The sequence below is a fragment of the Phocoena sinus genome, chromosome 19 (assembly GCF_008692025.1).
Source record: "Phocoena sinus isolate mPhoSin1 chromosome 19, mPhoSin1.pri, whole genome shotgun sequence".
Lineage (NCBI taxonomy): Eukaryota > Metazoa > Chordata > Mammalia > Artiodactyla > Phocoenidae > Phocoena > Phocoena sinus.
Window position 1 is genome coordinate 44425399 of NC_045781.1, and position 68646 is coordinate 44494044.

Sequence of the window (68646 nt, forward strand, 5' to 3'; positions counted from 1 at the left end):
CTGTCTAATGTTGGGTTTCCCAACAACAGATCTTAAGGAGATGAATATAAGTACTAGTCAATTCAGGAGGTGATCCCAGGAAGCCTGGTGGGAGAATAGGGAAGTGAGTCAAACAAAGGCGGGAAGCCCATAAAGAAAATCAAGAGGATCACTGCTATGGGAAACTGGGGTTCAATCCCTCTGGAGAATTCTGGGAGATAATGTAGAACACCCCTCAGATTGATCCCAGCCAACCACCCCAGTCATCGTTTGAGAGTTGCACCTGAGGGTATTAAACTCCCCAGTGCTTGTCACTTGCCTTGTCTTGCTCCTCTGCTTGAGTGGACTCCTGGGGCCAGAGCAACGCTCAGGCAAAGAGTTGAAGATGCTTGTGGTTGGAATGGGGTTAGCATGCAAAGGGATGGTGAGTGTCAAGGGGATATGAGCTTCCATTATAAACGTTTGAATATAAAATATTCCTTTCCTCTTTTCCTTACCAAATAAACACCTCAAACTAAATGATCTTCTCCCAAGACGAATCTCAAATGACAGGCAGCAAATATATTAGCTTAGACCAATAAAATGTGTTCTGTCTGACTTCTACTGAACTATTTGAACCCAAATGAAGCCTTCCTGATGACCCTCCTGCTCTTAACTTTTTCAACACATACAATTCAAGCTATATAATTTAGCTCACTCAACAGTTGTTTGCTAATTTTAAATTGTATCTCTCCCCGATTTGTAAGAGTTTGTAAATTCTTTGAGGGAGGAGCCTATGTTATATAGGTATACATACCCCTAAGCACCCAAAACAGTGCTCATGAGCATTCAATAAATATCTGTCAGTTGGTTGACTAATTAATTGATTAGGAAGAAAAAGAACCTAAATAAGGATGCTGCAAATCCCAGTGGAACTTCGGGTCATGTTCCCCCACTATCTCTAGGGAACTTTGCTGACATGGGCCTGTGTGCACGAGGAGCTCCACATTTTCTAAATTAGACCTCTAGAGAATACATAGGAAAGAAAGAATACTGGCATTTTAAGCCCTTAAAAAATGGAGCTATACATTCATTCTTATTAATCAACTAACAAGTCTTTATTGAATTAACTACATACCAGACAGAATGAGAAATAGATATGGTCCCTGCCTTTAAGAAGCTTACCATCTAAACAGGACAAACTTTAAAAAAAAATTTCTAATCATTAACATTCTGATTTTATGTCTTGTAGTTTTTAGGTCTGAGCTGGGCCTGTTCTTTGCATCTGGGTTTCTAGTTAAGATATGAGACTCCTCTGCATGTGGTCTTATAGCAATATCCTTTCCTCGTTAGATGCTTCTATGGGTTCAGTGTTGTTGTTTTTTCCTACACCAACAGGTGATTCTCTATGAGGAAGAAATGGGAAATCATAATGAGAACACAGGGGAGAAGCTCCATTTGGCCCAGGAGCAACTCGCCTTGGCCAGGGACAAAATCCTCTCCCTAGAAAGGAGCTTAAACCTCTACAGGGATAAATACCAGACTTCCCTGAGCAGCATCGAGTTACTGGAGTGCCAAGTGAAGATGTTGGAGGGGGAGCTCAGCAGGATCGTCAGTCAGGTAGGACTTAAACCAGACCACTCAGACCAGGAGCTCCCAGGTGGTCCCTGTAACAGTCCCAGCCTCTCTGCCAGAAACCCAAACCTTCAACCAGTTGTCATTCCTTCCCTTGAATTTTGTAGCCCTCAGTTTTGAACTTCCAGCCTTCACATCTCCTGTAAGATTGCTCCTTAGGAATTTTAAGACTCCTTAATTAATTTAAGGAGCCACAACTTCAAATAAGGCAGAAAGTGAATTACCAAATGAGCTCTCAAATCTTCCATGTTGCCATGGGGGTCCGGCAGGGGGCTATTCCAGGTCACAGGACTCATGGAAACCATAGCTTCAGGATCAAATAGGAGGAGAAAGCCACAAAACATAGCAAAGAAGTGACTGAACTTGTTTCTTTTTTCTTTCAATTGCTTTTTAAAATTACACAAGTAATACAACAATATAGGCTCTCTAGACAGAATTATGGAGATTAAATGTAAAAGTCTACCTTCAGCCTTCTCCACTCCACTCTTCTCCCCCTAGGCAATCACCCGAAATGTTCTGGCAGTCTTCCCCATCCTATTGCTATGTAAAAAGTTAGAGTTTTCTTTTTACATAAATGAGTCATTTTATAAATATGGTTCTACACTTTGCTTTCTAAATGTATATCTTGATGATTTCTTCTAGTTACTACCTTGTATTCTGTAGTATGACTGTACCCTGTACCATCTACTGACCTGTTTGTCTACTACAAACAAGCTGTAAATGAACATCTTTATCTCTACGGGGTTAATTCCTGAAGTGGGATTTTGCTGGGTTAAAGGAAATGCTTATTTTTAATGTTTAAAGATACTTCTAAATTGAACACCAAAAAGGTTCTACCAGTTTACACTTTTACCAACAGTAATTTCCCTACACTCACAGGGTATGTTTTCAGTCTTTTTAAGTTGTGCTAAACTGATGCATGGGGAAAAAAAATAGATTTTCTCATTTTCTCAATTTTTTTTTCCTTTAGTTCTAATAGCTGTGGGTTGGGTTCCCCAGGAAGCAGACTCTGAGACAGACTGGTATACAGGACGTTTTTAGAGAAAGCTCTTGGCATCAACACCTGTGAAGGGGAAGGAAGCAGGGTTGGGCAGATGGAGAAGCTGGGCTCTGATGGTCCTAGCAAAGGCCTCAGCCAACCTCATGGAGACCTCTGGGGCTGGAAGGACCTTTGAGCTATTCTAAATTGGGGAGAAGGGAGCTGGCCTTTATAGCTCCATGTTGGTCAGTGATTGGATGTGAGCTGTCTTCCTAGGGAGAGACATGACCTTGGGCAAAAGTTTTCTTCAGCCCAGGCAATCCCCAAGAGGGCTGACAGCTGAGTCTATCTTAGGGCATCGCCCCCAGCAGCTGGAGGAGTAAGTCCTTCACTGCTGAAGGGGATCTGGGAGACCCATCACAGCTCCCACCTTGTGAATGAAGTAATGAGCCTGTTCATAAGTGAATCGGTCCTGTGGATTTCTGTTTTACGAATTGCTTTTAAATCCTTAACCAATTATTTAATTGGGTTGTTAGTCTTTTCTGTGTTGACTTATAGGAGGTTCTTAATATATTACAGGTAATAATGCTTCATTATATAAGTTATAAATATTTTCTCCCAGTTTGTAACTTTTCATTTTCTCTTATTAATGGTATTTTTCAACATACAAAACTTTTGAATTTTTATGAAGTTAAATCTCTTAGCTCTTCTTTATAGATTCTAGGTTTTATGTTTTGTTTAGGAAGGCCTTCATTACCCTCAAAATTGCAAAAGTTTATCTTATATTGTCTTTTAGCACTTTTTAAAAATTTATTTATTTTATTTGTTTATTTTTTAGCTGTGTTGGGTCTTCGTTGCTGTGCGTGGGCTTTTCTCTAGTTGCGGTGACCGGGGGCTACTCTTCGTTGTGGTGCGCGGGCTTCTCATTGCGGTGGCTTCCCTTGTTGCAGAGCACAGGCTCTAGGCATGTGGTCTCAGTAGTTGTGGCACGTGGGCTCAGTAGTTGTGGCATGTGGGCTCTAGAGTGCAGGCTCAGTAGTCGTGGCACGTGGGCTTAGTTGATCCACAGCATGTGGGATCTTCCTGGACCAGGGCTCGAGCCCGTGTCCCCTGCGTTGGTAGGCGGATTCTTAACCACTGCGCCACCAGGGAAGCCCTAGCACTTTTATAATTTTGTATTTTTATGTTTTTAGCTTTAGTCCACCTGGAATATACATATATATATAATGCACACATACATATATATATATTTTTATATATACATAATAAGAGTATCATCTTACTGTTTCTTAACTTTTTTATTGTTTTCCATTCCTTTTTCCACATAGACACTGAATTATTTATACACTCATGGGCAGCTTTCATGCTTAGTGAACATGAACTATTTCTAACTTTGCCTGAAAAAGCCCAGTTAGGGAGACAGTTTAATGGAGAAAGTATCTACCGTCCAACCTAGGACTTTTTGGGTTTTTTTGCCTGTCTGCATCAGTTCACCCCATTATTAGTGCAGACCAGTGAACAGGTAGTAACCTTCATGCATGATTTCAGATGATCTAGAGAAAGACATTTTTTTAAAAAACGCACTTCTAGGAAAACAGCCATATTCATGGTGATGAGTGTCAATTGGTATGTTTTCTTTGAAGGACAATTGTGCAATATCAAAGTTTTAAATAGATCCAATTTAAATAGATTACTACTTCTACAAATTTAATCTACACGTAAACTAGAATAGGTACTCAAAGATTTAAGTGCCAAAATATTCATTTTAGCTTCGTTTTAGAAAAAACTTGGAAGCAACATATATTCCCATCGATAGAAGACTGGATAAACATCTTTAAAAGCAATTTAAAAGAGCAAGATAAAAGCACATGTACTAACATGGATACATTTCTAAGGCATCTTGTTGAGAAAAAAAATGTTTCAAAAAGACAAAATAATATATGTATTCTACAATATTCATTTATATGTATGTAAATGTATAAAGTTCTAGAAGGATATGCACAAATTGTCATCTCTGGAGAATGCAGCAAGTATGGGATTAGAGGTGGTGGTCAAAGAGAAATTTAGACTTGCCTGTAACATTACAATGTTTTAGAAAGATTACATATATATGTGTGTGTGTATTACTCGTGCAGTTTGAAATTAATTTTAAAAGAAGAGTAAGATAGATCCACAAACAGCAATATGGAAAATATCCTAAATAAGTTGCCAAGTGAAAACACAATGTTTAGAAGAGTGTGCAGAAGCCTTTCAGTTGGTGGGGGAAGAGTAGAGGGTTATATACGTATACATATACGCATATGTAAATATACATAAATTATCCCCAGAAGGATATACAAAAAACTGGTAACACAGACCGTCATGGAAAAGGGGACCTGTGTCATGGAGGGTCAAGACTGACTTTTCAGTGTATTCTCTTGTGAACGCTTCGAACTTTTTACCGTGTGTGCACTTAATTTTTTTCTTTTGTTAAGGAAGCTCTGATTCACATATATGAATATAAACTTTTAGAATACAGGTCTAGAGATCTTCCATGTTCATGGCATTCTGAAATTGACTCAAAAATTATGAACAAAATCAACCTATTATTTTTAAATATCCCAGGAGCCCAAGAGTAATGGTGATCATTCAAAGGTGCATATACACACTTCTCCCTGCATGATTCAAGAGCATCAGGAGACCCTGAAACGACTATCTGAAGTCTGGCAGAAGGTCTCTGAACAGGATGATCTAATAAAGGAACTTCGAAATAAGCTAGCCTGCAGTAACGCTTTGGTAAGTGTCTCCTTCTAGAACATTTTCCCAAGAGACCCAAAATAAAGCCATGAGGAAAGAGAGGAGGGGAAAAGAGTCACCTAAAGTAATCTCTTTTCCAGTACTCCTCAAATGTCTTACATATTCATGTCCCTGACTCTTGTTCATACTCTCCATGGTATGCATCCCCCAACCCACACTAAGTTTGAGATTCTAAAGAGACTTAAAATCTCACACAACAACCAGGGTGTCCATCAGTAGGGAAATAGTTAAAGAGATTAAGAGGAATGATTAAAGAGCTATCCATATTATGGAATAACACACAGCCAAGGGAAAAGATTAAGCAGATCTGTAAGGGCTGCATGGAAGATGTTTGCGATACACTGTTGAGAAAAAGTTGCAGAATCTTATGTATAGTTCAATCCCACTTTTGTTTTTTAAGGTCTTTGATCGCGATAGAGAAGTATATACTGTAAATTGCCAATAGTGCCCCCTCCCCCTTAGTAGAAGTGAGAGAGGGGAGAATAAGTGGATAGGAGAGTCTCACTTCTTATTTTCAATGCTTGGGTTCTATTTGAATTATTTTCAACAAACAAGAACAAAAGTTTCATATTTTTTTTAATTTTAAAAAACATGTACACATTCACCCACTCCAAAAGAAACTTCCTTCTTTATTTCTTGAACTTTGAATCCTATCTTCTGAGAGATTCAGTACGTCTTTCCATCACAGCCTCCAAAGAATCTTCTTCTGCCTCATAAGCTGGACTGCACAGAGGATCAAGAGGGAGTCCAAAATGTGGCCATTGACGGACTTGAGACAAATCACTGTCTATGCCTTAGTGAACCTTGATATAAGATTGAGAACATAATTCCTTCTCCTTAGTTTATATAATATGAATTATATAATGCTGCAACAAACTTGGGCTGAAAAAGGAACACCCTGCAAAAATAGCACTAGTAATAAGCCAGTTGCATTGATCACCCAGCATAACTGACTTGTGCTGGGTTGCAGGTTCTGGAGCGTGAAGAGGCTTTGATAAAATTACGAGCAGACTTTGCTTCCTATACAGCCACCCACCGACATCCCTCTAGCTCCTCAGAAGACTGTGAAGACATCAAAAAGGTGGGAGAACTTTTGCTTATGTGTGCCTGGTAGGATTGGGCCGAGTTGGGTTTGATTCTGGGCTCTCCTACTTATTAAAATTTTTATACTACATTTTATATTTTATTTTATATTTGTGTCACTTTGGTTAGCCCTGCCACAAGGATAGTGTGTATAATGTATGCCAAGCCCCCAAGGAGTGTGTCTGGCATGATTAGATTTTGGAATTGAATTTTGGAATTGCACCTGTCTCTTAACTCACATCCAATGGTACATCTAGACAAGACAGAGGCTCCTTTTGGCTTGCTAGCTTCAAAAGAACCATCCAGCCTTCTAGTTTCTGGCTGGAGTTGAAAAGCAACAAATTTAGGGAAGATTATTAATTCAAATCCACTCCCTTTTAAAAAAACTCTTATGTTTTCAAAATTCAAAGCCATCTCAAGAGTTGATTCTAATAATGAATAAGCATTTAAACCATGTAAACAAATGGCAGGATTTGACCAACAAATATGACAGTGAAAACTAGGTTAGGGTCCCTTCTAGGAGGTCTGAAGTCAGTCATGCCTGAACTCGAGGTACCAGGCAAAGCCAGCCACACGAGGCCATGCTGATGCTGAAATAGTGGCAAAGCGGAGTGGCAGAGAGAGTCAACACATCAGCTCTCCAAGGGATCCTCTAGTTGGGGAGTGGAGATGCTTCTTTTTCCAGGACTTTCTGATCCCACAAGGTTTGGATGAACTTTGGAGCTCTTCCTTGTACATCTGTCAATATTTATTTTAAAAGTCAGTCCCATGTTATTCATATCCTGACCTACAGCAAGATCTCATACACTCCATGTTTGTTTTCTTTTTGTCTGAGAAATGTCTTTATTTCTCCCTCACTTTTTAATTTTTTATAGTGGTAAAAAACACATAACATTAAATTGACCATCTTAACCATTTTTAAGTGTACAGTTAGTTGTGTTAAGTATATTCTCATTGTTGTGCAATAACTCTCTAGAACTTTTTCATCTTGCAAAACTGAAACTGTATCTACTAAACACAAATTCTTCTTTAATACTCCATTTTTTAAAATGATACAGACTTCCTCAAGAAACAGAATCCACTTTCACCCACCATTTTCTATATCCTACCCAAAGCCTTCACATTATTTGGACATTCTATTCAGGCTAGAACTACCCACATCACAGTTAGTGCCAGCCGTCCTCTCCTCCCTCAGCTGGCCTGACACACACTGGGCCTTTGAGTCTCTATAGGGCCCACACCCAGGTCAGACGGTGATTGCCCTGCATTTCTCCAGCTGTCCCCCTCTGTCTTCATGCTGCAACCCTCCTTCATTGTCAACTGTGAAATCACATAACTATCTCCCCAGCATCCCCTGATGCCCAGACAACTAATTGTTCCTTCTTGGCCATGTGTACATGTTCCTTCCTGCCTTCTCTGGTTACAGCCCCTTCCCCTCTCCTTCAGGGTAGAAGCCAAAGTTCTTGCTGAGGGAGGGACTAAGAGCCCTCTGTGATGTGACTGCCCCCTAACCTCCTCACCTCCTCCTTCTCTCCCCATCACTCACTCCACTCTAATCACATGGCCTCCTGCATGTTCTGCCCCCAGGGCCTTGTCATCAGCTAGCACTGCCCGCTCCCCCATCTGCAGAGCTCGTCCCTCAGATACCTCAACATGGCTCACGCCCTCACCTCCAGCAAGTGCCTGCTCAGAGGCCACCTTCTCAGTGAGGCCAACCCATCTATCCTATTTAAAACTGTAACCCACAGCCTCGCCCCTGCCTGCCCCATACATCTCCATTCCCCTTTTGCTGTTCTGTTTCTTCCATAGCACTTATCAACTTTTGTTTTCTGTAAGTCACTACTTTACGCTCTTTGTCTGTCTCATCCCACCAGAAGGTCAGCTCCCTGGGGTTAAGAATTGGTGTCTGTGTCGTTTGCAGCACCTACAGTGCGCACAGTGCCTGGCACACAGTAGGTGTCTTATCAATGACACTGAGTGTTACAGGGAGGAAGAGGTGGCTCCTTTTGTGCACATTCCATTCCATGTGAGCATGAGAAGAAGTCTGCCATGTCCTTTCTTTTTTAACTCTCTTTTTACTTTTTTAAATTGAGATATAATTGACATACCAGAAAACTCACCATTTAAAGCGTACAATCAGAATGGACTTGAGGACACGGGGAGGGGGAAGGGTAAGCTGGGACGAAGTGAGAGAGTGGCATGGACATATATACACTACCAAACGTAAAATAGATAGCTAGTGGGAAGCAGCCGCATAGCACAGGGAGATCAGCTTGGTGCTTTGTGACCACCTAGAGGGGTGGGATAGGGAAGATGGGAGGAAGGGAGATGCAAGAGGGAGGAGATATGGGGACATATGTATATGTATAGCTGATTCACTGTGTTATAAAGCAGAAACTAACACACCATTGTAAAACGATTTTACTCCAATAAAGATGTTTAAAAAAATAAAATAAAAATAAAGTGTACAATCATTGGTTTTTAGTGTATTCACAAAGTTAGGCAACAGCACCACTAATTCCAGAACATTTTCATCACTCCAAAAAGAAACCCATATCCACGAGCAGTCACCCCCACCATCCTCCCTCCCGCAAACCCTGGCAACCACTATTCTACTTTCCGTCCCTACGGATTTGCCTGTTCTGGACACTCAGAATTCTATAAAGCTTTCTTCCCCCATGTCCTCACCCTGCCCTGCTCTTCCATCTGCCCAGATACTGAAGCACCTGCAGGAGCAGAAAGACAGCCAGTGCTCGCACGTGGAGGAGTACCAGAACCTCGTGAAGGATTTGCGCACGGAGCTAGAAGCCGTGTCGGAACAGAAGAAAAGCATCATGGAGGGTAAACCATGGGCCAGCGGGCTGCGGCAGAGGGTAGGCAGCCAAGGAAGCCGGAGCCCCGCTCTGAGCAAGAAGCACTCTGTCTTGTCCCGCTGCAGACATGTTGAAGCTGGAGCTGGACCTGCACAGGCTGCGGGAAGAGACATCTGCCCGCGTGGAGAGGAAGGACAAGGAGGTCGTCATCCTGCAACGGCGACTGCAGGAGCTGCAGGTGCAGTTCACTGAGACCCAGAAGCTCGGTTTGAAGAAAGACAAGGTAAGGCGAGGAGCTCCGTGGTTGGAACTGCCAGCAGGGACCTGTGAGGCCAGGCCTAGGCAGGGGCGGGTTCTGTGGCCCCGCACTCGCTGTGATTGCTTGGGGAGCGCCCACACATGCGCAGTGAGACTGCGGTGCTTCAGGCCCAGGGGCAATTCTGAGCTCTTCCCTGGAATTTCTCAAGGCACGTAATAAATAAATAAAACATCAGGGGCCTTAATAGAGATGTGGACTCTGTAAGAAAGGGGTTCTTCCCCAGCCCTGCAATAGTGAGTTTGGGACACGCTCGTATTATTCCCTTATGCTTTTGTTTATGCCTAAGAGTAGAAAGAAATGCTATAAAATAATGTGTAGCCTTATTCACAATTTCATGTGAATTTCAATTCTTTAATTACAAATAACTTACAAATATGCAAACCAGGCAGTTTGAAAATATTAGTGGAACTATGCCCTAGAAGGTCTGTAGTTACCAACGTAAATCAAGCTCCTAGAAAAGCGTAAGACAGGAACCAAGGGCCGAAAGACTCTGAAACCAGCGCAAGTTTCTGTAGTCAGTACTGTTTCAACTCTAAACTTTTACCAGAGCTAGTAGAAATAATCCAATTGATTTGAGTGGCTGGTCATTCAAACTTCCTATTTCAAGGTCTGGAGGTGATTCACCAGTCAAAATAGAGGTATTTGGAGAGATGTTGAAGAAGCAGCAAGGAGTCTGGATAAGCAGCTTCGAGTCACTCATATATTCATTCAACAGATATTTTTGAGCTCCTATTATATGCCAAGCACTCTTCTAGGCATGAAGAATATAATAAAACATGTGCCATCCCTATTTTCATGGAGCTCACATTTCAGTCTTTAGAGACAAACAAATAAAACTAATATACAATAAAATGTTAGGTACTAATGAATTCCTAAAACAGCTTGGTGGCTGTTTTCCCCAGAGTGGTCGGGGAAGGCCTCTTTGATAAGGTGACATTTGGGCAGACATTTGAATGAAGTAAGGGGGCCACCCAGGCCAAAGTCTTGAAGAATATTCCAGGCAGAGGCAACATCAAGGGCAAGTGCCCTCAGGTGGGAGTCAGCTCGGAAGCAGAGAGGGTGGGGCGGCAAGAGGTGAGGTCAGACAGGTAGCCAAGTACCAGATCATGAGCGTCCCGGGACGTCGTTGTAAGGACTTTGGCCTTTTTCTAACTGAGATGGACCCAGTAGAGGTTTTGAACAGAGACATAACAAGATCTGACTCGCCTTTGTAAAAGCCCAACTCTGACTGCTTACAGGGAGGCAGGGAGCCCAGGTGGAGGCTATTGCAACATCCAGGCGAGAGAAGATGGTGGCCGGAAGAGGGCTCAAGACAATCTCTAGCTGACTTCGCCCTGCCACTGCTCAGGCCTCTGTCCGCATTAACACTTTGCTTCCCTCAGCTCCTCCAGGAGAAAGATGAGATGCTGCGTGAGCTGGAGAAGGACCTAGCGCAGCTTAAGGACACCCTCGTAAAGAAGGAGATGGAGTTGGAGAAGCAGCAATGCATGACAAGTGAACTCGAAATTGCCATCCAGGAGGAGAGACGGGATAAGTGCGAGGCCGAGTATGGGCACCTGGGAGCTGAGATCAAGAAGCTGAAGGACTGTCTCGAAGATGCCAAACAGCAGCACAGGCTGGCTGGTGAGGCCCCCGGGCAAGCACTGTCCCCACACACTCCAGCCCACAGGGCCAGAGCAGCCCCCTCCTTTCCCCAATGTCCGTGTCCCTCTCCCTCACCGCTTTCTCACTCCGATCTCCTCATGATCTCATCTCATCTCACAGCACTTAGGACCGCCCTCTAAGCTCCTTCCTTCACCCCAACCTTACCTTTTCTCTGAAGCCCCCACCACACAGCAGGTGCTCGGGTTGGGAAGGCGGACCGCTGCTCTCACACGCCCACAGTTTTCTCTGCAGTCGCAGCTGAAGGCCCTCTCCTTTCCTCACCACGGAGAGCACAGGGCTCTGTACCTTGCTTCTTTGCATCACATTCCTCTCCACCTTCTCTGGGACCTTTGTCACACCATTCACTTCTTCCTTCCCTGGTTTTTAACGCTCTCCTGTTTCAGTCTCCACACACATTCGCTTGCAGTGTGGGTTGTGTCCTTGCTCCTCTGCCAAAAGTGCTTTCTCAGAAGTCACCAGTAACTTCTTGCCTTGGAAATGGGGTTGCCTTTGAGTGATTAAAATGTCCTGGAATTAGATGTTGATGGTTGCACAACTTTGTGAGTCTACTAGAAACCACTGTACTGTACACTTTAAAAGGATAAATTTTATGTTATGTGAGTGATGTATCAATTTGGAAAAAAAAGAAGGTCCAAAGCATGTCTTCCTTCCTCGCCCTCCTCTAACTCTCTGGGTGTCCACACTGTTGGTCCCCCGCACCTCAACGGTTGTTTATTAGCTTTGGAGACACAACAGGTCCCTTGTTCTTCCATAAATCTCACCATTGTTTCCTCTTTTCCCTCCTGCCCTGACAGTGGTCACCCATCTCTAAGATTCTGCCCTCTCCTCTCCTCTCTACACTCATTCCTTGATGAGCGCCTCTGCTCCTTGTAGCTGCATTTCTCTGCAGGTGACTCCAATGCCTAGAGCCCCAGCCCTGACTTGGCACCTGGTCAGTCTTGTCTTTAGAGACTAGCTCCACCTGACCAACCCACCTTCCCCACTAACCCAACATTCCCAAAGCTGAATCTACTTTCTTCCCTATTAAAAAAAATCCTCCTCCCTTCTTCCGGGTGTATAATTATTTCCGTAATGACACCATCTTTCTTCCAGTATCCCAGGCTTAAAAAAACGGAGAGAAAAGTGATATTTAAGTAGAAATGATAGGAGAAACTACCGGAAGTGGGGATATATTTGGTGTAGAGAAACCCCAGTAAGCAACTTACTCCTTCATACCCAGTGGAGGCAAGGACGTGGGCTAAAAGGATATTGTCAGAAGTCTTTCTCCATTCTAATCCACTCCAATTTTCCTAAAGCACTCTTTCCCTTATGGCAGGTCCCTACTCAAGAACCCACTAAATCATGTCTAAATATTTCTCTCAGGCTTTCAACGTCCTCCAAAACCCCCTCTGGTCCATCCACTTCCTCAATTCTGTCTCTCACCATTCCTTCCCACTTTCCTTTCCAGTTAAGCTGATATCTTCCCCATCATCTTCCCACATGCCCTCCCCATTCCCTTCACTGTGCCCTCCACCCTGAGAATTCCCTTTCTTCTCCTTCTTCTAAGGCCCAGCTCAGCCACTGTTCCTCCATAAGTCCATCTCCAGCTGTACTTCCCTGCTTTGGTCTTCCTTCCTGAGTTCACAGTGAGTTTAACATTACTGTGTTCTCTATGTCAGGTAAACCAATTACAGCTCCCTCACTAGACTCTAAACTCCATGAGGGTCAGGATTTGTCTTCAATGACAGGATGAGTTGCAGAAGAGATACCAAGCAATTTTGACCAATTTGTTTAATTTTAGTCAAGAAGGAGTTCACGGCTGGTTGGGTAGCTGAAGACAGATAATTTATCAGAGCTCATTAGGAGTGATAATGAAATAGAGAGAGATGAGGACAGATTGGAAATTGAAGTAAGTCACAGAATGAAGGAACAGACTTTTGGTTTTTTTGGCTACATTGGGTCTTCGTTGCTTCACACAGGCTTTCTCTGGTTGCAGCAAGCGGGGGCTTCTCTTCATTGTGGTGTGCAGGCTTCTCATTGCAGTGGCTTCTCTTGTTGTGGAGCACGGGCTGTAGGTGCGCAGGCTTCAGTAGTTGTGGCACATGGGCTCAGTAGTTGTGGCACGCAGGCTCAGTAGTTGTGGCTTGCAGGCTCTAGAGTTCGGGCTCAGTAGTTGTGGCACACGGGCTTAGTTGCTCCACGGCATGTGGGATCTTCCCGGACCAGGGCTCAAACCCGTGTCCCCTACATTGGCAGGCAGATTCTTAACCACTGCACCACCAGGGAAGCCCCAAGGAACAGACTTTTTAACTGGTCTCATTTGAGAGTCTGATCTTCACACATACTCCCTTCACACATGGACATGCCCCGGGCTATCTCCTGTCTTCTGCAGCTCAGCAAGCAGCCCAATATAAAGAAGAGGCCATTCTGGCAAAGGGTAACCTGGAGGATTGCCATAGGAAACTGCAAAGCTGCATTTGCCTGGAGAAGCAGAAGGCAGAGACCATCCAGGAGCTCCGGAGAGAACTTCAGAAGCTGCAGAAGGATTCCCTAATGGCTGAGGAGGAACTCGCGCCCAGCAGGTACCACAGGTTCCCCTCCAGACAGAGTCTCTGTCCCTCGTAAGCCAGTTGGGACCCTGTGGGCTGCTGCCCAGGAGTTGGGTAGCAAGCCCCGGGCAGCCAGCCCACAGTCCACCGACATGGACCCTGAAGTCCATCCACCTGTTTTTGCCGTTTTGCTTTAGGAAACGGATAGCGGAGCTGACATCAGAATTATCTGAGTTCTCGAGAAAGCTTGAAATTTCAGAGAAGGAAAAGAGGCAGCTTCAGAAGACAGTGACTGAGCAGGATGTAAAACTGAATGACCTGCTAGATCGTATAAATCACATTCAACACCAGGTGTGGAGGGCAAGTAGGCAGCCAGCTCAAGCATTTGCTCTGTTTCAGATTAAATGGATTGCTCTTGGGAATTCCCTGGCCGTCCAGTGGTTAGGACTCCGAGCTCTCACTGCAAAGGGTCTGGGTCAATCCCTGGTTGGGAAACTAAGATCCCACAAGCTGAGCGGTGTGGCCAAAAAAAAAAAAATTGCATTGCTCTTTATGTGGGAAGATGCCACCACCAATCCATTGCAAAGTACTTGTCCGGAATTTGTTTTAGAATGCTAAGCCAGCCAGGCAGCTCCAGTTCCCACAACCAATAAGCATTTTCAGGGGCCAAGCTTAAAAACAGTCAAAGGAAAATATTATTTCTTTTTCTAGGACTCAAAAGCTATCCTTGGGCTTCCCTTGTGGCGCAGTGGTTGAGAGTCCGCCTGCCGATGCAGGGGACACGGGTTCGTGCCCCGGTCCGGGAAGATCCCACATGCCGCGGAGCGGCTGGACCCATAAGCCATGGCCGCTGAGCCTGCGCATCCGGAGCCTGTGCTCCGCAACGGGAGAGGCCACAACAGTGAGAGGCCCGCGTATCGAAAAAAAAAAAAAAAAAAAAAAAAAGCTATCCTTCTCAGTCGATTTAAAGTTTTTTAACTTTGAATTATTCCTTTTGTGCTTTTCTAAGATTTTTTAAAATTTATTCAAAGAGTATTTTATGTGGAAAGACTTGGTAAGTAAGTGGGACCTGGATCTATAAATAAAATAAGTTGGTATTTCTAATTTAACAAAGAAAAACTGTTGCTGAACCTAAGAGGAAACTTTTTTATTAAACACGCTAAATAACCAAGGAGTTGGCCTCATTTTTTTTTTTTTTTTTGCAGTACACGGGCCTCTCACTGTTGTGGCCTCTCCCGTTGCACAGCACAGGCTCCGGACGCACAGGCTCAGCGGCCATGGCTCACGGGCCCAGCCGCTCTGTGGCATGTGGGATGTGGGATGTGGGATCTTCCTGGACCGGGGCACGAACCCGTGTCCCCTGCATCAGCAGGCGGACTCTCAACCACTGCGCCACCAGGGAAGCCCTGTCCTCATATTTATTTCAGCCATCCCTGTGCACAGTTGTCTGGGCTGGGGGTTTTCTCTGCAGAAATATGGTGCCTGACTTGCAGCCCCGTGTTTGTTTTCTCAGAACAGGAAGCAAGCCTCCTCCAAATGCAGTCTAGAAGAACAGCTTCAGGAGGAAACCAGGTTGCTGGAGGAGAAACAGGAGCAGTTGAAAAAGAGTAAAGAGCAGGAGAAGTTACTGCAGCAAGAGCTCGAGATATTCCGACAGGAAGAAAAAAAGAAAGAAAAGATGGTGAGGAGAATCTGGGAAGCCTCGGGATTAAGAATCCAAGGCCAGACCTGAGCCCAGCTGGGCCTGGTGGGAAACAGAGGCTGAGGGTGCTCAGACTTCAGGAGAGAAGGGAGGGAGGGGGAGAAAGACAAGTGAGGAGGGCAGAGAAGGCCTGAGATACATGGGGTGCAAACTGGAGCTGTGTGTGAGGGCAGAAGGAGGGGCTTCTGCAGGAGTCTAAGATAACACCTCCATCTGGGCTTTGTTTCCTTAATTGGGGAGCAGTCAAAGGAGAATTTGAGAAAGTTGGAGGAGGAAAATGCTAATCTCAAATCACAGTTAAAGCAATGTTCTGCGCAACTAGATTCCTCTCTCTGCAAACAAAACAGCACCCAGCAAATCAACCAGGAGCTGACTCGTAAGGTGAGTAGACAGAAACCCCAAGGGGGTGAGAAATTTGAACCCTATGACCCTTGACCTGAAGTTGGCACCTAGCTCTCCTCCATCACAGAAATGCCACTAACTACCCAGCCCATGTGCATTCTGGGGCACCGGAGCCCCCACTTCCCTCCTGAAGTGTCACCCACTTGCTGGCCGAGAAGTATTTCTTCCACATGTAGAAGGTCTTATTTAATATCTGGTGGAGCCCCAAACCATCTGGCCTTTGGCATCAAGGCTTCCAGAGCTGCATTTTAGACCAGAGTTGAGTGAGCCCATTGTTTGGGGCAATTTGCTAGGGAACACTTCCAAAAATAGTCCCAAAGCACAAAAATGGGATGAAAGGGGACATGGTTATATTTCATTACACGAATTAAGACGAGAGGAGTAAATGGCACCTAATGTATGCGAGGCATTGTGCTCACATTCAGTCATTTGCTGACTGTCGACTTACGTCCTTGGCATATGCCTTCCATCTGCTGGTTTACAGAGGAGAGAAAGGCTGAGGCTCAGACTGACTGATTGGTAAGTGACGGGATGGAGCAATATTTGAACCTGGATCATCTGGCTCTGCCACCTGACCTCTGCCCTTCATCCTGAATGGCAATACGTGCCCCAGATGTACCCATTCCGTATTTCTGGACAAGAAAAAAATACAGCATCTTGATTAGGTAGTCTCTTGAATTATGAATGAGAGACCAAGCAGCTCTGATTCCTTCATAATAAAGAGTTCATCTTAAAATACTATGACCACTCTAAGCGTAAGAATAGCACTAGGCAATAGAACTCTCTGTGATGATGGAAAAGTTCTAAATCAGAGTTACCTGGTACTATATGCACTAGCCACATATGGCTATTGAGTGCTCGAAATATGGCTTAGTATGACTAAGGAACTGAATTTATAAGTTTAATTTTAGTTTTATTGAAATGTAAATAGCCTCATGTGGCTAGTGGCTGCCATATTAAACAGCAGAGGTCTGAGGCACTGATGTTTCTGGAGTTCTGTCACTCAGAGATATAAATCTCTCCTCTAGTGTGATCCAGAGTTGAGGCCTGAATCACTCAAATCCCCAAGGAACTGCTTTCAATATAAGGAATACTGCCTAAGTATTTAATATAGGCCTGTTATCACATTTGCCAAAAGAAAGGGAGTTATGTAAATGTGCAACTAGAAGCACTAATTTCAGAGTTCCTTTGATGGGAATCCAGAGGCTGGAGGAGTTTACGTGTGTGTAAGCATGTTCAATTTTTTAAAAGCATGCCCCACATATAACAGACTTTTTGAATCAATGGAAACAGCCATTAGAAAGAGGCTTAGTTTTGCATTCTAAACTGCATTTCCTTTCATCAGTAGTCCATATTTCAATTTTAAACACACTCTGTCAGAACTATATGTCCAATTCATCCCTAGTATTGCCCAATGCACTATTTCATTCAGTCCAAATAAATCATTTAGTATATTTAGTGAACACCTATTATATGCCATGCTCTGAGCTACAGGTAGTGGGGATACAGCAATGAAGAAAGCACACACAGTCCTGCTTTCATGGTGCATCAGGTCTAGTGGATTATGTCAGGAGTTGAGGCATAATGCATACCACTGAAATGTTGCATCGTATTTCCTAACCTAGAATTGGATTCCAGGTTAACACTAATCCTAACCCTAACCCTAACCATGAGACAGTTAACTATTAACAGAAACCATCCAGTTACAAATGTAGGACCCGTTCTTGGCTGGCACACGTCAAAGGCTGCGGAGTCTGTGAAAGGGACTTTTCGTGTATTTGACACATCATGGCCCAGTACTTCCAGTACTCCTTGTATTGGGAAGACATGCTATCTAGAAAGGAAGTGTGGGAGAGGGGTGCAGAAGAACCTGGAAAGGCAGCTCTTCCTCTTCCAACAGTGAGGGGAAGTGGGCATTATCACAGTCTGCTGGGCAGGTAGTTAGTGCAGGGAGGAGAGAGCCCTGTGCCTGTCCATCTGTGGACACAGAGGATGCCTCCACGGCCATGAACCTTGACAGTTATGTTCCCCCTCCCTAAAGATAACCCTTCAGAAGGAGACAATGGCGAGTCTGCAGATTCAGCTGGACAAGGCTGCAGCGAAAGAGAAGCAATACCTCCAGACCACGGTCAGTAAAGAAGTCTATGAGGAGGTATGCCGGAAGTCAGCCTCCTGCCAAGACGACCTAACACAGGCCCTGGATAAGGTGGGCTACACCCTCTCATCTCCAGGGCTGTTTAATATCCAAGTTATCCCAGCAGCATGAAAGGTGAAGGAGTCGATTTCCTGCATAACTGGCTGTCACCAAGGCCATCTGCAAACCCTTGCATTGGCTGGGATGTCTGTCCAGAGAAGGCCTGCTTCTCCTTAGTGAGGCTTTGGGGAAGAGGGGGATAGAGGCCAAATCTAACAAGTCTTTCTGCCCATGGCTAACCCAGGGGCAAGGTCTTCCCAAGACCTGGATTTTTCAGGGAAATTCATGCCGCATCCCTGTGCTAATCATGCCTGGCTGATGAGCTCATAGAATTGGAAAGAGAGGAAACGGGAGAGGGGCAGGGGAGATGCAGAAGACTGACCGTTGTCACTTCTCAACCCTCCCTGGGACTCTAGGCGAGGTGACCAGGACCAGGTGTGTCTGTGCCCCCCCTGGGCAGAGAAGAGAGTAGGGGCTGTGGGACTGGTGGAACCCTTCTCCATTCAGGACTCAGCAGAGGCGCCCAAGCGCAATGACAGCCGTTCTCCCCCCAACCCTTTGTCTTTACCAAAGCTCAATCATTCGACCTCAGAGACAAAGAGTCTTCACCGAAGTCTGACACAGGCCCAAGACAGGAAGATTCAGCTGGAAGAGGAAGTCATTGCTTACGAGGAGAGGATGAAAAAGCTGAATGTGGAGTTAAAAAAACTGCAGGGCTTCCAGCAGCAGAGTGAGCTAGAGGTGAGGAGCGGCCAGGGGCCCCGGCTGCCGTCCTGCCCAGGGCCCCAAGGCCTCTTCTTGCCCCACAGCTGTGTACTTCGCACTGAGCCAGTCCCTTCGGCTAACAGGTGCCCTCCCTTTTGCTGGGCTCTGGGAGCTTCAAGAAGGCGGCAACTGTCAGAGCAGGGGCGCCCTCTGCTGGCCGCTGGAAATAAAACACTCCCTCGTGAACCTCCCAGAGAAAGTGCCCTCCCGCCTTGTTGTGGGTCCTCCAGGGTCAGGGTGGCAAGCTGGGGTCTCCCTCCTCACTGTGCGCTACCGAGCAGGTGCAGGCCTTCGACAAAAAGCTGGAGGACATGAGCAATCAGGTGCTGCAGTGGCAGAAGCAGCACCAGCGGGACCTCGAGGTGCTGGCCGCTAAAGAGGAGCAGCTCAGGGCGTTCCAGGAGGAAATGCGCGCCCTGAAAGAGAGCCTCCTCGCGGACGGGACGGAGGTGGGCACTCCTCAACTCCCAGCCGCTTCCTCCCACTGCCCCAGAACATCCCACGACCGCCTGCATGACAGACACCCTTTGGTGGGGGTGGGGGTGCCTGGGAGCAAGGAAAGGACACCCCCTCTATTCAGTACAAAGCAGGGTCTGGGTGTTCCAGGCCCACAACGGCTGTCTCGACCCAACCATCTTCCCGTGACTTTGTTGATAGAGATATTGAACAGAGCAAAGGTCCCAATCCAGAGGAGAGAGAATGCCATCTCCATGTCAGGTACACCAGCAGCCCCGACTTAGATAATCCACGGCTCAGTCACCCTCCAGAGCCCCTCCTGACACTTTCAATTACCCTGCAGTAGAATCGGCTAAGAGCTCTTTGTGCACGTCCAGCTCTCTGAGCAGTGAAGTTTGTAGCAGGAGGCTCCCGGATATCCTTGGGGTGGCCACAGGGCCTTTGCCCAAATTAGAAAAAAAAGTCCTCCCTTTCCACCAGATATTTTTTCTTTCATCTGTTTTTAAAAAGGCTTAATGCATTGCTGTTTTAGAATAGGTCACTTTGCTACCTTTGGCCTGAAAATCATTATTATAAATGTACAAACCTACTTTGTCTCTACTATAAGTGGTGTCTGCTCACAGATGTCACCTTTGTGATAATGCACTGCTGTGGAGGTGGAGGCCTGCAGTGGCAATTCCAACTCTGGCCTCAGGGTTGGACAGCAGAGTCAATGTTTCTTCTCCCAGGAAGAGAGGAGACCTGATTTGGGAGAAGGGAGGTGACAGGCCTGTGCTCCCACCCCCTTACTATCTCATTTACTTCTTGTACCAAAGTCCTGTTGCCTGCCCCAGCGGTCTGCGCCCAAAGACACCTGCAGGCTGCACCGAGAGAATGATCACATTATGTCCAACATGGAGCAATGGGCAAAAGAGCAGAAGTAAGTGCGGAAGAAAACAGTAAGGCAGGCTTCCAAGGGCTGGAATCACACCTGTGCCAGAGAAGAGTGTCATACACACACACACACACAGCCCTCCAGGGAAACTGATCCAGTCTCAGCCCACACCCAGATGCTGGGAATAAGATGAAGGGGCCGCAACCCTTCAGGCGGGTTCAGAAAGCCCCTCCCACTTGGAAATGGAGCAGCTTCCAGACAGAAGGGATGCTCCTGTGGGTCAGATTTCCTCCTCCCAGCCTGGTGTCGGGCTTCACTGCCTGGATCCTGTGAACTCACTTGGGATCACAGTGATTTTGCATGGGAGTGTAGAGGGTCCTCGTAATTGCCAGCTGCTAGGAGGGCTCTAGCTCCGGGGACGGGGGGATGAGCGGGGGGTCTGGGCCCCGAAGAGGCCTTGCCGAGAACACCCAATGTCCTTTTCAGCCAGCTCATGCTCTTACCCACAGGGGTCTGGGGAACGCTTTTCTTCTGTGAATTTTATTACAGGATCGCCAATGAGAAACTAGGAAACAAGCTCCGTGAACAGGTCAAATATATCGCCAAGCTGACTGGTGAAAAGGAGTAAGTCATCCCACGTCCCCCTGGCTGGAGCTTGGGCCCCAGGGAGAGGAGTCAGCCAGGAACCAGGGCTGGCTTTTTCACTGGATATGTGGAGAAAGACCCCAAGTCCCGAGTCTGCATCCATGTGACCTTGGGCAGTACCACTTGACCTCTTTGGGCCTTAGTACCCTCACCAACAATAAAAAAGGGGGTTAATCATCTCTATGTCCCTCTCCACTGTCACCTTCCACAGTTCTCAGAAGTCAGAATGCTGAGAAGGAAACAGGAACTGAAAAGCAGACTGTATTAGTTAGGGTAGTGGCTAAGCTGTGGTAACGGAGAGCTCTCCAAACAAAGGGACATAGAACATAGAAGGAGCACCTCTATGAGGTGAGCAGTCAAGGTTGGTGGGGTCCTTCTGTCCCGTGTGGTCATTTGGGTCCATCTACTTGCAGCCTTGGTTCACCCTCATGGTCAAAGCTGGGTCAGCATAGAGTGTGGTACGGGAGGAGTGTTGGAAGTTGGGAACAGAGGCAAAAGTATGGATGTCTAAAACTGAGATTTCAGAGGTGGCATAGTAACAGGTAATGACAAGCTCCAGGGCAGTGTTTCCCAACCTTTTGTCAGGGAACACTTAGAAAACGAACACCTTTGTTTGACACACTGAGAGGGTCTTGGATGGGGTTGCTTATGGTAAAGGTGACCAACCAGCAGCTGTGCCAAACCCTGCTCCAAGGACTGAGGTATCGCAGCACACCTGGGACCCATTCATGCAGCCCCAGTTAGAAAGCTGTGTCCTGAGCTTGGACCATAGGAAAGCGTCTGGGTTGAAGGAGATGAAAAGATCACTGGAATAAGGAGGTCAAGGAACTGAAGGGCCAGGGCTTGGATGAAAAGTACAGGATGCTGAAAGCATCAGGGATGCTGACAGGAGTGGACCAGAGAGAGTGGCAGAGAGCCAGGGAATGAGGGCATTCGAGGACCCTACCTCCAGGCCCAGTGGCACAAGGAGCATGGCAACAACATGAAGAGCTACAAGGGAAGGGGTGTCTTCACTGCCAGCCAGATTTATACAGAGCAAGAGGGCAGAGAATACGCCCAGAGAAGCAGTTGAGGATGAATTCTCTACTTGATTTCCTCTAGAAAAGATCATAAAATATTTCACTAGGACAGAAACATTTTCTGAAAGGATTTAACTAAAGGAGATATTGTCAGAATCTGAAGGTAGCCGGGCACCAGGCTTTTTCTTGTATTGTGCCAAGTTCTGGCAAGTTTTTTGGGTTTTTTGTTTGTTTGTTTCACAAAGAACTCATTCTTGAGTTTGCTTGACCCTATTTGAAGGAACACCATCTTTTAATCGTTATTGCTTACTCATGAGGAGCACTGTTCCAAGTGCTTTACGTGTGTTAACTTATTTAATCTTCATAATACCTCACACGTTCAGTGCACGTATAATCCCCATTTAAGGATGAAGAAAGGGAGAAACTCAGGCTACATGATCTTCCCATGGTCTCATGACCAGTAAGTGGCAGAGTCAGAATCCCAACTTGGGAAGCCTGGTTCCAGAGCCCACTGTCACTCACTTCTCTCAACACTGGTTTGGAGAAATAAGGCTGTTAGTATTAACAGTTGCCATTTATTGAGCCACAGGAGGTATGCTCAGTTACCTTTCCCCTCACCTACATTGGAGCTGCCATTTCCTCCATAAAATGGGGACAAGTAACTTGCCCAAGCTCTCGATAGAGCCGGGATCCCCTGTGTTCTCAACCTTTCGGCAAAGGGAGGCAAAAGAACTTGGGCTTTGGCATCAGAACTGGATGTGAGTGTTTCCTAGGCATGGCTGTGAGAAACTGAGGACATGTGATCAGAGTTGTTCTGGCTCTTTGAATCCAATTTCTATCATTTGTCAAACAGGATTTTTATATGAACCCCAGAAGGCAGATCAGACTCAATGGTCCCCATCTAACAGATAAGAAAACTAGCCCAGAGCTGACATGACACAGTGGGTCAGGAGTGCTGATTCTGGGTCCACCCCAACCCCAGGCCTGGGCTTCTTCCTGGGGATGCACATAGGCCTCCATTTCCACAGAACATGCGTGAGAGCACCAGCTCTGGAAGGAACTGGGCGTCCACGGATCTGGAACAGACCAAACACCCACCTGTCCTTCCCTCTCCTTCCCCAGCCACCTCCACAATGTAATGGTCCATCTGCAAAAGGAAAACAAGAAACTAAAGAATGAAATAGAGGAGAAGCTGAAAGCTGGGCCCTCAAGGGTATATACCAAAGCCCTATGCCCAAGCAAAACAGACCCCACATCAAGGGGGAAAGTGTATGGCACCTTGGACTGGAGGGGGATAACCCAAGATGTGAGCCAAAGAATGGACATCACCAAGTCTGTCGGGATGCCCCACTGCTCAGGTATGTCCACCATGTGTCTTTTGCTACTTACTATGGTGCTGTCTTTCTTAGTCCATTGGGTCAAAAAAAAAAAAAAAAAAACATATTTTGAAGAGATCACTGGATTGGAAATTCAAATAGGGGAAAAAAACAAATCTCTTGCTTAGCTCTTCCGGACCAGAGATCATTGTTTTCTCCTCTGTAAAGGGGGAGGCAAATGAATTAAGGCCCATCCTGATTTAAGAATCTTTGATGTTACCCAGGTGCCTCCTATCTCAGACCTATCCCTTCCCCTGACCCAGTCCCTTTTGGAAGGTGTGAGGATAAGAAGGGAACAGGCAGAATAGGCGTTTTTCTCCTCTAACGTGTTTTGGAAGCCTCACAAGAATGCCCCGGTCTCCTGTTCGGCCTGAGTCCAAGGCTACCTTTTCTGCCACCTGTAGACTCCATGGTACCCCCAAGGTAAGAAGTCACCTGCCACAGAGCTGCCTGGCCACGAGACTAGTCCTTGAGGAATCACTTCATTAATTTCTCCTCAAATCAAGATTGTCATTTCCTCCCTGTTCCCTCAGGTTCCTCATATTGCTAGAATCAGCGCCTTGCCCTGAGCATCATTTCCATGCATGTTTTTCAGAGGACAGTGAGTTCCTATTCCTCTCTCTTGACTTGGATCAGCTCTAACCGGAATATGTCAAGGTCCAAGCTTATTCTGCAAGATGCTAACGTTTTATTGAGTTTTGTCTACTTCCTGCGGCAGAGTGAGCCTTGGAACCCTGCTACCATCTCCAGGCCCAAACTCTAAAATAAAGACATGAGCACAGCAGCCTCAGTGAGCTCGTGGTGTCTTGCAGACAATCCTGCCCCCTCAGGTCCCCAGCAATGTGTTCATCCCTATTTTCCCTAAATTCTAAAACATATAGTTCTCTTTGACGTATATAGGGGAGCTGTAATTCTCAAAGCAAGCTTCTGGATTATCTGGATTCGTTTTTAAACCAACAAGAGATAATTAGTTCCTTTTTTATTCCTTCCATCTCTGTCTGGAATTTAAGAAGAAAAAGAAATATCTAAAAACCTCCAAAAGGAAACTAATCCTGAGACCCAAAAGAGAAGAAGAGAAATAAATGATGCATTTTCCAAAGGCAGGAGGGAGAGATAGCCATCTGCTTTCTCCCTGGCTGCCATATTCCTTCTTTTAACAATTTTATTTTTCTCCCCAGCCAGCTCAGTACAAGAAAAATTCCATTATAACAAACTCCAAGGACAGCTAAACTATTTTATTGTGGCTGGATTTTGTTAAACTAAGTACATGTCTAGAATTTCTATTTCTAGTCTATAGAAAATTGAGAGAAATAGCTAAAGGTAAAGTAAGAGAAAGAAATGAAAGAGCTTGCATTTCTGGAAGAGGGGAAAGGAAAAGTGAAGGAAGAAACCCACTAGTTGATAGCAATTCTTAAATATCTTGCCTCCCTCCCCAGCCAAACAAAAGCCAAGAAAAATTTCTGCTAATAGCAGCAATGTGTTATATAGGATGCCCCTGCTAGGACTTGGGAAGGGCAAATTCTGGAAATGCAGTGTGGGGCAGGAGTGATGGGCACGTCTGGTGGTTTCTATTGTGATGGTCATTGTCTGGTTTTTAATGCTCTTTTGACTGTGTTCCTTCATTTGGTTTAGAATAAGGATATGTCTTCTAGAGAAAACAAAGACTGAAGGGTCTGGTACTAATGAAATGGCTTCTAGTTCTAGCCTGTGGGCCATTTATTCAAGTAAAAGTTCAGTGTCATTAAAATCCACAGTACAGCCTACTAAAAAGGCATTTTGTCTCTTTAATTTACAAAAAGTTTTCATATATGTTGGCCAAAGGGACCATACCTGGGTACTTTGAATGTTGTGCTTTTTCCAAAGTTGTCTTTCGCCTCCTATAGCATGATTACACCAGAGGAAAGCAGGTAGCATGCTATGGGGAGCAAAGGGGCAGGAGAGCCAGAACCATGTCAATACATCACCCAGCCGTGTGGCCTTGCAAGCCCAGCCAGGTAGGAGACCCAACTGAGTGGAGGGGCTGGGCTTGGAGAAATGAAGAAAGGTAGGAGAAAGGGCAGGGAGCCCGAATGTTGCCTGCCTCTAATGCTTTAAGAAATAACCAAAGAAGTGAGTTCTTTAAAAGTTGACATTAAAAAGACGTGGTCTCTGTATGAAACTATAATGGTGGATGCATTTGTCCTAACCCATAGAATGTACAGACACCAAGGGTGACCCCTAAGGTAAACTACGGACTTTAGGGGGTAATGATGTGTCAGCGCAGGCTCATCAGTTGTAACAATCGAACCACTGCGGTGGGCGATGCTCATAGTGGGGAGGCTGTGCAGGTTTGGGGGCAGGGGAAGCAGATATAGGAGAAATCTCTGTACCTCCTGCTCAATTTTGCTGTCCACCTAAAGCCACGCTAAAAAAAAATAACAAAAAAGAAACGATTATAAAGCTAGGACTTAGCCGAGGGGATTACAAATAAAGCGCTTCAGCCACCCAGTCGGAGGGTCACTCAGATTCTGCTACTTTGGGGGCCGCAGAATCCTTTGTGACAGATCCTCTTCTACCTACCTGGAGTATAATTCTTCTCCCCCTGAGCTAAAGGAACCCAGAACAAACCCCAGCCGCCGCCTTACTAAAGGGAAGGAGGAGCTCCCTAGAACCACCATGTGGCCATGTACACTCGCCTTTGAGCCTCCTCTGCACATCCCATATGAGGAGGAAGCTTCCTGCCATAGGCAGGGCCCAGCAAGCTAGCCCCGGGGTCCCCAGAAGGAGCCCCCTATCTCAGCCTGAGACCCTCAACTGCTGATATTTCTAAGATGTCTAAAGTATCCTGCTCCCCTCAAGTAGGCATTAAAGGGTAGACGCACATGGCTGAGAGCAAGGCAGGGGACCCCTGTCCAGTTCAACAACCTTACTGTTCTCTCACACCAGTCTCAGGAATCCACTTCCGGGTCATCGCCAAGAAACGCTTTTGTACCTCTAGAAAAAGAATCAGTTATCATCTGAGGAAGAGATGGTGAAAAGCAGAGTATTAAATCGGAATATTAAAGCTGGAAGGAAGGTAGATCTGAATGGAAAGGGTCCATAGTTAAAAAGAAAGCATTGGAGAAGAGTGCAAACAGATTCTTGGGCAGAAGTCCAGGAGCCAAAGCAGATTCGGGTACAGCCGCTGGGGGCGGGGAGCCTCCCCACTTACTCTGTGGCATCTGTGTATGCCACGTGCCTCACCAGACGGCGCCTCAGCACACCGCTGAGGCTGCTTAACAACAGAAAAGACTCGTGATTCTAGCGTAAGCATCGTCTTCTACGTGAAAACCGATAAGCAACATTTTACACTATTTTCCATGAATACACAACACATAACGGAAGAAACTTCGGCCATTCTGAGCAATAGAGCAGCCAACCCGCCCATGGGAAAGGACAGAGGGTGCGCGGCTGCTCACCTTCCTCCCACTTCCTGGCCACCGTGGCCGCCTTGCCCCAGCCCTGCCAGGTGCTGGTGCCCCAGGCCATTCTCCTTCCCTGTCAGCTGAGTCCCACCCCATCAACCCCTCCTCTAAGAGGCACTGCCTGGAGAACAGAAATAAGGGCGAGCTAAGGTTCTAGAAGGATCCATCCAAGGAAAGTCAGCGTTCTGCCTGTTCTCTAATGTGTGATTTAGGGCAGTCAGGGGAAAAGAAGAGTCAGAAATACAATAACATTTTACAAACAATAAATTTATTTCCAAATCCCGAATTATAACCAAATTATAATTCCCCCTAGGTCTATTGTGCTGTTTTACACAAGAATTTTAAAAAACATAGTCACAGCTGTGTCATTCATACACCAAGTGTCCCGGGGACAGTTTATTTGAATACGGTGGGTCCGGCCACCTCTCGTGGTCCTGGCAGCTGCTCTGCGGCCCCACGTCTGCTCCGAGAAACTCCCACCTCCTCCATGGCAGAGCCTGGCCGCAACAGGTGCCCCCAGGGCCATGATGTACACAAATGAAAGCACACAGATGAAACGGTTTTGTCGGCAGGCCTGGGTGCTCCAGCCACGGGGCTCATGACTCAACACCTGGCCCCCCTCCTCTTCAGGGACAGCATCAGCTCAGAGCCCAAAGCGGGCTGGTGTGCGGCGAGGGGTCATGGGTTCCCCTTGCTCTTTCCGACCTGGGGTGTAGATCTTTGTAGACCTGGAGACACAGAAGAGGGGTTAGGAATCGCACTGCTGCTCACTCCGGCCAGGACACACAGGAGGACGAGGAGCCTGAGGTGTGAGCAGGCTTTGGGGCTGCAGGGTCTCCGCCCCTGGCACACTTCCACTCCCCTCGCCTTCCCTATGTGTGATCGGGAGCAGAAGGAGATAGCACCTCTTTCTTATATCCACTGAGGCACGTTATGAGATTTTTTAACAATTCCATTCATATCCCCTAGGTGAGCTATGAAGGGAGTCTTCCCTCCACCTCACCAGGCCGCCACTCGAGCTGTGGCTGGGCTTTGTCCTCAGTTCCTGGAAGTATCTCTAGACCCTTGGAATTTCCCAAGGGACTGGAGTGTCTCTGTTATTCACGGTGGACCACATCTGATAGTTTATGCAAATGAGATGACTCAGGATGGTGGCTGCCCTGCCAGAAAAACCAACCTGTGATTAGAGGGCTGTGCTTTGAGCCTCGTGCTATTAGCCCAGACTCTGGGGAGGGAAAAGGGATTGGAGACTAAGTCAACACATGGGTCCTGCCCAATAAAACTCTGGGCACCAAAGCTCGGGTGAGCTTCCCTGGTGACAATACTCTGTGTAATGTGCCAGTAGGGCAACATGACCCCAAGGACAATGGAAGACTTCACATCTAAGACCCTCTCAGACCTCACTTTATACATCTCTCCCTTTGGCTGGTTCTGTGTCCTTTTGCTATAATAAAACTGTAATATGTATAGTACTTTCCTGAGTTCTGCGAGGTATTCTAGCAAATTATCAAACCTGAGGGAGTCCATGGGGATCCCCAAATTTGTAACAAGTTGGTGAGAAATGAGGGTGACCCTGGGTACCCCCCAACTTGCAGGTGGTGACTGAGGTGAGGGCAGTCTTGCAGGGACTATGCCCTTCACCTGTGCGGTCTAACTCCAGGCACCAGGGCAGACGCAGGTGCCCAAGGCTCTCCTGGCCTTGCCTCTCCACTGTGATGTCCAAGCCCTAGCCTGTTGGTAAAGCTCTGAGACCTACTCTGCCGCTCCAGCCCACCTTGGGCCCCATCACAACATAACAAACAACAACCAGGAGTTGCAGCTGTATCACCACTCCTTGAAAGTATGTCCAAAACCCCTCCCGTCTCCACGTGACCACAGTCAACTCGTCACCAATACACCTCTGCAAATTTAACTTCTCTTAAATCGTGACCCTGCCTCAGGGCCTGGTCAGTCCAGCTGGTGGGCTCCATCAGGACAAGAGTCCCGAGACCACAGCTCACCTGACACTACCCAGGGGGCTGCGCTTTTCCTGCTCCTGCCGCCGGGCCCGCAGCTGCTCCTCGGCCAGTGCCATCTCCTCCTCCATGGCAGAGGCTTCCTCTTTGGCCCGTCGGCGGTTCTCCTAGAGAAGGGAGAGGTACTGGGGTCACTGGGGATTGGCGGGTGAGGAGGGCCGGCCTGCACCCATCTCCCTGCTGCAAGCCAGGTGCTGGGTAGACCTTGCCAGCTCCCAAAGGCAGGGACACACAGCTCCCTGCCCCAGCACTGAGGCCTGCTTGGCTCACTGATCCAAGACAGACATTGGATGATTGAGTCCTCACCCTGTCATGCCTCAGCCCTCCACTCAATTTGCTAAGTGCTTACATGCTCTAACCAAGTTCATAACCATGCCAGGAAGTACAGGAAACAGAGAAGGCATGACATCTGGCTGGAGAGGACGGACACAGGAAGATGTGTGCGGGCCCGGTGTGGGGAGGACTATGCTGAGAAGGGGGGAAGCTAAAGTCCACAACATTCTGCAGCCCCACCTCCAGCCGGGAGCCACCAGTGGACACCAAGACTGTCAGGAGACCGAGAAGTAGGGAGAGAATTTATAACGGAGGGTCAGGTGGGACCACTGAGCAATCCTAGTGTCTTCAAAAGTGGCACCACCAGACCGTATGTGCCTCCTGACTGGATCTAAAAGGAGGTTCACAGCACCACATGCACTTATGCATCCTTACCCGAAACAGCTGAATCTGAATCTAACCAAGGCTTTAGATTAATGACTAGCTTACAAAAAGCACATGGGATAGAGGCAAAAGTTAAATATGTTGAGGAAGCAATCAGCTCAAAAGAGAACGTGGAACATTCTACAGATGACCAACCTGTTTTCTCCGATAAGTCAATGCCATAAAAAATGAGTCGGGGCAGAGCTTATTCCAGAATAAAAGACTTAATATATATAATGACAAATTTCAACGCCTGGATCCAAATTCAAGCAAATCAATTATAAAAAATTATCTTTGGAATAAAAAAGGAAACATGAATAAGAAGTGGAGACTTTAGCAACATTAAGGATTAATTCTGTTGAGTAAGATTTGCATGGAGGTTATGTTTTAATTTTTGAAAGTCCTTTTAGAGGCACATATTCAAGTGTTTATGGGTGAAAAAATATAATGTCTGAGGTATGCTTTAAAATATTCCAGGAAAAACCAATATGTATGGAGCGGGGTGGGAATAAGAAACAAGGTTGGGCAGAATGTTGATAATTATGGAAGCTAAGTGAGGAACTCGTGGCTCATTATACTGTTTCTGTCCACTTTTATGAGTATTTGGACTTTTCAATAATTTGTTTTTTTTAAGGCTCAGCAGACCAAGCAAATGGAGTGGGTGCGGGGGAGATCAGACAGACTAACCTGCCTAGATCACAACTTTTATGTTTGACAGAGAAGTGAAGGGAAGCCAGATGACGATGTGTCTTTAATACCAGGCTGAGGGGAAAGCGGATCCCAGAGACAAACAGATCCTCCATAGAAAAGCACAGGATCCTTACCTGCCGAGACTTTCCTGCCTGTTTCACGCTGTAGAACATGGGGCCCAGCTCTGCCAGCCACTCTCCGTCCACAGCAGTCACACACTGCATGTACTCCTGCAGGCAGAAGGGCCACAAAGCGGTGGTCACAGAAGGACTAATGCTTTGAGCTGTCCCTCCCAGAGCAGTTCCACAATTAGGAGCTGAATGGGAAGGGCCTACCCCTAGCCCTGTGAGGCTGAAAAAGGCGAGGGAAAGCCGCAGACACTGGGATTCTAATCCCTTCTCCCATCCAAATTCCTCCACGCTTGAGAAAAAGGCCCCTATTGTCCAACAGAAAAGGCCCAGCCCCTCAGAAAACCCTTCTAACAACACCAAAAGGGCTTGCTTGTCCGCGGCAGCAAGTAGGAGACAATCCTGCTGGCACAGCCGAGGCCACTGGAATCTAGAGGTTAACTGTGTATCCTTATAAACTTCCCCAAACCCCCAAGTGAAAACCAACTTCAATTTCCCTGCAAGCATGTGGCCTTAAGCCTCCCAAGCTCAAAACCCATCCCAAAAGGCGGCAAAGGGTTATTACAAAGGCCTGGCCCAGCCAAGTGGGCCTACAGTCATACAGGCTGCCTTGGAAAAGACTCACCTTGGTGGTCATGACCAACTCGTGATACACAATGTAGTCTGGGGTGTAGCCCATTCCAAAGAGGGAGCTGGTGGGGTGCAGGTGGCAGGGCATGCCTGTCCGGATATTCACATACTCCCCGATTCCCTATGGAAGAGATGCAACAGGTGGCTACATTGCAAAACACTGCACATCTGGGCCACTACCCAGTCCAGTACTGTCTTGACACAGGCTTTTGGGGGAAGCCCAGATCTGCAGGGCTGTACAATGAGACACGAGACCTCTGCCCTCGAAAGAAGTATCAGGCCCAGAGGGGCCATAGCCCTACTAGGCTCACCTTGAGCTTGGCTGCCTGGTGGAAATAGGCAGCACAGATACACTTCCTGACAATGTCCCAGTCGGTGCCACACGAGGCCAGGCTCATCCGCTGCTGCACCATGATGTCCTTGAGCTGAGCCCGCACCTCCCGGACCTAGAGCAGGACACAGGTAGACAAGGATGGAGCCCTCCTTCCCTGCATCCCAACCCTCCTCCCAACGTGCTGCTTGTCTCGGCCACTGCCCCCACCTTCCGCATGGCCTTGGCATGGATGAAATGATCGTTACACCAGATGGTAGAGTAACTGTTGTTCTTCCACTGCAGGTAGACATTCAGGTAGGTCAGATGGTCACTCTCAGGGACTGCGAACTTCTCCCGGATTTGGTCGCTCTCCTCCTCTCGGCCCTAGGAAGGAAAAAGGGAAGTCCAGGTCCAATGAGAAGAGCTATCTCACACTATCATCTACCCTCACCACAACTAAAAACACATCAACGTAGTGCCCTGACAATATAGGAAAAATAAATTAGTTTACAACAAAATATTTATTCTAAAATGTGAGGGCTCAGGCACAGCCATCCTAGAAAAAACTGCAAAACACTCCCTGAGAACCATGGATCTTGCCCACCCCTTCCCCTACCCCAACCTGCTTAACATAAAACAGCAAAACCACTCTGGAAACTGATTCCTGCCCGTCCCTCCACTCTGTCTTAACAACACAGAGAGAAACTACTCCCCTCTCTCAACCTTCCCTGAGCCCATAACCTCCCGAGATCCCTGGGAGGAGAGGAGCCGGACAGCATCTCCCACCTTGGGCCTGTAGAAGATGGCTGGGACCGAGAGCATGGAGACGATGAGCAGGATCTCGGAGCTGCAGCCCATGTCACAGGACACGATGAGCATCTTGGACAGGGCCGGGTCCAGCGGGAACTCCACCATCAGCCGCCCGGTCGAGGTCAGACCGCCTGGGAGAGAGGAGCAAATCTGCACGGTCAGTGGACACAGTGCCATAAGAGGGAGAACCCAGGCGCCAGAGCCCACGGGGCCCTGCCCGGCTCCCGGGGCCACAGCACCTGTGTTGTCCAGGGCCCCGAGGATCCAGAGCTGATACATGGAGTTGAGCATGTTGTCCTCCGGGGGCGGGTCCATGAAGTGGAACTGCAGCAGGTCCTGCACCCCCAGGGACTTGAGCAGCAGCACCACGTTGGCCAGGTTGGTCCGCTGGATCTCGGGCACCGTGGTGGTCAAGAGCTCATTCTTGTAGGCGCTCTGGGTGTAGAGCCTGTGGGGGAGAAGACGCAGTCCTGCCGCACTTCCCACCATGCTGCCCGGCTGAGCCCCTCAAATATGCCCGGCTGTCTACACAGGGACCAACACTGGGCTTGTGCACCCAGAAGAGGCAGTGCAGATGAAAGCCACGGGTAAGGAGGAGAAGTCCTCATTTCTTCCCCCCACCTTTCCCTTACAATCACGAATCTCCACTACTCAAAGCTCAGTCCTGACAATTCACCATTCTGCTGGAGTCTCCTATGTACTTGTTTCATTTCTGGAACCAGTGAGCCTGGGACTAGAATTATGGCTGGGGGTTTTTTTCTTTATATTTTTCTAGATTTTCTGAATTTCTATGGTTAATACATTATTTTTACAAATCGGAACAAAAAAGAGAGAGAGGGTAATTGGAGGAGGCAAAAAAGAACCGGTGCTGAAATTTGTTCACATTTGTCTTCTGGGAGGAGGCACACTGTAATCACTGGTCATCCGCTGCAGACACCTTCAGCACAGGTCCTCCTAAAACCCAAGGCCGCTCAGACGCCAGGGCTGCCTGGGAAGGCAGCTTCTTCCACTCAGCAGCATGTGATGAGAGGACCAACAAGCGCTGCCCCACCATTGGTTCCCAGCCTCAGGGATCACCTCTCTGCAGGATCACAGTCCAAGCCTTCCCACCCCAGCTGGGGCTCCACCCCAGAAAGCAGGCTAGCACAGGGCTCCTACCTGAAACACTGACCTGGGCCCGTCCTGCCGGCTCGCCCCGACCTCTGGTTGGCATTGGCCTGGCTGATGGGGTAGATCTGCAGAGCATCCATGCCAATCCTGGGGTTGAAGACCTAGGAGGGGACAGCAAAGACCTGACTAAGGACAGAGTGAGGGGAAAAAGGGAGGCAGGCTTGAGACAAAGACAAACCCTGGTTGCTACACATCACAGAATGAAGTGTCTTAGCGATGTAAGCAGCCATCTTTCGGAACCAGGAACCTCAAGAAATTTCCCCTAAACACCAGCTCCGCAATCTCTATCGAGCTATGTAAGCTATGTGTCTACCTCGAGTTATCACAAGGATGGAATGAATCAAGCACACGGCAAAACCAGCACTCAATAAACACCACCACCACTTCCATGAGCAATCGTCGTGTGAGGGCCAAGGACCCAGGGCCTGCCTTCCCACCCCCTTGGCTGAGTTAGCTTTGGGTGAAGGCCCAGGGCCCCGGTGCCTGTCTCCTCTTACCTTTAATTTACAATAACCAGAATCGATAACAAACATGATGCCATCGACAGTCAGAGAGGTCTCAGCAATGTTGGTGGCAACAATACACTTCCGAACGCCATCCGGAGCCTGGAGCCGGACAGGACACTCATGGAGGGAAGGCTGTAGGCCTTCAGGTAGGAAAAACCCCACAAGGAGAAAAGTACACCCCACCCATGCCAGAAAAGTAACACCCTCCCCCTTGCCCTCCTTTGGGGGAGTCTGGGGGAATCCCAAGGTGGGGACCCATCTCACCTTCTGGAAGATTTTGGCCTGGAGGTCAGAAGGCAGCTGGGAATAGATGGGCAGCACAGCCAAGGCAGGCGCGTTCTCCAGTTCTTCCAGATGCTCCACAATCTGGTCTGAGGTCACCTGAGGGCACAGAGAGGAGCTGTGAGACACCAGATCCCCCAGTTCTCACACGAAGGACACACCCGTTCATCCCAGTCATGACCGAGGCACGCACCTCGATGTCCTCTTGGCCAGGCATGAAGATAAGGATGTCCCCGGGGGCCCCCGACAGATGCACCTGCAGAGACTGCTTCACTGCGGCCTCCACATAATCCTCCTGGGGGGTCTGCAAACCAGTGAGGGACACCGTGAGAGGGAATGCAGGCCAAGCCCCCACTGGGAACTGGTGACCCAGTTCTGGTCAGGGGCTAGAGCCGATGAACTCTCAGGGCTGCCGCACCTGCAGACAAGCCTGATGGCCCTCCCTGAGCCCTGCACGTCCACTCCAAAGAAACAACCAAGCGAAATCTCCCCAGAGTGCAGTCCTTCGCCTCCAAGCCCTATAGCCCCAGGCTCCCAGGGTCCCCACAAAACCTCTCCAGACTCAGTGTGCCACTCCACATCCCCCAACCACCTCCTCATCAAGGGTCAGGGCAGTTCCAAAACAGGGCCTCAGTACCTTGCTGAAGAGGATGTCAACAGGGAAGGTACGACCAGGGATGTGGAAGATGGGGACATTCCCAAAAAAGGAAGCAAATTTCTCTGCGTCCATGGTGGCCGATGTGACGATGAGCTTCAGGTCTGAGCGCCGAGCCACCACCTAAAAGAAGAAGTCAGTCAGAGGCTTCCCCACAGTTTTGGGACCCTTGGCTTCTGCCCTCCAGTCTCATCAGCATCACTACCAAATGAAACAGAAGTCAAAGCTGACGGATGGCTCATTAGATTCATGACAATCCTGAACTGAATCCGTGGAGCCACAGCCAGGAGAACCACGAGTCACTCAGCTGAGCAAGAACAGAGTAAACCACCACCAGCTCTGAACCCCGCAGCCAAGGGCCTCAGGGGCAACTCGGCCTGTCAAAGACCCCCTCAGCTTCCCCAGGCTAGACCCCAGCCCGCCTGGAGTGCCTCGTCACTAACTCCTGGCAGGGCGGTGGTCCAAGCCCCACAGGCACAGAGGCTGGACCCACAGCCCTCACCTCCCGGAGCAGCCCAAAGAGCACGTCGGTGTTGAGGGAGCGCTCGTGGGCCTCATCCATGATGATGGCGCTGTAGTGATCCAGGTCCGCTTCCCGGAGGGACTCTCGCAGCAGGATTCCATCAGTCATGTACTTGATCAAGGTGCTTTCTGAAGTGCAGTCTTCGAAACGGATGGCATAACCCACCTGGAGGCCAGAGAGACCGCTCAGAAGCTCTGGGCGCCCAGTCGCCCTTGCACACCCCGAGCTGGGTCCAGGCCTCAGCAGATCAGCCCAAATGACAGAAGCTACCGGGCAAGAACTACACAGCTCAGCGCTTGCGCCCACTCACCTCCTCACCAAGGTTGCCCCCCATCTCTTCACTGACTCTCTTGGCCACCGACATGGCAGCCACACGGCGGGGCTGGGTGCACCCGATCATCCCATAGTCCGTGTAACCGTCTTCATGCAGGTACTGGGTCAGCTGAGTGGTCTTACCACTCCCTGTCTCCCCAACCACGATCACGATGCTATTATCTCTGCAAGGAAGAGAAGATAAAGGGTGAATCAGCCCGAGTGGAAGGCCACCTCCTACCCCCACCTGTAGCTATCCAAGGAGCATGCCTGCACAGGGAGGAGGATTTCCCTGGGAAAACGGTCTTATACTGAAACACCCTCTAAAAAGTCTGGAAGACAGTATGGTTTAAACAAATGAACTAAAACAAAACGATGCCATCTTGCTTACTTCAAGCAGGGTAGCCCAGCGCACCCAAGTGAGGGGAAAAAATCCTTTCCCTTCTCCACCAGATGTCACACCCAAAAGAAAAAGAGCTGCAGAGTACACACAGGAGAAAACGGGACACCTGATTCAACAGTGGAATCCCGACCCGGCGTGGACATAGTTACCTGATAATCGTGAGCAGTTCCTGCTGCACAGCAAAGATGGGCAGGTACTGCCTCTGCTCCAGGATAGACTTCTTCTTTGCGAATTCACTGCTGGCTTCGCTCTTTTTCTTCATGTGGTCTGCAAACTTCTGCTCTGTCCTGAGAATGCACAGCAGCCTAAACGCCCTGCACGGCTTCCCACATCTTCTCTCCTGACTGGGTTACTGCCCTGCTTCCTACACCCGGAAGTGAGCACTGCTTCAAATATGCAGTAAATCTTTGAGACGCCACAGCTGCGAGGTGCTGCTCATCTCCTCTGTCCTAAGGGACCAGACTGCTGTCTGAGAATCCATCATCCAAAACCTGTTCATCGCCCCCAGGACACACAGCTGCAGAGGGCTCAGAGGAGCTACAGATCAGCGAGTGGCAAATCCTCTGCCCTGAAAGACTTCAGCCGGAAGAGGAGCTGAAATCCACAGGTCATCACCTTATATGGAACAACCCTGGGCAATGTCAGCACCACACTTAACAGGCTGAAAGGAGGAGTTGTGGTTACAGTCATGACCGAGGTCAGACTCCCTCCCACCTCTTGGTGGGACAGCAGAGTCCACAAGGCTTTATTTTTAAAGAACTGTGAGAACAATCCCACTTGACGTTTACCTACAGCTTCCACTGAAAGCGCTCAAGTATCCGACACACGTACATCCCCAGGCTGCAGAGCGAAAAAGGTACCAGTCCTACCTTACCTACATTAGTCTACAGTCTCCACCCATCCCTTCCCCAAGAGACTTTTCCTCCATCAGATTTGAGCCCAGGCTCTGTCAAGCTTCCTGTTTCTAACATCCCAGTCACTCCCGGTCAGCTAACAATTAACACCTATGGGATTAAATTAACTAGAAACTAACAAGGGCTGATCAATAGCACCAACTTCTCACTTCTCACAGGGTTATAGAGAATTATTAACTCAGATGACAATTTTGTAGGATTTCAGAGTGTTCAATGAGATTCAGAAGGGACATTTGAGTTCAGCCACCTACACAATGAGGAAAGCCCAATAAGCAGTTATCCAACATCTGCTTAAATACCTCTATGAATGGGGAAGTCACTACCTGAGAAGACAATCCTTTCTATTCTCAAACCTCTATTAAAAATACTTCTTCCTTAGATTGAACTAAAATCTAAGGGTGCAAAGCACACTTTCTCACACTGAGCATCTGAAAGGCACTCTGGCAGAGTGGCTAAGAGTGTGGGCTCTGAAACTAGACTGTCTGGGTGTGATCCGCACTCCACCATTTCTAGCTGGGTAACCTCAAACAAGTTACTTAACCTCCCTGGACCTCATCCTCCTCGCATGAAAAATGGGAAAGATTACACCTGTCCCATGGGACTGTCATGAGAATCCAATGACTGAATATCTGTGAGTTCTGTGGTGCTGCCTGGCACAGAAGAAGCTCCTGCAGTATCAGGGGCGACAGTAGGAATGTTATCTCAGAAAAGTCGAAAAGACCAGGAGGAAGGGACCAGAGACTCAAAATGACATCATTTTCCTATTGGTGAGTGACGAATCCTATCAGACCCCTTGAGGCCCCATCTTCAGAGACACCTGCTGCTGGCGAGACTCCTACCTGTAGTCCACTTTACCGTCCTCTGTCAGAGCTTTATCCGGCTCTTCCTCTTTTTTGACACCCATTATATCTCCCAGTTTGGTTCCAGCCAATTCCCAGTGTTTGTGTTGAGCCTGAAAAAGACACAAAAAGTCAATCTGCTCCATCCCGTGACACAACTGCAGTCCACGGAAAATCAACCCCATCTGACAACAGGCTTCATCTAGCAGGCAGTAGATTCCCACAAGGTAGCAGTGGCACCGAGCCGTGCCTCCCAATCTTATGTCTGAAGCTCCTGAGACACCAGGCCCCGGATTATCTTAACTGAGGCCCTGGAGGAGGAATGCAATACCCTCCCACAAGGGCTGTTTCTTGCTCAATGAGTTTCCTCTAACTGCCAATAGGAACCCTACCTGTGAGGTGGAACGTGATCTTTAAAAAAAAGAAAAAAAAACAAAAAAATAGGCAGATACTCTCTGGCCCTAGAAGATGAGAAACCAACCTTTTTGCGTTCCTTTTGCTCCCTGTGCTTCCGCACTGTTTGACTGCCTTTTCTAGCGATAATGGCCAGGTCAGAAGTGGCGTCCTTGACTGGAATCACAGGCTCTGGCTGCAGGAGGTTGAGGAAAAAGAGAAATTCTGTGCTGACCATTAAACTCAACACAAAGGTCCACTTCGTACTGGCCCTGGTAAACGAAGGGTTGCTACCCTACCCCTATCGTGATGGGGCTTTTTTCCTCTCCTTTCCTTTCTCTTTCTTTCTTTTCCCATTTCAGGCTTCTCTTGAGCGTTCTTCTCTCTGACAACAGAGGACCCTCACCTGCTTGGTGAAGACGATGCGCCCGTCCAGAAAGGGAGGCACCAGGTTATGCACCATCAGATGGACCTTGGCTGCACTGTCCTCTTCAAAGTCGTCGTCCACCTCCAGCCGATGCACCACCCCGCTGGTGAGCATGCGGTTGGTCTCCCAGCGTTCGTTATCCTGTGAGGACACAACGGGAGGCCACGCTAAGACTGCAACTGCAAGGCCGTCCTGAAAGGTCCCAGGTGAGGCCACGCAGAGGGGCCACAGGGGCTGCAGAGATGTCACAGGCCTCTCTACCCTGCAGCTCCTTAGACAGAAGAATCGCTGATCCCAAACCACCTGCAGTACTCTTCCCAGAAGCAACCCGTCGTATCTGAGGCAGAACCTTATATGGATACACAAACGGTGACTGCCCCTGGCCCCGCTGAGAGACACAAAGGACACACCACAGAGCCGGGGCCTGACCCCCCAGTTCCCATCAACAGCACCCCTCCAGGAACTACTGCAGAAGACGGAAGTCACGATTTGGGTTGGGTTTTTCTTAAGTTACTGATAAGCTCCCTGCCCACCCCTCTGCCTCCAGAGGAATCGCTAAGTCTGTGACGTCAGCAGCGGGGAGACAAGCTGTGCCGTCGGCAGGTGCATGTGACCTGCCGCTTCTCCAGCTGAATCTGCTCCACCTGCTGTGGGCAGCCTCACCTCATTGATCTGCCTCCGCTGAGCCGAAATGCGCTTCTGCTTCTGTTTGTGCAGGTGCTGCTCCCGCCTCCTCACGTAGTCCTCAGAGGAGTAGGCCAGGGGGTTGTGGAACTCATCATATCCCTCATCCATCATGTACCAATCCCGGTCCGCTTGCTGCGGCACAAGAGACAAAGCAATCAGAACAAGGCGCAGATCGAGTTTCTGTGCAGGACGTGGCCAGAAGGGGAGGACGTGTTTGGTAAGAAGTCACTGGTGCAGCATAGCAATCCTCGGGAGAGACACAAGAGAGGCTGTAAGACGAGCCACCTAGAGGAGAAGCACAGTTTACAGCGCAGCCCACCATGACGGCACTTCTTACATTTACCACACGATGGCACCAGCACACAGCCGAAAAAGTTAAGTCTGACCTGCATTTGGTGAGAAGTTTGACCACAGAGCCTTTGCCTGGAAAGAGATTCCATGGCTTCGAGACTGAACATGGCTCAACGTCCGGTTCCACTACAGTGTAACCCATGACCCTTGTGCTCAGACACCCCCGGTCACCCACTCACTGACAGATGGCCACCACCCCTCATTCAATCCCTCAAAGGTGTAGTTTTTACCCTCTGGTCATCCTCCCATTGCTGCCGCTCCTCTTCTGTGTCAAATGAAATTCCTTCTTCGCCATCCTCACGTCTCCCTGCGGGAGAACACGTAGCAGGTCAGTCTGCACGGTCCCAGCTCATCCTCAGTGGCCTCACACAGACCTGCCAAGCAGCACAGCCCCAGCCTGGCTTTGCCCAGCCCCACCAGGAAAAGCGACCCTGCTTCCTGCTTCCCACTTCCACCCTGCCTTACCTCGGCCCCTGGACAGACGTGGGGTGGACCCCAGGTGTCTTCTGTCATCGGCCCACTCATTGTATTTGTAGGATGGGGTTGGCAGAGGTGTGTCGTCTGAGTACCTGCTCCTCACAGACCTGGGAAACAGTATAACCAGCCTCACTAAATAGTCACTAAGCTGAGATGTGTTCCCCAGCCACTATCTGCCCTCCCAGCCCCAATCACGCCCACCCTGTGCCGCCCACCCAGAGAACCTGGACTGCACCACCCAGAACGTCACCTGTCCCTATCTCGACTGGACAGCCGATGACTCCGCTCAGAATCCCGATAGGAAGGTGTTGGGGAGGGCGATTCCCACTGTGAGCGCTTGGAGGAGCCATAGCCACTGTCCTCCTCATCCCAGGTAGACCTTGAAGGGGTGGCTGCATCTGGGCCACAAAAGACACATCCACAGGAAACGTCTAAGACATGGCTATAGAGCCATTAGGTGAAAGTCAATTCACCAAATTTCTTTTACTATTTATAAACTTTGTACCTATTTGCAATGGATAAGATGGTTTTGACAGCTTTTAAAGATATCTGAATTTTAACGTCCCAGTTTTCATCTGTGCTCATAACAACATTTTAAGGAATATCCAATTTATATCTGCAAGCATATCCCTCCTGAATGTACATATTTCTTTGTATTAAAACCTTCTTCTGCCCCTACCCTACCCACCCCCAGCTCCCTATTCTTTCCTACCATTTAGAAAACTGGCCACTCAGCAAACTGGCAAATCATGTTAAGGGAGCATATCTGTGTCCACAGAGAAGTCCACAGCCTTCCCAACTGAATCAACTGACTCAGAACCAAGTATTCCCAGAAATTCATGGTGAAATCAGGAATTCCAACCCAGTTCCACTGAGGATGAGAGTCACTCACCCTGCCTCTCATACACTTGGCTCTCACAAACAACCACAAGCAACAGCTCAGACTACCTTTAGGCCGGTGTCGGGGGCTCTCAGGTTCATTTCTTCTGCCGCTGCGCTCTGACCCTCCATCTCGCTCCGACCTGCTGCTGTGCCTGTTTCTATCCCGCTCATCTGTGAGGAGTCACCGGCAGAGCTTAGAAAACAGGTGTCCCATCCCAACTTCCACCCATCTTCACCCTAGAGAAAGGACAGGCCTCCCCACTCACTCACAGGTGCAACCTCACTGCTCTAATGCGATCCATGGGCTCCTGAAACTCACATATCCCCATTCTTTCAAGGGTAAAAATTAGTTACTGGCTAGAAAGTTTCAAACTCACAGTAAGTTATTTTCCTGCAAGAATTCAAAAAAGAGCAGTTACAAGTCTATAATGAATAGTTATTTAATAGTTACAAGCCTACAAGCTACAGAAATCAAACAACACTGAGGAAAGCCAGTATTGGATTTTATGTCTAGCTTTGATCCACAGCACCGTCCCTTTTCTCTCACCAACACTAGTGTCAACTGATTTCTCAAACATATTACCCATTTTCACCTTTATCACCAATTTTCAGGATAAAATGAGGACCACACACTCAAGCAAAGCAGCTATGTTGCAAGTAACAGCTCTTTTCTTAAACTGCCTGCTAATCCCAATACCAACAGGGTCAAAACCAACCAGGCTGACATGAAAACGGAGTTCCCTAATTAACGGGTGTTATAAAAACTCCCACAACAGGAAAAAGGCCGACATGTTAATTCAGGTGCTTAGCAGGCACTAGGAACTCTGCTGGGCAGTTTACCTCTGTCTCTCTTGCGGTCACAGTCTCGATCCCTCGACCTCTCCTTCTTCCGATCCTTTTCTTCTTTGGACGAGGCGTAGACACCATGTTCCCGCCACTCCCGCTCTCTCTGCCGGCTGCGTTCCCAAAACTCTTCACTCACACCACCAGGATGGGATGGAGTCTCTACCCGAGCAGATCGATAATGTCTGAAACAGGGAGGGCAGCTGGTAAAGGGCTTATCCATGGAAGAAAAACCTGCCCCAAACCTTTGGCCAGGCCAAACATGTGACCTGGCCTTTTCCACTTTATCTCCCTGGTACAGCAGGTTTGCATATGGCAACAACCGTAAGCGCTTCTAACCTCCATCATCTACGCTTTAGGTGCCTTTGAATCTTCCCCCAGATCTGAAAAAAATACCAATTCTTATCTAGCCTCAATGTTATAGAATCACAGTAAAATCATAAAGTCCTAAATGTCCAACAAGAAAACTGAGAGATAAACATGAGATGCTATTTTCTGGCCTCCGTTTTCATTCCCTTTGGGGCAGTCCACCCGAAGGCTCTTACCTGTCTTTCCGGCTACTGTGTCCAGCCTGGTCACTGCCCTCCTCCTCAGCATCCTTCTGGTCATCCTTGCTCTCTTCCCAGTCCTTATAGGAAGAGATTCTGGACTTCTTCTTGTCCTCCCCATCATCCTTCTCCTCTCTCTCCCTCCTTTTCAGGGAAGCCAACAAGTCTAGTCCCAGCAATGAAGGGCGGGGAGCAGGGGCCTTGAAGACATGCTGCTCACTAGATGCACTTTTGGTCTTGAAAATAAGACCGCCAACCTGGGAGTCCACATCAGTGCCTTCCAATCGATGGATCGAGGAATCCTCGCTGGTGTCCTCCATGACAGGCTCTGGGATTTCTCTGGAAGGAAAACAAACCATTTGATATCAGACATAAGAAGGGAAAAGGCTTGGCTCTGCTACATCCCAGAATAACCGTAGGTATATGGATCTCTGGGGGGTTGACCTCCCCCTCGAGATCAGAATTCCTTTAGTTACCTCTTACCAAGACCTGTCCATCAAGTCATCGACAATCTCAAAAGATCTTCCTACTTCCACCCCAACTCACGTCAGAAACAGATACACACACACACACCAGGATCCAAGAGGGTATCAACCAGGCAAGAACAGACCTCACTAAGAGACACTTACTAGAGCATTATGGCATCTATAAAGGGAGTTTAGGGAAAACACCACTAGATTTTAAATCAGAAACCTCAATTAGAACCCAGGCTCTTGACATTTTCTACCTGCATGATTGTAAGCAAATAACTTAATCTTTGGTTAGGCATAATTTCTACACCTGCAAAATGGAAGTACTTTTTGCTCTATCTAATCCATGGAGTTATTGTGAGAATCAAATATGAAAGTGTATGTGAAAGCACTCTGTAACCATAAAGAGTTACATAAATGTCATTGTTACATTATTTCACTTGCTGTGCTCCAAGGTATTGATTTGGGTCCCTCACCATTTTTTTACACAAGTTCTTCATCCTCTCCCTTCCTTTAAACTACAGATATAGCAGAGTTGTTGACGTATAAGACTACCATCCATGTGATCCATACTTTAATGAATTGTGTTTTGTAGAAAACACTTCTCTCACAGCAGTCGAAATCTATTTAGCAACAATTCAAGTTCACCAAAAAAAATAATAATAATAATGAGAATCACCAGGCTAGTAAATGATATTTCTGAAAAGTAGGTAACTGTAGGATTTTCTGGCATTCAACTTATGACAAATTCCTCTTTACCTCCCACTATACACAATCTACTTACAAACATATCCCATTCTGAGTGCTTGAATAATTTCCCTCATTCCAACAAGCCAGTAAAGCAAAGAACTGTCAAGGGATAGGGCACCACCAGAATCCAGAATGTTTCACCCAGCTCTAATTAACATATACAGCTCTATAGAAGAATATTGTTAAACAGACTGAACATATAGTATGAACAACAGTTGCATTTTTTTAAATGCCATCAGGCAGAAGAGAAAAGGGAAAGCTACCTATTGGTGACATCTGTATTCATGTGAGGAAATCTAAACAGGAAGGTAGGATTTACATGTTCTGCTCAGTAGTCTGAACTAGAAAATATACTTCTAGAATGTCATTTTATGCAGGAGAGAGAACCTTGTCTGTCTTGTTGACTGCTTTGCCCAGTGCCTAGCAAAATAAACGTTTGAGGAATAAATGAATGAATGAGTTTAAACTGATTAAAGGAAACAGGGAGCCAGAAATTTCTAGGGACAACAAAGAAAGATGCCAGCAGCACAGGAAAAGGAGTCTGACAAACAGGACAACTAACAGCTGAGAAAAGTAAATATGAAGCTAAGTGTTGGCTTGTGAAGAATAATTAGTGGCAAAGAAGCCACAGGAGGTACAAGAAAAATAATGAAGAAAAAACTGGATACATTCATTCAACAATTACTGAGTGCTTTCTATGAACCGATCGCTGTTCTGGGCATTAGAGATAAAGAGAACAAATCAGACAAAACTCCCGACCTTTTTGGAGCTGACATTCTAGTAAAAGATATCACCTGGTAGAGATACCACTGTGACAGAGAAGAGGAAGACAAAAGGAGCCCTGCTGGGCTCGGTGTCCGTCTGGGAGTGGACTAATATGAGGTGAGCAGGGTGACCCCCCGGGCAGCATCCCTGGACTTCTGCGAGGCCAGGCCAGGAAGCTGGATCTGACCTGAGCAAGGAGAAAGGCCGGTCTTGCAGGACCTAGGCAGCATCCCTAAGGTGAGTAACGCAAGTTGGGTGACAGGGACAAGACTTTCCAAACCTGGGCCCGAACCTGAGCGAGGGGCCGATATCCGCCGCTTGGAGCCGCCACGATTGGCGAAGAAAAGGTCGGAAATGAAGAATGGACACTCACCTCACCAAGCCCGACTCTCGGGACCTTCTGTCCCGGATTCTGGGGCGCTGGCGCAGCCACTCCTCGCTCAGACCACCTCAAAGAGCCAATATCCGCACCTTGAAAGCCGCCATTATTGTCCCATAAGACTTTGCGCGGCCCCCTCTATCCGTCCAAAGATACCATCGAGAGCAGCCCGAAAAACGCCCGTTCCTAGTGCGGGACAGAACGCTTACAAGGCTAGACTGTCTTTCTCTGCAGCTCTGATTAGAGGCACTTCCGAGTCTCCTGACGACCAATCACGCTTAGTCTAAGAGGCGACGCCCCGCCTCTAGGTGGAATGTGGGAAGGAGAAGTTAAAGAGATCGGTCATATTTATAAGGGCGGAAGGGACCCTAGGGCTTCCGGTCAGGGCCGGGGAAGGTGGGCGGTGACTAGAATAACCTCTTCCGCTTATTTGAGGTGGGCCTAATGCGAGTTCACCACTGCGCCTGTGCGTCTTTCTCCGTTTCCGTCCCCTTAAAGTGGTGCGCCACAGTTGCTAGGCAGCTCTAGCCCGTGGGTTACTTTGGTTTGGGGTCGCAGCCGCGGTTGGGGGAGGAGGAAAGAGCTTCCCCAGTCGGCTTTTTGGAGAAAGGGTGAGGGTTGCCGACAACCCTGAAGTGGAAGAGAGGGAGCTGACGTGTACAAATAAGTAAGTATCGTTTTCCCTGGCAGTTGTGGGCCAGGAGTAGCCCAACCACTGGCATCATTAAAAGTATGTTGGGGCTTCCCTGGTGGCGCAGTGGTTGAGAGTCCGCCTGCCGATGCAGGGGACACGGGTTCATGCCCCGGTCCGGGAAGATCCCACACGGGCGGAGCAACTAAGCCCGTGCGCCACAACTACTGAGCCTGCGCTCTAGAGCTCGTGCTCCGCAGCAAAAGAAGCCACCACGCCAAGGAGAAGCCCACACACAGCAACGAAGAATAGCCCCTGCGCGCCACAGTTAGAGAAAGCCCGCTCGCAGCAACGAAGACCCAACGCAGCCAAAAATAAATTTTTAAAAAAGTATGTATGTCGGATATTTGGGGAAAATAAAGACGCGCAGCCCAGTGTAAGTAAAAGTCACTCGTCTGTTCACACGCAGAGATAACATCTCTGATGGTCTTTGGGGATATTCATTTCTAGTTATTTTTCTATGTGAATATGTACATGTGTATTATAGTTAGGTTTTGTACAAAAGTGGGATCACACTTTATATACTGTTGTTTTATAACTTTGTTTTCTTTATCACGAGGGTTTTTCAGTTATTCATCTCTAACACGGCATATAATGACAGTGTGCTAGTACGTTGCAGTGGCTATACTATCATTTATTTCCTTATTCCCCTACTGATGGCTATTCAGGTTGTTTGCAGTTTTTCACCGTTATAAATGTACGTTGATCTTTGTGCATATGTCTATTTATTTACTAGGAATAAATTCTCAGAAGTGGAATTGTTGGTCAAAGAGTATTCAGGTTTCTTTCTAGAAAAGTTTTGCTTCTCTGCATTCCAGCAGGGACTCTGAATGCCTGCCCCTTCACTCACACTCTTGCCGTTATCATTTAATCTTTGCCAAATTAATGGATTTGAAAATATATCGTTTAACTTGCTTTCCTTTGCTTACTGGTAAAGCTTAACTTTCCCAGTATATTTGTCCATTTTTACCTCTTCTTTTGTGAATTTTCCGTTGGTATCCTTTGCTGTGGACATTTTCTTAGGTGTGGTCTCAATTTCCGTCTCCTCTTTCCAACATTTATCCAGTTGCACCCTCTTACAGGCTTATCTCCCCACTCCCTGTTGACAGCTTTGCTCTCCCACCACTTCCTCTTCTTTATCAGTAACTTACAGAAGTTGCTGTTTGTTTGAATTCTAGTGGTGGGACAGATGCATCTTCTTTCTGACTTTCCCTTTCATCAGTAATTTGTTCTGCCACTCCGACTTGAAGAAGTCCCTTCTGGCAATCATCTTCTCTATTTAAAGTATGACCTTTTGGGACTTCCCTGGTGGTGCAGTGGTAACGAATCCACCTGCCAATGCAGGGGACACGGGTTTGAGCCCTGGTCTGGGAGGATTCCACATGCCGCAGAGCAACTAAGCCTGTGCGCCACAACTTCTGAGCCTGTGCTCTAGAGCCCGCAAGCCACAAATGCTGGAGCCTGCAAACCTAGAACACGTGCTCCATAACAAGAGAAGCCACCGCAATGAGAAGCCTGCGCACCACAACGAAGAGTAGCCCCTGCTCGCCTCAACTAGAGAAAGCCCACGTGCAGCAAGTGACCCAACACAGCCAAAAATTAATTAATTTAAAAAAATAAATGAAGTGTGACCTATTACTAGAACAATTTCATCTCCTATGTGAATTTTTAGTAATTCATATCTTAAAATGTGACTTGTCACCAAAAATAAGAGAGAGAGAAAGAAATCCTCCCTTTTTGTAGCATAAGACACATTTGGGACTGAATTCAAAATATTAAATATCTTAATGGAGTGTCATGGATGGATCAAAAGTAAAGCTCCTTGATCATAGAGTTTCTTAATCATAAAAATCGGACTTGTTGTAGTAGAAGAAACACTGGACTAGAAATTTGATGGCGTGGATTCTAGTTCTTTTTTTTGTAGCTAGAAGTGTAACTATGAGCAAACTAGTCTGAAAACGAGAGGCCCCTTCTACCTCAGTATTTTACTATTTGTTTTGTGTATGTGTGTGTGTGGTTTTTACACACTCTTAATTGATCTGTTTGCCATGTGATGAGGTATACTCAGTAAGACATACACCAAGGATCTTTAAACCAAACTCATGATAATAAAAATGTCCGTCAATAAAAGACTGTTTAAAAAAGGATGGGGGCTTCCCTGGTGGCGCAGTGGTTGAGAGTCCGCCTGCGGAAGCAGGGGACACAGGTTCGTGCCCCGGTCCGGGAAGATCCCACATGCCGCAGAGCGGCTGGGCCCGTGAGCCATGGCCGCTGAGCCTGCGCGTCCGGAGCCTGTGCTCCGCAACGGGAGAGGCCACAACAGTGAGAGGCCCGCGTACCGCAAAAAAAAAAAAAAAAAAAAAGGATGGAACGGGCATGAAATAGTATGGCACTGTGACGAAAAATGTGTGAGTTTTCTATACAGAGATACGTGATGGTCTTCACATGTGAGGTAAAGTGCAAAGTGCAGAAGAGTGGGTAAAGTACGTGTGCTGGACGTGTGTCATTTACTCCAGCAATCTCAGCCACACAGTTCTGGTAACTACTCCCTCCCATGGCTCCTTCAGGCCTGCGGGTGAGAACAGCGCCCTGTCCCGCTGCTACTAGCCCAGGGTCCTGCACTACACCCTGGTGTTTTCCTACACGTTTCCTTAATGAAAGGCTTCAGATTACCAAATTTGAGGATGTCATCTCTTTCCTGCTGGAACACTGACTGAAAGAATACACTCTCTTTTGAGTAAAAAACGTTGGAACCCGTTTGTATTTTCTTGTGAACGCATAACAAAACTCTGGAAGGTACGTGAGAAACTAATGAAGGTTGTTACCTTGTAACTACTTACAGGGCACTGGGAACTAAGCCAGTTGAGGGGAGACAATAATACCTTTCTATATTGTTCCTTTTTAACTGGTGGACTTACTTGCCTCCAGTTTGTGCATTTAGTGTGTTCCTTTTACTTTGTTGTTCCTGTGTTGTGTGAAACCTTTTTTCCTCTGGAAAAAAAATACATATACACATTACCTACTACAAAAATTAAAAATGTTTTAAAATTAGGACTCATGCACTTAATGTCTTTAAACATTTCAACTTTCAGGACTGACACTGAGGATTGTTACTTGGATTATTTCAACATGAGCTTCCTGTTACCCAAGCTGAGTAGCAAAAAAGAAGTGGACCAGGCGATAAAAAGTACTGCAGAGAAGGTGCTGGTTCTCAGGTTCGGGAGAGACGAGGATCCTGTTTGTCTGCAACTAGATGATATTGTAAGTGAATTTTTTAAGTAAATCGTTTTTATTCAAAAGCTATACATTCTCACTTCCACATCTGCAAAATGAAGGAAAGGGAGCAGGCAGGGCCCGGGGATATAGCTGTTCATTTGTTAGCACACTTTCACTAAGAGCCGATCGTGTGCCTGCCCTGAGCTGAACCCCCAAATCTGTGGTTGTGCTGAATCTGCCCTGGATGCCCTTCCTCAGTAGCAGCTGCCGAAGCTCAGTTTCACCAACAATTCAGTGGAAGACCAGGAACATTATTAACAAGTCTATGAACATTGTCTTACTCAATGCTCACAACACGGGGATAATTGCTATTACTGTTCCCAAGGGGGGCAGATGAATGCCAGGAAGGTCAGGTGACTTCCCACAGGCACAGCACCACTAAATTGCAGAGCTGGGATTTGAACTTTGTTTTCTCTGCCTGCAAATATGCTTTTTGAGTGTGCTGCCTCCAGTGTGTGCCTGATGACAATCTCTGATTTCACAACAAATCTTCACAGTCTGATGAATAGGAAGGGGAGTATGGGACAGAGTGAGTTGATCCTTGTCTCTGTTTATTGTGGAGAGAGACTTACCCAGGACTAAGACCTCACCCACCATTTCTACTGCTGCCACCCTCAGTGTGGATACAGTGTAAGAAACCCCACTTCTGTGGTTAAAAATGAGGGTGTGGGGCTTCCCTGGTGGCGCAGTGGTTGAGAGTCTGCCTGCCGATGCAGGGGACACAGGTTCGTGCCCTGGTCCGGGAAGATCCCACATGCTGCGGAGCGGCTAGGTCCGTGAGCCATGGCCGCTGAGCCTGCACGTCCGGAGCCTGTGCTCCGTAACGGGAGAGGCCACAACAGTGAGAGGCCCGCGTACAGCAAAAAAAAAAATGAGGGTATGATGTGTTAATCTGGGGGGCAGGGGCCACAGCATTTTACCCTCAACTACAGAGGGTTTGGAATATCACAGAGGTCAAGAGTATAGACTCTGAAGCCAAGCTGTCCGAGTTCAAATCCTAACCTTACTGCGTACAGCCATGTGACCAGGGGCACATTACCTGCCCATACCTCGGTTTGCTCATCTGTGAAACGGTGACTGTAGCAGTGCATACCTCATAGGAATGTTGTAAGGATTAAAGGAGCCAACAAGTGTAAAGCACTTAGAACACGTAGCACATAACAAGTGCCATGTAAGTGTTTCCTATTTTTATCATAATTATCATCTATGGGGAGATTGGAAGGAAAAGATGTGGGGGAATTCCATTGTCTGTAGTACATATTTCTGAGTTGTTTTGTTTTTTATTTAAGCGAGTATGGATTTTATAAATCCATAAAAAGTTTATAAAAACTTTACAATCAAAAATAGAAGAAAAAAAAAAGAAGCAGAAATATATTCACACAATTTGCCTAGGGCCCTTTCATTACCCTGCCAACAGTGATTCAGACTCTGAATGGTAAGGTTACACTGTGTCTAATGTGGAACTCAAACAGGCTAGATTCTTGGCCCGGGAATTTTTTTCAAACAGAAAATTCTCTTCCAGTAAAAAGGTTCACAGAAGAAACGTTGCTGCCCTCAAGTTGTAACCCACATCTCTCTCTTCATTTGTAGCTTTCTAAGACCTCTCCTGACTTAAGTAAGATGGCTGCTATATATCTGGTAGACGTGGACCAAACCCCAGTTTATACACACTATTTTGACATCAGTTATATTCCATCTACCGTGTTTTTCTTCAATGGGCAGCATATGAAAGTGGATTATGGGTAAGTTATATTGACATGAAGTTATTATAGTCTTAAAAGTTTCTTTTATCCAGGCAGTTTCAGTAGCGCACCTGTTTGCCTGTGATGGGGGCTTTGTGAGTCTTTTGCTGGTACCGTTTCCTGAGTTGATGCACTCTCTAATTTTTTTATGTGGAACTTTGGTACAAAATGAGAGTGTTTCCAGTATGAGTGGTGAATTTTAACTTAAGTGTGAGGGAATAGTACAGTTTGTGAAGCACTCGCCATCTTTCAGTGTAGAAATACAGAACAGCTTTTTAAAAAGTTTCCCAGGAATTTTATTTAGAACAAAGTAGGTCATTTGTTCTTAACCTTTTGAAACTCATAGACTGCATCTATAAAAGAAGTAATCCTTCAGCAAATTAAGACATGCTTTTGTCTTGCCAAGTTTCCTGTCTTCTTTCACTCAGAGAATTTTGAAGTCATTCTTCAACAAAGTCTGTCAAGAATAAGTAACATGAGGGACTTCCCTGGCTGTCCAGTGGTTAAGGCTTCACCTTCCAACACAGGGGGTGCAGGTTCGATCCCTGGTCAGGGAGCTAAGATCCCACATGCCTCGAGGCCAAAAAACCAAAACATAAAACAGAAGCAATATTGTAACAAATTCAGTAAAGACTTTAAAAATGGTCCACATCAAAAAAAAAAAGTCTTGGCTTCCCTGGTGGCGCAGTTGTTGAGAGTCCGCCTGCCGATGCAGGGGACACGGGTTCATGCCCCAGTCCAGGAAGATCCCACATGCCGCGGAGCAGATGGGCCCGTGAGCCATGGCCACTGAGCCTGCGCATCCGGAGCCTGTGCTCCGCAATGGGAGAGGCCACAACAGTGAGAGGCCCACATACTCCAAAAAAAAAAAAAAAAAAAAGTCTTAAAAAAAAAAAGAATAAGTAACATGAAATCTTTAATGCCTTCCCCTCCATCCAGTCGGCATCCCAATACTTATTAATTTTGAATGTATCCATAATAATCCTATCATTTCTTACTGTGGTCAAGGCGTCCACTTGTCTAGATCTGTGTGCCTGCTTTGTCATCATTTATTTGAAAGTGTATTAAATATAATCTGTTTTAAGTGTTTTATAGCTATTTATTCTCCTAGAATACAGTTGATATATGTATTAGTTTGGTGAATATTTTCAGAGGGTGATTTATGGTACTACTTACCACCTTAAAATGTATACAATTTTTAACCCAGCAATTGCATTTCCAGGGATTTATCTGAAGGAAAATAGTCATGAAAGTGGCCAGAATTGGCTACATAGATCTTCATTCATCCCACCATTATTTAGAAGACAAAATACTTAGAAAGAAGCTAGATGTCTACAGAAGCATACTAGAAATTAATTTAATATGGTATGGGAGATGCATGTTTAATGACTTTGAAAGAACTATGTTATATGTTCATTGAAAAAAGCACCTTACAAGATAGTTTACATGATATGATTCCCGTGACTCTGAAAAAAAGAAATGCGTATACACACACACACACACACACACACACACACACACAAACACAAGCTTGAAAGGGTATATACCAAAATGTGGCCTATGGCCTCATTTTTTTTTCCCTAAACTGCTTCTACAGTAAACATACTTGATACTTGAAAAGTAAAAAAGAAAAAGAAAAAAAAAGGTAATATTGCACCTACCACTCAGAAGTATAAGTGACTAGAACTCAGAGACAAGGACAAGTTAATGGACTTTGCACAGTGTCTAGTCAACAACAGCAACAACAAACTAAGCCCATGCTAACACCCAGGGGATACTACTTGATGATGAGTTGAGAAGTGATTAAATAGGTTTTGAAGCAGAAGCTTTGCACCTGGTAGGGCTTACATGCTCTCCCAGCGGCCCACAACACTGGTTTTAGTCATATATCAAATGGGCCCTGTAATCGCAAAGGGAAAATCAGTGTCAGGCTTTGTGTCTAAAGGCTCCCTGATCAGAAGAAAATAACAGAGCTGCTATTTATTTTGTTTATCCTGAAGGTCTGACAAGTAATTATGAAAAGTTTTGAGCGAGGTTGTTTCTCTCCTATGCTATTTAGGTCTCCAGATCACACTAAGTTCGTGGGAAGTTTCAAAACCAAACAAGACTTCATAGATTTGATTGAAGTAATTTATCGAGGTGCAATGAGGGGAAAACTTATTGTTCAAAGTCCTATTGATCCCAAGAATATTCCCAAATATGACCTCCTCTATCAAGACATTTAGCACTTTCACTACTGTCAAAGTTGAAGAGACAGGCCCATCGTGAAACAGTGCCTGACTCCAGCTGTGCTGTTTTTCTGGGGTCTTTCGGAAATGTGGTCAGCATCCCGGCGGAGAAGACGTTTGACGTGTATAGAAAATACCGGCCCCCAAGTAGAAGACCACACTGGTGCTGTGACAATTGGGAATGCCCAAGTGTCTACTCCCTGCAGAGCCCAGAGCAGTCAAGTCAGCCGTGGTCAGTTTCCCCAGTGTGGTTATTTTAATTTCTCTTCATATTATAGTTTTCTTTGTTCTTTAAGATAATACAGAATCCTTCTAAACCTTGGCTGGTACAATTTGATTTAACTATGTTTATTCGATACACAAGTAAAATAGAAAGTCAATTCCCGTAAGAGCAAAAATACTCCTTTTCTACCCTATGTGTACACACCCACCCCTTCCATCTTCCTCGGCTCGCCACTCCTCCACTCGTGTATTTATCTCGTGCTCGACTATTATCCCAGTTCCTCTGGAATAAGTCATTCTTTACTGAGAGCAGGCAAGTTTGTTTTACCTTCGAGCCTTTCTGGCTCAGACTTCGGAAGGTGTCCTGGCTTGCTCAGTTCACCAGCTTTTCTATTATGAAATTGCCCAAGAAGTGAGAACGTGAACCTTCACCATCCAGCACCCAACGTCAGCTAAACAAAGAATTAACTACCCTTAGTAAGCCGGAGCTGATCTCCCAGAGCTCCGTCTCTTCCTGAGGAGAAAACTGTACTTCACGGACTCAAGACTGGAAAGAGATCTCAGAATTGCTAGAAAGAAGTATCCTGTTTATAGGACTTGCCTGTGTTAACAGCTTTATGAAGAATTCTCCCAGGGTCCTCTGGCACAGCCTGCCACCACTTGGGCAAGTTCCTGCTCCTCTCAAAACCTCGTGGAGCTAAGGGTACTGACTTTCTAGAATAAGAGAATAGATGCAGAGCCAGAGGGCAGTGTGCCAGGCAGCACGTGACCTGCTTGGCAGCTTTTTGCCACCTTGATGACAGAAACCCAGTTCTGTGCAGGGCAGCACTCTCGGTGCAAGTCTGTCCCCCTTTGCCAGGTGCTTCCTGTCCAAGCCTTTTCTGACAAATGTGGCGTAGAAGGAAGGCTGCTGGGTACCTTGTGGCCTTCATTGATAAAGGAGAGAGCCACTCCAGGAAGGAGACAACAAAACCCTGTCAGCACCACCTCCGTCTTCTGGCCCCCACTTCCTGCTTTCATGGTGATCGTGGTGCATGGAACTGCAGCAGCTGTCTTAGGACCACGAGGCAACCAACGCTGGGATGAAAAATGAACATGCTGAGAAGACCGGTGAAGAGAGCCTGGGTCCCTGATAAAGATACTGAGCTACTGAGTGGACTCTAGACATGCCTCCCTTAAGACTTCTATGAAAGAATAAAATGTCTTTACTGCCTGTCACTGTTAGTTGGATTTTCTGTCCCTCATAGCCTAAGTCACAGAGCATTTGAGGTGTGGGAAGTGCTCAGATAACAGCAAAACCTCGGAACTTTCATGCGTAAGATTCTCATATCTTCTCTCCTACTGAGGGCTTTAGGGAATGTTTCTCTGAAGTCCTGGTTTACATGTTTTTGTTCCCATCTTGGTTGCTGTCCATTCCACAAGTATTTATTAAGTACATACTGTGTGCCCTGTCCTGTGCCAGATGCTACATAAAAACGAATGACTCCTGGATGGAAGAAAGGCTGCTTAGAAGAGACAGTGCCTGAGCCTTAAAGGAGAGTAGGAGGTACTCATGGAGAAAGGGGAGGGCTTTTCAGGAGAGGGCACCGGGGGAGGAAGGCCTGGGGGCTGGAGACGGCACGCGTGTTGAGAGGGCTCCACGGAGTCCAGTGTCACTGGAACCCGAGGGGGAGGCCAGGCGGGTGAGAGGTGCCGCTGGGAGGAAGGCAGAGGAGATGAGGGAATTGGGAAAATGCCGAAAGTTTTCTTTTCTGTTCCTCCTGAGGGGTGGGCAGGAGCCACTTAATCAGTCAGATTGCTTTTCAAGAAAACTTAGTGCTGAAGGTACGATTAGAAGACATAGGTGCCTCCTGAGAGGCATCATTTCATGTGTTTGTATTATTTTTCAGTTTCTAGCAATCGTCTTTTCCACACTCTCTAGAATACAGGTCTAAGTCCTTCATTGGCCTACGAGCTGTGACCTGTCGAAAATTATTGATGGATCTGGAGAGTGCCTGTGAGGACAACGTCACAGGGAAGGGCAGAACCCTAGTGAGGAATAGTGACATTTTAAGCTGTGAGCAGGAGAGGCCCTATTTTGGGATGACAGGATGGTATATTGGTGAAGGGCCAGCATACTGAATAAAGACTTATTGCTCACTTAGAACTTTTCTTCTTCAGTTAGAAGAGCTTCATGTGCTGGGTTCTAGAACCTTTTTTCTGGGAAACCCTTAATAACGAGACCGTTCTTTGTGAAATGAAAGACTCAGATGGCTTGCGTTTGACTCCTGGTAAAGGGTAGGTTTCTTCCAAGTGGGAAAGGCAGCCCCTCCTAAGGAAGAGACTTCTAACTTTACCCGACCCCAGAATGTTATTACTGATGGGCACTTTAGAGATCGTCTGGGTTAAGCCCCTCATAGGAGAGACCTGGGGACCGATGGGCAGGGAGCTTAAGGAACTTGGCAAATTTATCGTCGAGCTGTGATTTGGACCCAGCAAGTCCAGAAATCCTGCCTTTATACCATCTTACTTTGCCACCTGAAGCACTGGTGTGTTGGAGCACGAACAACAAAGTACTGTCTGTGTTAAAGCACTTGTTTTCATGCCACTTTGAGCTAGCATCTTCCTCACCAGCCTCCACTCTTTCTCCTCCTTTACTCTGAAGAAGCAAAAGGATGCGGTGAAAAGAGCTCGGGATTTGTATTTAGACAGACCTAGGTTAAAGGTTCAGCTTCACTATTTGATAGCTATGTAACCCTAAGCAAATCACTTAACTTCTCTGAGTCTCTATTTCCTTGTCTGTAAAACAGGGATAACAGTGACCTCGGAGGCCTGCCGTTGGATAGGCACTCATTCAGTGATCATGAGGGCTGCAGTGGGGCAGTTTGTATCACTTTAGGGATTTCCAGTTGCCCTGGGGGTTTTTCTGCCGCACTCCCAGTAAATTCTAGAGCACTTGGCTGCTGCCATACTATAAATGAGAGAACTTAAAAAGGCCCAAGGCCAAAAACAGCACAGAAATGAGTCAAAGGAAGCTCTTTATTGATCGACTCAGCACTGCAGGGCTGGAACCCATCAGCTTCATGGCACGTTTTTGTCCCCTCTGCTACTGTCCAGTTTTCCCTCGGCCTTTCAGGCAAAGGCTTCCAGCCAGCCTTGCATTAGTTGTCAGCTATGGTTTTCTGAACCCAGTCCAGAATGGAGGACACCTTCACATACACACCATACTCGGCAGTAGCACAGCTCTTGTCAAAGCTCAGGATCCCGGCCGCGTACCAGGTGTCATCAGCCTCATCATGAATGGCAAAGGCGCTGCCGGCATCGCCGTAGCAGGTGTCTTCCTGATGCTTGGACAAGCCAGCACAGAAGGTGTGCTCATTCAGTGCCGGCTGCACCCCTACAGGGCTCTTTGGTGTCTTCTTCTCGGGCACAGTGCTGCCTTCGTAGTGCTGTACACACTTGTCTTGGTCAGCCACCGGCAGCATGATGTACTTCAGATGCTCAGTAAAGATGAAGTTGGCATTTCGCCCCCAGCCAGACACGTAACCCACACGCCCCACTTCCACATAATCTTTTGAAGGTAGGCAGATGGGCATTACTGTCTCATCCGTGGGCACCTTCTCTCTGAGTTTGATGAGCCCAATGTCCACCTCGGAGTAGTCAGGGTGGAGAAGCACCTTCTCGATCTCCACAAGCTGCTTTCTCCCCACATAGAGTCTTAAAGTAGGAGCAATGTCTTTTGCTTTTGTTGTATTGTCATGACCCAAGAAGAGATTTTTAGCTGTGGTCAGCAGCCATTGTTCATTGATCAGCGTGGCCCCCGAGGTGAGATTATTGTGGGAGACCATCTTAGCCTGCCAGGGAAAGCTGCCTTTGGCATCCAGTGAGCCACCGATGATCCTTTGCACCTGAACCACTGGATGCTTGGGCTTTCCGCATACTGTTGAGGAGAGTAAGAAAATTATGAGCAGAGTGTGACCGTCTGCCAGTCTTTCCCAGGGAAGGATAAAAGGACCGACTCCTGCTGTCTGAACGGTCACCGTTCATTTCTCCAGAGCTGGAAACGTTTGCACGCTTTGCCCTTACCTTCTGCTCCTCTTGTTCCCAGTGTTTATAGTTTAAAATGATTTTTTTTTTCTTTTAATGTTTGCGTCACTAAAGCAGAGTTCTATTTCCTGCTTTTCTAACTCACAAAGAAACAAGTAGCCCTGAAGTTCTCAAACTCTGGCCGCTGAACTCTATGTATATTTAAACAGTCTATCACAGCAAGATGTCCATAGCTCCCTTAAATTCATTGTAAGCACAAGGAGCTACCATGATTCATTCTCTCTGAATAAAGAGGGATGTGATACTGCATTTCATAACAGGCAGGTTAGCAGTTCCGCATCCCTAGTAGCAGAAGACGGTAGGCAAGATCCTCTTGTTCCAAGAGGGAAAAGGAGGGAGCGTCAGCTCTTCCTAGTAACAGAGTCCTGACCCATCTCCAGCCTCCTGTGTCATACTCTCACGGATTAAGGTTTTGTTATGCCCTCCCTTGACCTGTTGTTCCTGGAGCTTGCTTTACCCTTGGCCCAGGGCTCTCTAGGTGGGCTCTGTGTACTCACAGAGTTTCCTGATCCTCTGTGAGCAGTGTAGACAGTGGATTCAGTCAGTGCCCCGCAGGCCAAATGAACAAATCCTTAGTGAACTTCATGGGGAAGTATTACCTGCCTGTGCACTTCTCTGCCCAGCCACCTGTGGTTCTCCCTGGTCCCTCCCCTCGGCTCTTGTGTGCCCAGAGGAAACCACACAGGGAGGATGTGCCTCTAGGACATTTCAATCCCTGCTGGTGCACCGACCCCTCAACACCCACTTTTCCGTCTCCTTCCCAGGACCCATGATTTCCTACCTGCTTCACACTCGGGGAGTTGCTCTCCAAGGTCCTTATTTATCCACTGCTTCTCACTGTTTAAGGTGTACACTCCTGAAACAAAAAGAAAAAAAATGAGCCAAAAGGGAAATTGTATCTGGACCTAGCGTGGGGAGAGAAGGTATTTAAAGAGCAGAATCAGAGAGGCAGGAAGGGGGAGGGCGGGGGAAGAGGAGGAAGGGAGGAGCGCTGTGCTAGAAGCCAAGTGCGGGGGCCACGGTGCAGCCCAGCAGGGCAGAAGAGTGGTCACAGGGACCGTGGCGATCATGGTGATAGTGGCAAGGCGGTACGGGGTCCTGACTCCCTCTTACAGGCTACCTGAACTTGGGCAAATTACTCAACCTTTCTGTGCCTCAGTTTCAGCAGCAGCAAAGTGAGAGTAATAACAGTATCTCTTGGGAATCCCCTGGTGGTCCAGTGGTCAGGACTCCGCACTTCCAATGCAGGGAGCACGGGTTCGATCGCTGGTCGGGGAACTAAGGTCCCACGAGCAGTGCAGGGCGGCCAAAATAAATAATAGTATCTCTGCGGAGGGGTGTTGTGAGGACCTAGTGAGCAAGTCCGTGTGAAGCACTTAGAACAGTTCCAGGAGTGCAGTGCTCACTAGGTAAGGGCTCCCTGTCGTCATCACCGTCACCGTCATTTTGTCCACGTAGATGTCACTCTGAGAGGGTAGGCTACATGGCGTCGCCTCCCTCCCCTTAACAAAGGAGAAAACTTGAAGCTGAGAAAAGTTAATTTGCCCAAAAGGCCACAGCTACCGGTGACAAAACCCTTGTTAGAACCTAAATCTCCTGGCTCCAGAGAACACGGGCACTTTCTGGACAGTCACCCTGGCTCCACTCCTTGTGGAAATGGTGAGACAGAGGAGGGCCCGGAGACATTCGTCCCGGCCTTACCATCTCCAGCGCGTAGTTTGTAGTGGGTTTTACACCGATAGCGAACCAAGTGTTCCAGGTAGCCATTGGCAATCTCGGGGGGCTTTAAGCAGCTGTCATCTGCAAAGAAAAACAGGAAGAGAAGGTTCGTAGTCAGAAGCTTCCCCTAGAGACCCAAAAAGTCAGAGGAGAAGCAGCTGCTTTGCACATCAACCTCCCTCCACCCCAAATGGAAGCCCTGGGCCTCCCCTTATTACTGGCTGGCTTCCCAATTTTCTTCATGATACTGAAAGACCAGAGATTAAGGTGAGAAGGAGCAATTGGATCTTCCCCAGGAGAGGGTGCAGGTCTGATGGGGCAAAAGTGGATGCAGCAGTGCTGGGAGGTACAGCTCTTGTCCAAACACAGAGTCCTACCTGTGGCAGTTGTGGTCTCGCTGGTTTCCACCGCGAAAAGCTGCCTGCAGAGCAGGAGGGCGACAACAGCTTGCAGGGCACTGCAGAGAAGACGGAAAGGAGCGCGCAGCTCGTCTTCCCGCTTCACCACACACACACACACACACACACACACACACACACACACACACACACACACACACACACACACACACACACACACACCATTAGGCAAAAAATAGATACGGAAGTGCTAGGACCTAGAAGCCCTTTGCTGCTGGGAATTCTACAGAAGCTTCAGAGAAGAACAACCAAGATAGGAAGGCACATGGGGATTGGACCTCAGTTTCTGGCAGCATTCAGGAAACATTAAATTGTTAATATATGAGCTCTCCAGCAAAGAGAAACCTCACTTGGGCACCCTAAGGTGCTGGGCTACAAGGATACTGCTAATGAAATGTGGATAACTGGAAGATGGGGAAGTGGGAATTTACTATGCTCTTCTCTCGACTTTTTGAAATTTTCCATAATAAGAGGGTTTTTTTAATATATAATTTAAAACACTGATATAGCTTTTTCTATTATTTTATAATTTGACTTCAGGAAATGGTATAGCAAACCCCAGGATTCCAGGTTACCTGGAAGATAACTGGCTCCCTGAAAGGTCGACTGTGCACATGGGCATCAATGCACAGGCTGTACTCACCAGTTAACCATCTCCCTGAAAGATGTCAGCTACTCAAATATTGCTTGGTTAAATTTCTAGTCTCGTTATTTCAACATTTCAAAAAAAATTTTTATTTTTTTAAAAATCTGAGTGCCTGAATTGTGTCACTCAAATGTGTCACTATTGATCTTTCTTATTATACATTTTTAAAAAGAAAAAAAATCTGCTAATAGGCATATTCAAAATGCCAGGGGGAATTCCCTGGCGGTCCAGTGGTTAGGACTCAGCACTCTCATTACCAAGGGCCCAGGTTCATTCCCTGGTTGGGGGACTAAGATCCCACAAGCCATGTGGCGTGGCCCAAAAAAGAAAAAAAATGCCAGGAGGCCTACCACAGGAGCTGCTGGCATCCCCCGCGAAAATATCATAACCTCGAGGAAAAAGCTATTCCTTAGGGGCTTCCCTGGTGGCGCAGTGGTTGAGAATCTGCCTGCCGATGCAGGGGACACGGGTTCGAGCCCTGGTCTGGGAAGATCCCACATGCCGCGGAGCAACTAGGCCCATGAGCCACAACTACCGAGCCTACGCGTCTGTAGCCTGTGCTCCGCAACAAGAGAGGCCGCGATAGTGAGTGGCCCGCGCACCGCAATGAAGAGTAGCCCCCGCTTGCCGCAACTGGAGAAAGCCCTGGCACAGAAACAAAGACCCAACACAGCCAAAAATAAATAAATAATTAATTTAAAATGAATATCTGCTTATAAAAAAAATTTGTTAAAAAAAAAAAGCTATTCCTTAGAGAAAGTCACGTCTCATGGGAAAGACAGCACCATCTGAAAGGATTACCCTTTATGGATACGGAAAAGCAGAGGATTTAACACAGAAAACACTTTATTCACTATAATTTAGCCCATTTGCCTTATTCCTTTGTTATATTTTTGCATCTCTCCTGTAGGCCTCTCCTGTACCTGGGCTGTCATGTAGATAAAAGATATATACAAAGAAGGATGAAATAATCCAGAGGAAAGGGGGGACAGGGCTGAACTGTGGACTCACCTCATCTTTGGTATGTCTGCCTCTGAAACAGCAGTGCTGTGGGGCACCTTCTGATGCTTTTATGCGTCCGGTATCTCACTCCACCCCCTTCTTGATTTCATAATCCCTGTGTCTACACACTTTGGCCTTGCTAAGGTCACTCGCATTTTCCAGTAACAAAGCCACAAACAACATCTCTGTTAAAGAGTCGAGCTCTTGCTTCACGCTTGAGTTTCCCCTGGTGTTCTTCATGCTTGAGCCAAAGAAACCTGGCCACATCATGACCCCATGTAGCTGCCAAAGTGTTTCCCGAAATCAGCCACTGTGCAGGACTGGGGGAGGAACCGTCAATCTGTGTCTCTTTGTTTTGGATGATTTTCAGCACTGAACAGAGCCTTTTGGGGGTTATTTCAGATCCCTTAGAGACACTCCTGCAACCTGGCTGAGATAGGGCTCTAGAGTAAGCATGTCCTTTTCAGAATCATTTGCCCCGCTCTGTGTTGCCATCTCCTTATTGCTGCAAAGCTCTCCAACCTGAAATCAGTAAAATGTATTTATTATGTCTTCTCTGATCTCTTTTTCCAAGAAATCACACAAAATTGTTAAAGCTATAGTGTAGACGCAAACTATACTCAATGGCAGTGGTTATCGTGGTTTTGTAGTCCAGTAATCAATCCAAATAGGCAGGCGAGAAAAATAGATGTGCTTTAGTCAGATGCCTGCAGCTGTGTATCCCAAGTACTGTTCAACTGAAATTTAATATCAACTCATTTATAAAAAGCCAGTGGTTCTTAAATTAGAGTGTGCAGAAGAATCCCTTTGGGATACTTAAGGTGGCACTGATGTAATAGCAGAATAACTGGAAACAGCACAAATGTCTATCAATAGGAGAATGGCTAAATAATGTTGGTATATTTGTATAACAGGACATTATACAGCCATGAGAATGAATGAACTATGAAAGAACATGGATAGCGTTATAAACATAGTTTTTAAAGAGAACTTCAAGTTTCAGGAGATTATATTAAGTAAGAGTGATACCGCTTCTGTAGAGCTCAAAATCAGGCAAACTCAGTAATGGATTCTAAGATATGACACCAAAATCGCAAGCAACAAAAGGAAAAATGGGTAAATTGAGCTTCATTAAAATTTAAAACTTCTGTGCATCAAAGGATAATATCAAGAAAGTGAAAAGATAATCTATGAATAGGAGAAAATATTTACAAATCATATATCTGATAAGCATTTAATATCCAGAATAAAGAACTCTTACAGCAACAAAATAAAAAACAAACGAACAATTAAACATGGGCAAATGACGTGAATAAACATTTTTCCAAAGAAGATATACAAAAATGGTCAATAAGTACATGAAAAGATGATCAACATTGCTGGAAAATGTCATTAGGGAAATGCAAGTCAAAACCGCAAGACATCACCTTACACCTACAAGTATGACTACAATCACAAGAAAAACTATATATAATAAGTCTTGGCAAGGATGTGGAGAAATTGGAACTCCCATACATTGCCGGTGGAAATGTAAAATGGAGTAGTATCTGCAAAACAGTATGATGGTTCCTCAAAAAGCTAAACTAGAATTGCCATATGACCCAGCAATTCCGCTTCTAGGTATTTAATCCAAAATAATTGAAAAGGGACTCAAACAGATTCTTTTCTTTTTTTAATATATTTATTTATTTATTTTTGGCTGCGTTGGGTCTTCGTTGCTGCGCGGGCGGGCTTTCTCTAGTTGTGGCGAGCAGGGGCTACTCTTCGTTGCGGTGCGTGGGCTTCTCGTTGCAGTGGCTTCTCCTGTTGCAGAGCATGGGCTCAGTAGTTGTGGCGCTCAGGCTTAGTTGCTCCACAGCACGTGGGATCTTCCTGGACCAGGGCTCAAACCCGTGTTCCCTGCATTGGCAGGTGGATTCTTAACCACTGTGCCCCCAGGGAAGTCCTCAAACAGATTCTTGTACACCAATGTTCATTGCAGCATTATTCACAATATCCAAAGGTAGAAACAACCCAAATGTCCTTCAACAGATGAGTGGATAAAAATACATACAGTGGAATATTATTCACCTATAAGAAATTCTGATACATGCTGCAACATGAAACTTTGAAAACATTATGCTAAGTGAAAGAAACCAGAAACAAAGAGACAAATATTATGTGGTTCCACTTGTATGAAACGTCTAGACAGAAAGTAGAATAGAGGCTCCCTGGGGCCGGGGGAAGGGAGGAAAGGGGAGTTATTGCTTAATGGGTACAGAGTTTCTGCTTGGAATGATGAAAAAGTTTTGCAAACAGTGGTGATGGTTGCACAATATTGCAAATATAATTAATGCCACTGAGTTGTATACTTTAAAATTGTTAAAATCAGAAATTTCATGTTATATATATTTTATCACAATAAAAAAATTCAAAAAAATAAACTTCTTTTTCTTAGTCAATGAAAACTTTTTAAAAACAACCAAGACTGAACAATATAATGTATAGGCATAGATGCCAAGAAGACAAAAACTTTATTTTAAAAAATTTTAATAGAACGGAAAACACAAAATGTAAAATGTTACTCTCGTAGGGAGGCAGAAGGAAGGCATAAGAGAGAAGCACATAGGTAAATATAAACATAAATAAATTATTGTTAATGATCCAAATTTTGGGCTGGGTAATAGGTTCATGAAAGTACACTTTATTGTGATTTATTTTTAAAAAGACATCACACATACACATATATGTATATCACATATAATTACAGGTAACAAATAACATTTTAAAATGTGAAGGAGGGGGAAATCACGTGATAGACTTATTAAGAAGCAAAGCCCAGGCCCCTCCTTCCAGAAATTTTGATTCGATAGGTCTGTCAGGGTCTACAAATCTGCGTTTTAAATGACCGTAACTTCTCCCAGCCCCGTATGCACGCTACTGCGTGATGGTGCAGCTCCATGATCCTATGAAACAGAGGGGGAGGCTTTCTCTTTGGGCTGCAGCTACCCCTCCTAAGGGATCTAAAATGAAACATTTCTGGGGACATCTCTGGGGGCGCGGTGGTTAAGACTCCGCATTCCCAATGCAGGGGGCCAGGGTTCAATCCCTGATCAGGGAACTAGATCCCACATGCATGCTGCAACTAAGAGTTCACATGCCACAACTAAGGAGCCCACAAGCCGCAACTAAGACCCAGCGCAACTAAATAAATAAAAACTTTAAAAAAATAAAAATAAAATAAAATGAAACATAGTGAATACATTTTATAGAGAGAACAGAAAGCAGAAAAGTTTAAAAGATCAATAAGTCAGGACAGCAATTAGTGGAGGAGCTCAAAGGCAAAGTTTTGACTTTGGAAGAAAAAACTATTTTTAAAAGTTTGTTCTGCCAGTATGGAAGTCTTGAAATTTTGTAAGCTACAGAAAAGTAAAAATAAGAAAAAGTCCTCCCATTATTTCACCACCCCAAGACCCAAGACAGCCAGTAACTAACCACTATTAACACTTTAGTGTCACTTCCTTCCAGGCTTTTCTCTGTACACATTTTTATATAGTTTTGATAATTCTTTATACAGAATTTTTGCGTGGTCTGCCTTTTTCACCCAATGTTATAGGCATTTTCCATCTTGCAGCAAATCTCTTTGAACCATTTTTAATGCCATATTATATTTCTAACTTAAATATCCCCTCATTGTTGCAAATTTAAGGTGATTCTAATTTGTCTTTTATAAATATCTTATATAAACACAGGGAAGTGAGGTAGGAGGCCAGGCTCACTTTATTCCATATGGATATACAATTGATTCCGGCATCATTTACTAAAAATCTTAAGTGTTCAGCTTGATGAATCTTTATATAACTCCTGTGTAATCAACACTCAGATCAAGATTTGGAATATTTCCAGCCCCCAAGAAGCCTACTTTGGGTTTCTTCCAGTCAACGCCCAACCCCCCAAAAGTAACCATTGTTCTGACTTCTCTATCTTGATAGAATAAGTTTGCCTGTTCTTGAACTTCATATAAATAAAATCAAATAGCAGTCATTCTTTGTTTCTGGCTTCTTTTGCCCATCATTATGTCTGTGAGAATCATCCATGTTGTCATATTAGTTTACTTCTTTTTTTTTTCTTTCATTGCTGAGAAGTATTCCACTGTATGAATAAACCACAATTGATTTATCCATTCTCCTGTTTATGGATGTTTGAATTTATTCCAGTTCAGGGCTATTATAAATAAAGCTGCCTTGAACATTCTTGCATGTCTTTTGGTAGATGCATGCACTCATTTCTCTTGGATAAATACTTTGTTGTGTCAACGGTAGGCATATATCTAGCTTTGATAGATACTACAAAATGGTTCTCCAATATACACTCCCAGCAGCAATATGGCAAAGTTCCAGTTGACCCATATCCTCGCCAATGCATTATAATTTTAGCCATTCTGGAGCATATGCAGCAAAATATAATAATGACTTTAATTTGCATTTCCCAGACATCAAATGATATGTAGAACACTTTTTATATCCTGTTGATCCATTTAGATATTCTCTCTATGAAATGTCTTTTCCTTGTTGATTTGTTAGGAGCTGGGGTTTTTTGTCTTTTTTTTTTAAGATATTTTGAACACTAATCTTTTGTTAAGTAAACGTATTGTCAACATCTCGCATTCTAAGGCTTGTCTTTCACTCTCTTAATCGTGTATTTTGATGAACAGAAGTACAGTATTTTTTTTAATTTGTTTATTTTTTAGTTTTGGCTGCGTTGGGTCTTCATTGCTGCGCATGGGCTTTCTCTAGTTGCAGCGAGCGGGGGCTACTCTTCGTTGCAGTGCACGGGCTTCTCATTGCCGTTGCTTCACTTGTTGTGGAGCACAGGCTCTAGGCGCGCAGGCTCCAGTAGTTGTGGTGCACGGGCCTAGTTGCTCCACGGCATGTGGGATCTTCCTAGACCAGGGCTCGAACCCGTGCCCCCTGCGTTGACAGGCTGATTCTTAACCACTGCGCCAGCAGGGGAGCCCCGAATTACAATAGTTCTGAATTTTAATGTCCTAATTTATCAGCTTTTTAAATTTTATGGTTAGTGTTTTTTGTCCTGATTAAGAAATCTTTGCCTATAAGATTATGACAACATTCTCTTAAATTTTATTCTAGAATTCTATCTTCACATTTAGGTCTATGATCCATATGGAATTAATGTTCATGTATGATGTGAGATAAAAGTTCAGGTTCATTTTTTTCCATATAGATAAGCAATTGCTCCAGTATCATTTGCTGTAATGATCATCCTGTAATGTCAGAAGTTAGATGACCATATATGTGTTGGTCTCTTTCTGTATTCTTTATTCTGTTCCATGAATCTATTTGTTTAATCTTAGGCCAATGCCACAGTCTCAATAAGGAGTAGTTAATAGTAAATCTTGCTATCTGGTATTTCAGGTGTTCCAAATATATTCTTCTTCCTCAAGATTGGTCTGACTGACTACTCTAGGTCCTTTGCATTTCATCCTCATATTAATTTTATTTTTTAATTAATTTTATTGGAGTATAGTTGATTTACAATGTTGTGTTATTTTCTGCTGTACAGCAAAGTGAATCAGTTATACATATACATATATCCACTCTTTTTTAGATTCTTTTCCCATATAGGCCATTACAGAGTATTGAGTAGAGTTCCCTGTGCTGTACAGTAGGTCCTTATTAGTTATCTATTTTATATATAGTAGTGTGTATATTTCAGTCCCAATCTCCTAATTCATCCCTCCCCCCTCTTACCCCCTGGTAACCATAAGATTGTTTTATACAACTGTAAGTCTATTTTTGTCTTGTAGGTAAGTTCATTTGTACACTTTTTTTAGCTTCCACATATAAGCAGTATCATACGATATTTGTCTTTCTCTGTCTGGCTTATTTCACTCAGTATGACAATCTTTAGGTCCATCCATGTTGCTGCAAATGGCATTATTTCATTTTTTATGACCGAGTAATATTCCAGTGTGTGTGTGTGTGTGTGTGTGTGTGTGTGTATCCATATATATATATATATATATATATATATATATATATATATATACCACATTTTCTTTATCCATTCCTCTGTTGATGGACATTTAGGTTGCTTCCATGTCCTGGCTGTTGTAAATAGTGCTGCAATAAACATTGGGGTGCATGTATCTTTTTGAATTATGGTTTTCTCTGGATATATGCCCAGGAGTGAGATTGTTAGATCATATGGTAGCTCTGTTTTCAGTTTTGTAAGGAACCTCTATACTGTACCAACTTACATTCCCACCAACAGTGTAGAAGGGTTCCTTTTTCTCTGCACCCTCTCCAGCATTTATTGTTTCTAGATTTTTGATGATGGCCATTCTGACTGGTGTGAGGTGACATCTCATTGTAGTTGTGATTTGCATTTCTCTAATAATTAGTCATGTTGAACATCTTTTCATGTGCCTCTTGGCCATCTGTATGTCTTCTTTGGAAAAATGTCTATTCAGATCTTCTGCCCATTTATTGATTGGGTTGTTTGTTTTGTTTTGTTTTGTTTTTTTGATATTGAGCTGCATGAGCTGTTTGTATATTTTAGAGATTAATCCCTTGTTGGTCTCTTTGTCTGCAAATATTTTCTCCCATTCTGTGGGTTGTCTTTTCATTGTGTTTATATTTTCCTTTGCTGTGCAAAAGTTTTAAGTTTAATTAGATCCCATTTGTTTATGTTTGTTTTTATTTTCACTACTCTAGGAGGTGGATCAAAAAAGATCTTGCTGCGATTTCTTGTACCTCTTTCATTAGATTTATTCCCAAGTATTTGATTTTTATGCTATTGTAAATTATATTTTAATTTAATGTGCTAATTGTTTATTACTAATATAGGAAAGTACAATTAATTTTCATATATTGACCTTGTATCCAGCAATCTTGGTAAATTCACTAACCAAATCTAATACTTTGATTAATGTTCTACATTTTTAGGTACACAGTCATGCCATTTACAAATAATGGCTCTTTTACCTCTTCTTTTTTTTTTTGCGGTGCACGGGCCTCTCACTGTTGTGGCTTCTCCCGTTGCGGAGCACAGGCTCCGGACGGACGCGCAGGCTCAGCGGCCATGGCTCACGGGCCCAGCCGCTCCGCGGCATGTGGGATCCTCCCGGACCGGGGCACGAACCCGTGTCCCCTGCATCGGCAGGCAGACTCTCAACCACTGCGCCACCAGGGAAGCCCTTCTTTTCCAATCTTTAACCTTTATACCTTATTTCCTTTTCTCACTTTATTGCACTAACTAGGATTTTCATTACAGTGTTAAATGGAAGTAGGGAGTGGACATCCTTGTCTTGTTCCCAAACTCAAGAAGGCAGAAAACATTCAAAATTTCACTCTTAAGTTAGTTGTAGGTTTGTTTTGTTTTGAGGTGGTTGTTGTTTTGTTTTGTTTTTAGGTATCCTTTATAAGATTAAGGAAGTTACTTTCTATTCTTAGTTTGTTGAAGTTTTGTTATTTTTTTTAACATAAAGAGATGTCAAATGCTTTTTCTTTATCCACTAAAATTTTCTCTTTATTGTGTTAATGTGGTGAATTACATTGATTGATTTTTGAACGTTAAACCACCCTTGCATTTCTGAAATTAACTCCAATTTCTCATAATGTAGTAGAATTTTTAAATATTGCTGGGTTTCATTTGCTGATTTTTCTAAAGGATTTTTCCATCTGAGTTCATGGTAAATATTGGCCTATGATTTTCCTTTCTTGTAATGTCCTTATCAAGATTTCATATTAAGGTTATGTTGATCTCGTAACACAAGTTGGGGAGTGTTCCTTATTTCTGTATTCCGTGAAAGAGCTTATGTAGGACTGACACTATTTCTTCCTTAATTGTTTGGAGGAGTTTGCCAATGAAGGCCTACAGGCCTATAGTTTCCTGTGGGAAAACTTTAAATTTCAGATTGTTTCTTGAATAGATAAGGGACTGTTCAGAGTTTCTGTTTTTTCTAGTGGTAGGTTGTGTTTGTCTAGAAATTTACCCATCTCAGCAAAGTTGTCAAATTGATTGGCATAAAGCTGTTCCTAACATTACTCTATTTGTAATATCAGTAGGATTAGTAGTGATGCCCTGTCCTGATATTGGTAATT

The 68646-nt window shown here is 46.0% G+C and overlaps 4 protein-coding genes and 1 long non-coding RNA gene across 9 annotated transcripts; 3 read left to right on the plus strand and 2 right to left on the minus strand.

Annotated features, from left to right (window-relative positions):
- Window positions 1-1362: 1362 nt before the first annotated feature.
- Window positions 1363-26223, plus strand: PMFBP1 (polyamine modulated factor 1 binding protein 1). Its single transcript, XM_032614823.1, has 17 exons — window positions 1363-1578; window positions 5177-5347; window positions 6339-6449; window positions 9166-9292; window positions 9390-9547; window positions 10966-11206; window positions 13620-13809; window positions 13974-14127; window positions 15290-15457; window positions 15722-15859; window positions 17922-18086; window positions 18648-18815; window positions 19121-19288; window positions 20111-20214; window positions 20719-20793; window positions 22956-23191; window positions 26135-26223. Exons 1-17 carry the CDS (start codon window positions 1378-1380, stop codon window positions 26221-26223), a joined length of 2664 nt encoding a protein of 887 aa, XP_032470714.1. The 5' UTR covers window positions 1363-1377.
- A 678-nt stretch (window positions 26224-26901) lies between these two features.
- DHX38 (DEAH-box helicase 38) lies at window positions 26902-44867 on the minus strand. 3 transcript variants are annotated; one of them, XM_032613804.1, is made up of 27 exons: window positions 44505-44867; window positions 42144-42485; window positions 41596-41783; window positions 40822-40926; window positions 40124-40271; window positions 39862-39980; window positions 39627-39703; window positions 39022-39177; window positions 38338-38499; window positions 38020-38127; window positions 37539-37651; window positions 35935-36072; window positions 35381-35567; window positions 35050-35235; window positions 34530-34670; window positions 34086-34196; window positions 33875-33991; window positions 33602-33709; window positions 33093-33205; window positions 32174-32382; window positions 31911-32065; window positions 31353-31508; window positions 31123-31257; window positions 30807-30932; window positions 30188-30283; window positions 28653-28774; window positions 26902-27380 (listed from the first exon to the last, which is right to left on the minus strand). In XM_032613804.1, the coding sequence occupies exons 2-27, from the start codon at window positions 42464-42466 to the stop codon at window positions 27296-27298; spliced, it is 3684 nt and encodes a 1227-aa protein (XP_032469695.1). In that variant the 5' UTR covers window positions 42467-42485; window positions 44505-44867; the 3' UTR covers window positions 26902-27295. The 3 variants fall into 3 exon arrangements, with proteins under 3 accessions (XP_032469695.1, XP_032469694.1, XP_032469697.1); XM_032613803.1 differs by having other exon boundaries at window positions 26902-27812; window positions 44505-44741; XM_032613806.1 differs by lacking the exon at window positions 28653-28774 and having other exon boundaries at window positions 44505-44741.
- An 89-nt stretch (window positions 44868-44956) lies between these two features.
- Window positions 44957-53887, plus strand: TXNL4B (thioredoxin like 4B). Of its 3 annotated transcripts, XM_032613424.1 has the most exons (5): window positions 44957-45177; window positions 47769-47997; window positions 48294-48462; window positions 50068-50219; window positions 52533-53887. In XM_032613424.1, the coding sequence occupies exons 3-5, from the start codon at window positions 48331-48333 to the stop codon at window positions 52705-52707; spliced, it is 459 nt and encodes a 152-aa protein (XP_032469315.1). In that variant the 5' UTR covers window positions 44957-45177; window positions 47769-47997; window positions 48294-48330; the 3' UTR covers window positions 52708-53887. The 3 variants fall into 3 exon arrangements, with proteins under 3 accessions (XP_032469315.1, XP_032469314.1, XP_032469317.1); XM_032613423.1 differs by lacking the exon at window positions 47769-47997 and having other exon boundaries at window positions 44959-45177; XM_032613426.1 differs by lacking the exon at window positions 47769-47997 and having other exon boundaries at window positions 44960-45177; window positions 52279-53887.
- Window positions 50822-51839, plus strand: LOC116744104. The gene is made up of 2 exons (XR_004346955.1): window positions 50822-50883; window positions 51101-51839. It is a non-coding gene; the product is annotated as an uncharacterized LOC116744104 (long non-coding RNA).
- A 1782-nt stretch (window positions 53888-55669) lies between the features above and the next one.
- LOC116744102 (haptoglobin-like) lies at window positions 55670-60691 on the minus strand. Its single transcript, XM_032613422.1, has 5 exons — window positions 60551-60691; window positions 58852-58931; window positions 58457-58555; window positions 57537-57611; window positions 55670-56588 (listed from the first exon to the last, which is right to left on the minus strand). Exons 1-5 carry the CDS (start codon window positions 60553-60555, stop codon window positions 55810-55812), a joined length of 1038 nt encoding a protein of 345 aa, XP_032469313.1. The 5' UTR covers window positions 60556-60691; the 3' UTR covers window positions 55670-55809.
- Between the last annotated feature and the right edge of the window lie 7955 nt (window positions 60692-68646).

What these genes read in the sequence shown, in the direction of transcription:
- PMFBP1 (XM_032614823.1), top strand. Translation starts at nt 1,378, where the DNA reads ATGGGAAATCATAATGAGAACACAGGGGAGAAGCTCCATTTGGCCCAG. An exon ending in TCGGTTTGAAGAAAGACAAG is followed by an intron (nt 9,548 to 10,965) that starts GTAAGGCGAGGA and finishes TGCTTCCCTCAG; the next exon opens with CTCCTCCAGGAGAAAGATGA. An exon ending in CAATGGGCAAAAGAGCAGAA is followed by an intron (nt 20,215 to 20,718) that starts GTAAGTGCGGAA and finishes ATTTTATTACAG; the next exon opens with GATCGCCAATGAGAAACTAG.
- LOC116744102 (XM_032613422.1), bottom strand. An exon ending in CGAGACCACAACTGCCACAG is followed by an intron (nt 58,556 to 58,851) that starts GTAGGACTCTGT and finishes TTTTCTTTGCAG; the next exon opens with ATGACAGCTGCTTAAAGCCC. An exon ending in CAAACTACGCGCTGGAGATG is followed by an intron (nt 57,612 to 58,456) that starts GTAAGGCCGGGA and finishes TTTTTGTTTCAG; the next exon opens with GAGTGTACACCTTAAACAGT.
- DHX38 (XM_032613803.1), bottom strand. Translation starts at nt 42,466, where the DNA reads ATGGAGGACACCAGCGAGGATTCCTCGATCCATCGATTGGAAGGCACT. An exon ending in TGACCGCAAGAGAGACAGAG is followed by an intron (nt 40,927 to 41,595) that starts GTAAACTGCCCA and finishes GACTCCTCACAG; the next exon opens with ATGAGCGGGATAGAAACAGG. An exon ending in TTGACATCCTCTTCAGCAAG is followed by an intron (nt 34,197 to 34,529) that starts GTACTGAGGCCC and finishes ACTGGTTTGCAG; the next exon opens with ACCCCCCAGGAGGATTATGT.
- TXNL4B (XM_032613424.1), top strand. Translation starts at nt 48,331, where the DNA reads ATGAGCTTCCTGTTACCCAAGCTGAGTAGCAAAAAAGAAGTGGACCAG. An exon ending in GTCTGCAACTAGATGATATT is followed by an intron (nt 48,463 to 50,067) that starts GTAAGTGAATTT and finishes CTTCATTTGTAG; the next exon opens with CTTTCTAAGACCTCTCCTGA. An exon ending in CATATGAAAGTGGATTATGG is followed by an intron (nt 50,220 to 52,532) that starts GTAAGTTATATT and finishes GGGGTCTTTCGG; the next exon opens with AAATGTGGTCAGCATCCCGG.